At 40.9% G+C, this 55029-nt stretch overlaps 2 protein-coding genes across 3 annotated transcripts; one reads left to right on the top strand and one right to left on the bottom strand.

Moving 5' to 3' along the window:
• Positions 1–809: 809 nt before the first annotated feature.
• Positions 810–18684, bottom strand: LOC137278728 (zinc metalloproteinase-disintegrin-like VLAIP-B). The gene is made up of 17 exons (XM_067811242.1): positions 18597–18684; positions 17743–17969; positions 16583–16672; positions 12191–12338; positions 11819–11966; positions 11336–11429; positions 10422–10579; positions 10098–10135; positions 9390–9498; positions 8749–8913; positions 8212–8359; positions 5511–5633; positions 4794–4845; positions 3962–4111; positions 2873–3544; positions 2454–2549; positions 810–952 (listed from the first exon to the last, which is right to left on the bottom strand). The coding sequence occupies exons 1-17, from the start codon at positions 18682–18684 to the stop codon at positions 810–812; spliced, it is 2649 nt and encodes an 882-aa protein (XP_067667343.1).
• Positions 18685–29218: 10534 nt separating this feature from the next.
• LOC137279253 (galactoside alpha-(1,2)-fucosyltransferase 2-like) lies at positions 29219–48735 on the top strand. Of its 2 annotated transcripts, none has more exons than XM_067811757.1 (3): positions 29219–29419; positions 44394–44469; positions 46348–48735. In XM_067811757.1, exons 2-3 carry the CDS (start codon positions 44433–44435, stop codon positions 47394–47396), a joined length of 1086 nt encoding a protein of 361 aa, XP_067667858.1. In that variant the 5' UTR covers positions 29219–29419; positions 44394–44432; the 3' UTR covers positions 47397–48735. The 2 variants fall into 2 exon arrangements, with proteins under 2 accessions (XP_067667858.1, XP_067667857.1); XM_067811756.1 differs by lacking the exon at positions 29219–29419 and adding an exon at positions 35647–35780 and having other exon boundaries at positions 46348–48731.
• The last annotated feature ends 6294 nt before the right edge of the window (positions 48736–55029 follow it).

Below are 55029 nucleotides of genomic sequence, written 5' to 3'. Positions count from 1 at the left end.
TGTGTTTACCTCCCCTTGGACTGACAGTGCGACCTTCTAATTCGTCCTTGGCAGTAACTGGCCTCATTTTGGGAAATGTAGGCTTTGAAGAAAACCAAACTGATCCATTACCTCTATCCGACCTTGGATCCCCGGCGTTCATGGTTACACCCATGTCTGTGACAAACTGAGTAGGTGTGAGTGTAGAAGTCACTTCATCATAATCTGAACTGTCAGAGATGGGGTTAAAGGACGCTCCGGATGGTACACTGGGCAATAACGGAACAGTTACCATGGGCACCGTGTTCATCGGCGCCACATCAGAAGTATTGTCCGCTTCTGTAGCACTCACATCATCAACCTCTACATGTCTGATGGGATCATTGCTCAGAGACAACTGGTTGTGATCCGTGATTAAAGGTTCCATTTCAAGGATGTGACCACACATTCCTTGACAGGATGTGCTGCCTGTATACATGTCGAAATTTGCATTTTTACGAGTACTGACGTCATCATTCAAACCATTCTTCTCGTTGTTATGTGTGTCCGTATCTAAACCAAGGGTACCCATCGCAGTTGATAGCACGACGTCTTTTGTGTCGGTCTCATGTCTAATTTCACCATCATTTCCAAAATGGTCGTCTGCTGTTATCGGTTGTCGTCTGCCTGTACGGCCTCCCTCAAACATATTACCCACGTGGCTCTGAACCCGGTCATCAGCTCCTTCTAATGGACGGATTGTGGCAGCACCAGCTGAGCGTCTTTCCCTTCCTTCAACCCTGTCCCCAGCTCCAGCATCAGTGTCTTCATCGTTCTCCATCTCCTCCATGCTATGTTCCCACGAGAAGGTCTGTTGATGCAGCCGACCTAGACGCTGTCTCCAATACATCCTCCACGTTAGTGGCCATCTCCAGCTGTGTCTGCTGCGGGTCAGCAAGGTGTAGTAATACAACCACTGCCGCCTTACCGCCGCCTGTCCTGGGAACAGAAGCCGTCAGTAGTCACATGTTGAAGCTGCACAACTACAGACAAAGCAACAGAAAGGACGTGCAGACACAGGGCAGTGTCGTTACTAGCAGCAGAAGCCATAATGTCTTGCAAAAAGAGGATACACGATATTGTTTCATCACGACACTAACCAAGGGCAGCATACTGAATCTGAATTCCTAGCAACATGGCAAAACGAGTGAGTTGGACCATCTTTTCAGTTAAATGCCTATGCGTCAGCTTAAGGTCTATGGAAAACTTCAAGTTCCATAGGTGATGAAATCCACGATTATGACTTTGATCCCTGTACGCAATGCATTTGATAATAGACACACATGTGACACCCAAAGCCACTATGAGACATCCATGGACAGTATGTAACACCCAAGGCCAGTATGAGACATCCAAGGACAGTATGAGACACCCAAGGCCAGTAAAGTCATTATTAGACACCCTAGGCCAGAATTAGAGACACAAGGTCACCATGAGACACCAAATGCCAGAATTCGGCACTCTCATGGTTGTATTTATCACCCAAAGTTAAAATGAGATAGACAGTTACAATATCGAGCACCCAGTATGCAGCATTCTGAGGCCAATGTAAATAATCTTAAGGCCAGTGTGCAGACCCTGAGGTTAGTATGCAGTACCCAAGGCCAATTTGCGGCACACAGAAGCCAATATGGAGAACCCAAAAGCCAGTATGCGTCACCCCGCGACCCATGATTGGCACCCGAGGATTATATGAAGCACCCGTGCAAGCATAAGGCATTCGAAGTATAGGTATAGCCGGGGACAGTAACATAAACAAACCCAAGCAGCAGGGATTCCTTTCACAAAGCAATGAGATGATCGTAAGGGTACCATCGTAAGTCACTAACGTAGTATCAGTGTAATGTTAAAGAATGGGCGTTATCGTTAAACTTACTTGCTTCGTGAATGGAGCCCCAGAAATGTACGAAAGCAAACACAAGCAGATAAGCAAACACAAGCCAACACAAGCAAACACAAGCCAACGCAACGTGAAGGTCAACTAAGACGCAGTATTTGACGAAACAGTGAATTGCAGTTATAAATATTTGTGGCGAACTTGTAGGTTGCTTTCGTGGATACATGTTCATAGTAGCCTATGGCCTAATCTTAGTTGACCTTTTTGAACAAGCAGACTGGAACATAATAACATTTGTTCACATTTTACTCAAAGTTTACATCATATTTTGTTATAATACCAAATAATCTATAGTGAAAACGGATCTTTAATATTTTGCGGGATATCTTTTATCAAATTGTCTTCATTTAAACATCATAACCGAAATGAACAGAAATCGTGAGAGCAGTCGAGTCCTGGGACAACTAAGGGATCTAACTCTGCATTGCGAAATTCAGTGCAACAGCCCTAGGTCCAGTTTAAAACATGGCAGGAGTATGATATTTTCATATCATCCAAAAGGTAACACAGAGATAATTTTGGAGCACATGGAGCATACTTTGACGCAGGTGCAGTTCACGTAGCTGTCTGAGTTTCGCCAATTTTTTCTTCCTTGTCATTTCTTTAAAGCCCCCGATTTGGCTGCTTGGTGCACCTGAAAAACACGAGAACCAGATTTCTCAGGAGAAAAGTGGTGTTCGAGATAGAATCGGTCATCAGTGACCAGGAGTCTGTGGTTAGAGACGACTTATGGGAGGTAACTTTTACTGTTTTGGTTGATGCATGTCATCGGATCCCTGCGTAAATCAAAGCTCAGACAGTTAGTCATGGGATTGACTGGTCCAGATTTGAATATTTAATTACAGACCACGTTCATAAGTTGTATGTTACCGAGAGTAACAAAGAATAAAATAAACAAAGAATTTACTTAAATAAAACATATAGAAAAAATCACCCTCAAACACAAACAATACCTACCGCCACGGTTGGCTCTGCTGTTGGGGGAATCTGTCGATGATGTCGTACTAGTCGTAGACTGTCGCAGGGTATTCATTGGAGTTGGCGATGACTGGACCGTGTGTGGTGACGTCACCAAGCGGGTTAACGTAGCCATGTCATTTGATGAAACTGGCACGGAAGGTGAAGTAGGAGTACCTGGACTCTCAATTCTTGACGACCCTGGTGATAACCTTGACGAAACAGAGACGCCTGGGGATGCAGTTGCATCAGCTGACCATCGTGTCTGACCTTGTGTATAAAATGTCGAAGTATATACCCATGGTTGCTCTGTTGTCAGTACTGTATCTCGGGTTGTCATGGTAAAGGGTATTTCACTTGTCGGCATCAACTCCGACTTCATAAGCTTCTCACTCTTGGTGCTGATGTCCCCTATACTTTCAAACGGCCCCGAAGATGCCAGGGCCATTCGTGTGCTACCACGTGCAACATATCCTGTAAGAGTGGTCAGTAACGACACAGTCAAAGGCGAGGTGGTAGTAGTGGGCGCGGTAGATGGTCCCGGGGTGGTGGGCGTGGTCGGGTTGAAGAAGTTGTGACAGGTGACACAGCAGGACACGTTCTGAATGTCGAAGGTGTAGGAAGGACACAAATCTGCCTGACAGTCACGCTGACGATCTCCATATTCACAACCTGGTGTAGAGAGGACAGCTATGTTTTAGTTCAGATAGCTCATATGTGACCACTGAACGTTGATATGGATCTTAGGATAACAGTTTAGTATAAGCCACAGCTTTACCTTAAGAAGGTCCATCTGACCCAGACTGAAATGTTTACGGGTAAGACTCTACTAATCAACACATGAATTAACGCAAGGACAACATATGTTAAACGTGATGTCGCTGCAGAAAAGTATGTACTCAGGTAGTTGAATGCATTATACCCCCTTTTCACAAAGCTCTCGCAAGCCTAACATCTCGTAACTCTTCTCATAGCATTCGTACTTTCTGTGTTACAGTAGAGGAGAGACGAATGCTACGAGGAACGTTAGGTTTTAGGTTTACGAGATTTGTGAAACGGGGTCCAGCTGTACATCTACAGGATCTGTACCTGTAATCCCAGAGTGGACGCTGACGCATGTATTACAGCACTTGAGTCTGACGGTGTCGTTGTAACAGATCCGGGGATCAGCTGTCACAACGTCCTGGCACGTCTCAGCCCCTCTCAGCACTCCGGGGGTGTCTCCAAATGGGCAGCCATCTGACAAGATAATTCGACAGATATAGGTCGATGTCGACATATAGAGATACAGACATCCCTTACGATATTGATATCTCCCACAGAAATAGGGACGGTGACATGACACAGAGGGGTTGAACTTTGTTATACTGAAGGAGGATTAACTCTGTTACAGAGGGATGGACGGTGTAACCTGTTGCAAAGGGGTTGGCGGCGAAACCTATAACAAAGGGATTGATGTGAAACCTGTTACAGGGGGATGGGTGGTAACACCTATTACAGATGTAACTTATTACAGATGGGGGGAGTTGGGATGGACGGTGATACGAAACATTATGTATAATGTGATAAGATACAGTTGCTTTGGACCACAGGTATTATATGTGAAACCGGTCACATAGGGCTGTACAGTGAAACCTGTTCTATGGGGTGGACGGTGAAACTTGCTACAGATGGACAGATGCGAAACATGTTACAGAGGGATAGATGTGAAGCCTGTTACAGAGTAATGGATGGTGAAACCTGTAACACATGGATGGTGGGCGGTAAAACCTATAACATTATTTATAATGCCAATACGTACAGGTATTAGCTTACACAATTCTACCACCATATTCATCATATGATTATGAAAGGTAGATATCAAAATAACTGATCAAGGGGTTTGATCTCTGAACGTCTCCTGAGCTCTCTGTTTACTCACCTCTCCATTCCAACATGTCGGTGGATGCCACACACTTCCCCTCCATACACCACTGAAACATGGACACACATCATTTTGATACTTTCGTCAGATTCTTTCATCAGTGGATCTGAACTTGGCAATGACTTCAGGTACCGATGGTGACTACCCTACATGCTGAGGTAAGGTGACATGTCTACATACCCTCGTGAATTCGTAAATGTATTGATGGAAACGACAAGAAAACAAATTAAGTGACATGAAAGTACATATGCGTCCCAGATTCCCAGCAATGTCAAGAAACCTGGAAACAAATAAAAGACTACTTGTACTTCTATGCGTTCTCTTATTCGTTGCCACTCTAACATATAGTACATCTTGCCTTGTCCAAGCTTATCATTTGAAGCACCATAAATCCCTCGTGATATCTCAGCCCGAGCTCGCTGTCAAAGTCTCCTCAGTTCAGTGAGTGAGTGAGTTGAGTTGAGTTTTACACCACACTCATCAATATTCCAGCTGTATGGCAGTGGTCAACAGCATGAACATCGGTCATTGGGAATCGATGACATGTGTCAAACGAGGCTGACCACCCGATCCCGTGAGTCGTCTCTTACAACAAGCGTAGTCTCCTTTTATGGGAAGCATGGGCTGCTAAAGGTCCATTAATATTCTACCCCGGACATTCACGGGTCTCGTCAGTTCAGTGTTTTGGAGTATTCTGACATGAAAGTGAAGTACCTTTCCCTTGTCACATGGTGTCCCGTCAGCAGGGACGATCCTCTCACAAGCGCCACCACCCCCGGGCACCCGACACAGCAGACCTTGGCTGCATATGTTGGTGTATCTATCCTTGTGGCCATCCTAGACAAATACAATCATCATCATCATCATCGTCGTCGTCGTCGTCGTCGTCGTCGTCACCGCCGTCACCCCCCTCCGACCCTTCACGGGTCCAAGATAACCGTAAGTCTACCAAAGATTAGTTTACAAATATAAGGTTACATTAAAAAAGAGAAATGTGACGTGTATTTGGCCATTAAAAAAAATATTTTGACTTTGTTTCGTCCCTATCATCCACGTGTCCACTATAAGAATCAGTGTCAATAAGAACAGTTGGCGTGCAACTCTTTAAAGGGGCACTGATGCGGAGCGAATAATGTTTCTCACCAACGGTCTTATTACGAAACCAAACCGCAAATTGGTCAGCGCCCGCTCCTTCGACCGTGACGGACAAAGGAACTGGGCTCCTGTCCATTTTAGCAGAATTTCTTCACCTAAACAGTCAGGAGGCCGGATGCCCATCATATGCCATTTGTTTAAAAATATCTATGGTATTTCTTGTCTGATCGTAACCAAATATCCCAGCAGTGTAGTTCTTTTCGGATGCTTGGATGGTATAGTTACTGATCCAATGTGATCCTATTTCTGTGTTTTAAACCTCGATATTTGATCATGTTACATGAAAATATGATGTCTACAGGCACGTAGCAAACCATTTGTTTCAGTACGGAAGATTGCAAAGCTTTATATTTAGGTAGTTTTGAGTGTTGGTTCAGCTGTGATAGGAAATATCATACGTAAATTTTGCAGCTATGGTAGCTACAATGGTTTATCATTTATGATAATACAAAAACACAGTTGATTTATTTGAATTGGTAAACAAAAAACGATGACTTTGCCTTTGGTAGAGAAATCTGAAAATGTTCTTACGTAAAAAAAACCCCTTATTACACCTATTTACCCAAGTACACAGCAAATGCCTGTATGTATTCCTTATGTAACGAAATTCCGTTGGTATCCTTAAAACAGTTTCGGCCTTGCTGTATCTCGCATTTGATGGTGTAAACCTACACGTGTTACTTGTCATCATTCTCTGGATGGTCAATTAATCAATTTATAACAGGTATAGTCAGTAGTAACACCGCTTCGGTTACTCAACAAAGGTTCCCATTTGGCATTTCTCCTGTCTGGAATAAATACTTAACATTATAAATTAAGGTCTGTAATGGCAAATGTATTGTATGTTATGTAATATGTGCATGCAAGTGATGCAAGAGTGTTTATCAGCTGAGTTACAAAAACAAACATCGATCACAGGATTAACCGATAACACACTGATTGATTAATTACTTTTATCTTCTAGCGGATTTGTCAAAAGGCAGTGTTTGTAGATGACTACACCCTGTCGTAAAGTATGAGTGCAAAAACAACATCCTCCCTTCAAAGAATTAACCACCCTTGCGTTGATTGATTTGATTGCTCATTATTGGTTAACTAAATTACTTAGAATAGTGGACATCATACAATTAGTTGCCAGGTGTGCTATCTTGGGAGACCAATGAGAGGTTTATCTGGTTTTCACCAACGAAAGACGTGAAACGATGTGTTACTTTTTCGCAAATGAGACAGTTGTAAGACACGCGACACAGAGCAGGATTATTTACCAGCTGCAGATGAATGGAATACGATTTCTTTTACGTGGATATTGATGGATACATTCCTGAACAAGGTAGTAGCCTGACATTGTTGCTATAAAATTAGTCTGTTTTACATTTGTTGTAGCAGTCAGCAGAATCTGTATGACAGAAAACACACACTAGATCGCGTATGTGTGTGAAATAGGATCCACATTGGCAATCTATACAATGTATAAATGCTGCTGTTATGTTAGAAATTTACTGCGAGTATAAGCAGATCGTGTGTTCTTTTATTAATTTTCAGAATCATACAAATATGACAATAAACTAATTACGGTTATGAGAGAAAATATAGAGACATACATTGGCTTCGTTATTTTCCCGTCCTAATAGTTTTTTTTACCATTTCTACCACTGGCAGATGATTAACCTTCAAAGTGTTTCACTTGTTTTCATAGTACATTTGTAATGAAGTAAAAATGACTTCACCTCAGTTGATCTGTCTATAATTAAACTATCAATTGCGCTTAAGGACTGCGCAGCAGAGCTCACGAACCAGTCACGAATTCTGGGATATCATCCGGGTACTCACGGGAGAAAAACAATAACAAAAGTTTACACCAGTCCACGGGAATCGCTCCGCATCAGTGCCCCTTTAACACATGCTAAACTTCCCAAGCTGTATTTATGAGAGATAATAAGAAATGTGTTCCTCCCTCGTCACTGTTTTTTCTATCAAAAATTAAAAACCGAAGACCCACCGCCCTCGTCACTTTTGAAAAAAATGTGCCCCAGAAACCTTTAATTATTTCTATGCAACCTAACTGAAGTTAGTGCTAAAAGCAAGCATTTGATATCGGACACAGCAACCCGGCTCAGATAACCACCACTAGTGGTACTTGGAGGACACCGTATATTGGTAATGAAATACTGATTACACAAAAGAAGAATATACAAGATCTAGTAACCATGATAAGGTTACAAAGCCCCCCTTAAAAAACACCACACATGATGCTCCTCACCCTGCAGACATGCGAGTCCTCACTCTGAAACCTGACCTCACACTGCTTGTCCGGAGAGTATACCTGGCCAGGCTGGTCCCCAAGGAAACCAGCAATCTCGTTGACGTCAGTATTGGCTTCCTGAGTCAGCATGCAGTTGGTGTTGTTACTGAAACAGCACCCAGAGAATCAGTTATAGCCCGTTTGGCCGTTTCCGATCGACTCCTGCACCCTCCTCCCCAAAACCATAGCGTTGGTGTGATGTCTTGATTAGGATTAGTGTTTCATTGCGTATTACATGTCTATTAGTTTACGAGTTAGGCTGGAAATCATGGTCTTCTTTTGAGCCAAACGAACTCTAGTGCGGGAGACTTAGGTGATGTGTGATGTCTGGAAGCACACGTGTGTGCTTGTGATTGTGCGCCTATGTGTATGTGTATGCACATATCATTAAGCACCGTGCTATAGAGCGTTTTGGTAAGACCTTGAAACGTTCATTCCTTTAGTTCACTGAAGTGACTGTTTCAGAGATAACAATCCGTCTAAGTTCCTTTTTACCTGTTAAGAGTCTCTATGTATTTCCGGAAATAGTCGATAGAGCACTTTGAGAAGCGCCACGGATTTGTTGCCTTTGACCTTGACGGGAACCGGAAACGTGACGTCATAATATACAGAAAAAATGCGAAACACTTATTTCCGTCCATATCATGGCGAGCTCCGAGACTGGAAATGCAAATTAAAACATCTATGATGATAGCTGTTCATAAAAACACAAACTACGCAGCAAAATGACCTGACTGTTACCTGGGCAACCATGTTCCGGGTGAAACCCCAAATATCCCCGCTTTTTGGTAACTGGGTAGCCTTGTGGTTCAGCAGCCGCAAGATTCGCTACACAAGTAAAATCTGTGACGCCCACTTCTGGTGTCCCCCCACCCTGCTGTTACTGGAATGGTGCTAAAAGCAGCATAAAACTGAACTCACTCGCATTTGAGGGCTGGGTATTTATAGACAGCGACTGCGTACTTATATGTGCCTTTGTTACATATCGTCACACTGTGAATATTCCAGCTACGTGACCTGTAAATATGGTAAAAAGCGAAACACGCCGACGAAGGAACGGTGATCCGCAATAAACATGATACCCCATACGTCACCAAGCCTAGTTCTAACCAGAACACCGACTGTTTTGTGTGTACCTGTGGCCGAGTTCATGAGCAGCTATTGCGACGATACGGAACTCGAAGAATTCCTCCACGATCGAGATGGAGAACTCTGGATTACACATTGACTTGATGTACGCCAAACCTGAAGTCACAAGATTCATTATGTAGACTCATATTTACAGAAAGCATTCATGCTACACGATTGACAAATGTGTGTGATAACATTATTCTTTTTGTATATTTGAGTTGGTTCATCATTGATGAAACACCGTTAAATGTTACGTTATACTCATGAATGGGCTCGGTTCACGGTCATCTGGATCAGTAATCTGGCCTCTGACCACAATCATTTTCCTCCTTTGTTTTGACCTATCGACCCACCATAATTAAGATCTTGTCACTTCCGACAAAATATCGGCCAGGAACATCTCAATTTGCTCTATGAAGTATCAGCAATGGTCACCGCAAGTTTCGAGCTGAACCACACTAATCAGCCTTGAACTTGAGGTCAAATCCTGGAAGACTGGACTCAATACCATGTGCAGATTTTGGCCCAATAGAGAACAGTGTCAGATCTTATATTTTAACTATCACATGTCACCCTGAAAAGATTATCGCAAAGTAAGCTAAAATGTAATCAAGCTAAAACTAAAGGGGGTAACTTTGGTGCGAGGCTATCTCATGTACCAGCTTTAACAAAGGAGGGAAGCGATGCAGGTTGCTGATGTCATGCAGACTCACCAGCATTGGCGGTTGACCCTCCATACGTCAGGTTGTATCTGCAATATGTTCAGGTAACCATAGCAGTGTGTTACACAATATTAATTGTATCTGTCACTGATACAATACACCGGAAACACATATATAAATTTAGTTCTATTCGGAAACTCTATGTTGACCAAACCGGTTACCAACCAAAGCATGATAAATGGGTTTAATGTACTATTTTACGAAGGGTTTGACTCAAATTTATCAAAGACAAGTATGTGTCCGCCATCAACACAGTTATCAATTACATATCAAGAAAACGATGCTGTTTCTATGGAAACACTTGCACATTCTCACCCTGTAAATAACATCACGTGATCATTTGGCGGAAATGACGTATCGTTATTGAGAACCCATGACCGGAAGGACTCCAGAGCGTCTGATGACTCCACGAACTCCCCTCCCCCGTCCTGTGCTCCGGCAAGATTCACTGTCCACAGGGATTCTTGGGGGTCCTGAAGGTATAACACCATGTATATGTTGTACACGGACTGACTGACTGACTGACTATACCATACATGTACTCAGTCATACATATACCACACAGGAACCCACATCTATCATAAATATACCACACAGACACTCACATCTATCTTAAATATACCATACAAGCACTCAAATGTATCTTAAATATACCACACAGGCACTCACTTCTATCTTAAATATACCGGCACATGGACATGCATTTAAAATGGCTATTCCACACGGTCACCCACATCTATCATGACTATTCCAGCAAAGGTAACGTCAATCCTGAAATCCGGCTCCTTGATGCTCGCATACCGAAGGTCGATCTGAAACCGGAAGACGCCATGTTTGTGACGGTGATATGTCGGTCAAAATAATGTTGTGATTCATCGTATACATAACTCTGTTAACAAGCAGTAACAAGCATGCCATGCAATAGCTCACGAACCTCTAACATCACGAAGTTTTTCTTAAACAAAACTGTAATCAGCAAGTAGGACGTGATCTATTCTGTAATGATATTCACAAATGCGTCTTCAAAAAGGTCCATATATGCGTGTTGTGTTTTGCATCAACTCTTATATGACCGGGATGTTGAGGTAAATTATCGCTATATCACTGCAAGGTGATTCCAGGGGACGCAGCCTAGAGAGACGGTCCACAGTTCTATCGGACATAACGCTGAACTGTTGAGTATAGTACAAAGAAGCAATCTGACTGTTCTACGAGCTGCATGCCCATACCCCATTGATGACAAAAGCGTAGTATTGCTTCATGTTCTCAAGAGCCCGACTCCTCCTCTCTGCCCGTGACGAACCTTTAGTCCTTTCAAACCATCTGAAACAAATGGTATTACTCCAATGAAGGACACTGCAGCAGCAAGCAGGGGGCTTGGTTTTTACTGGAAGTCAACAATGGATTGCACAAATCACGTCCAAATCACATACTTGGATATAACCTTAAACCAACAGAAGTGGGAAATATGTGACGTCACAAGCAAGTCACAACGGCGTTATTACTTCCACTGAAATGTCCAATTCACAGAAACAAAGAAGATGAACACCCATACTAGTATTTTCATTTATATTTTTTCCTTGCATTGTATTAATCCACTTCAAAGGGCTGCAAAGAAGTACGAAAAGGAATAAATTACTTCCGAAAGTACGTCTATCGTTTACGATTAACATTTCAAGTGCTTACGGGAGTCGATTCGGTCGTAGACTTACGTGGCGTAGACTGCATAGTCTGTGACGATCAACAGCTCCACCCTGTTGACTGTGGCCTGCCTCTTGTGCCTCCTCCTGTTGGCGGGTGATTCTTCTGGTGCGGACTTCTTGGTGCTGGCAGCAATGTCCTCTGTTGCTGGATCTCGGACTGAAATGCAGCGTAAGAAAGACTATGTATCTCTAACACTGTATCTTTCCCCACAGACACACGCATTCATCTGTTTCAAGATATATTGCCAATAACACATTTTTGCCCAACGCAAGGACATGGATTACGCTGATTATGACTGCGGCTCAGGAAGTGGAATTATGTAATGGAACATTTAGGCACAAAAGGAAAGTTTCTGAAACTGGTATTCTAAGCAACGTTACCAAAATCAAGAATGTCGTTTCTGAGGCTAAGGTGGGTCATGAGCCTCGCTATGGAATGATTCGCGACCCGCTGTCCGCTTCCATTCGCATGGTCAACTCTCAGCGGCTGGATAGTGTACTGTTCCTCCGCCATGATATATGTCCCCATCTGGCAGCACGAGAATATCAAGGTCATGGTCAAGATGAAGTTCATGCAGTCTGTCGGGTTGGTAGGTTCATGTACATTACCCCCAACCAGCACTCCCACATTTTGTTTACTGTTAAAAGTCCTTAGTGCTTGGGTTAGTTTGTTATTGCAAGTGCTGTGAAAGTACTGTGGAGGCTACTTTGAGACGACAGAAATTCCAATGTGGATGTTGCATGTAGGCTCACTTCGTCATTTAACATGGGCTATACACGCAATTACATGCGCTAATCCTACATAATCCATAATGTTGTGATCAGCTATGCGACATATTTCAATGTATTTTAAAAAAAACTCTTCTCCAACATCAGATACCTGTCATATGGAAAACATCTCACATTGTTCCACTTCCGAAGATACAAAATCCCAGTGTGTGTAATGACTATCGTCCAGTTGCCCTTACGTCTGTAGCCATGAAGAGTCTCGAACGGATTATATAAAAGCTACTAATGCGAGAAGTAGAAGACCAACTCGACCCACTCCAGTTTGCCTACAGACAAAGACGGGGTACAGACGACGCTACGCTTTCTCTCCTGAACCTCATCTACAAACATCTGGAAACCAGTGGTACATACGTTAGAATCCTCTTCGCGGACTTCTCATCTGCTTTTAACACTATTCAACCCCATTTGCTTCTGTCAAAACTTTCGAATTTGTGTGTAAACAGTAACTTAGTCAAATGGATAAACGCTTTTATGATTGACAGACCTCAGTGTGTTACTGTGAACGGAATGAAGTCTTCCACTGCCAACCTGTCTACTGGAGCACCGCAAGGATGTGTTTTATCACCCATTCTGTTTATAATTTACACCAACGATTGTGTTACTAAAGCAACAAACTGTTTTAACATCAAATTTGCTGATGATGCAGCTATTGTTTCACTTCTTAAATCTGCTGACCTTGACTACAGAAATGAAGTATCTAACTTTACAAATTGGTGTAAAGACAACTTTTTGATCTTAAATACTAAGAAAACAAAAGAAATGATTATTGATTTCAGAAAAACTTGCGACCCTTTGGCCCAGATTTCAATCAACAACGAAGATATTGAAATTGTAAACACATACAAGTATTTGGGCACTGTCCTTGATTCAAGATTATCCTGGAATGATAACGTTGATTATGTTTACAAGAAAGGTCAGCGGCGGTTGTACTTCCTTCGTCGTTTAAACACTTTTAGAATTGATTGTTCACTCATGGTTCTTTTCTACAAAACCTTTATACAGAGTATTCTAATTTTCAATCTTCTTTGTTGGTTTGGTAACTTGTCTGTTCAAAACAAAGCTAAACTCAACAAAATTGTTGACACAGCACGCAAAATCATTGGTTCAGAATCAGTAACTCCTATCGGACAAATTTACGAGCAGCAAATTGTTAAAAAAGTGCAGAAAATTGTAAATGACAGCTCTCACATTCTCTATTATGATTTTGAATTTCTTCCATCAGGACGCCGTCTGCGCATGCCGGCAGCCAGAACAAACAGGTTCCGTCATTCTTTTGTACCAGCTGGTATTCGCTATTTTAACAACAGTTAATATTTTTTATAACTTTTTTACCATCTTATCCCATGAGGCTTCTTTTTCACAAACTGTTTTCACCTTTTATCGCAGCATGTTAGTCCTATCTTGCTGCAACATCTTAGTGCTCTTTATATGGTATTTATCTATATGTGCATGATTTTAGCGTTCTTGTAAAGTACGTTGTAATTCAGTGTTTTGTTTACGATGTAACCAAAATTTCCCTCGGGATAATAAAGTATTATCTTATCTTATCTTATCTTATCTTATCTTATCTTATCTTATCTTATCTTATCTTATCTTATCTTATCATTTCCAAATTTAACCATTTACTTGAAATATATGCAGTCTCCAGGGGGTAGTGGAAGGCTGCCTGGAAGATCGCGTCATTACAAGAGGCTGAACGATTGTACTTGTTATTGCCTTGAGTGAGGGAGTGATGTAGATACCGGCCGACTGAGTCAGTATACAGTGTACACGCTTGCATAAACGAAGACTCGTATCTAAGTAAATAAAACGTCAAAACCAATCATATCTGAACACTGGACAAGTACATGCCGCTGTAGACGTGAAATAACATTGAACGCGACCTTAAATCCAGTTTCATCTCACGTTACATCTCCAACCACACGTATTACCAGTAACAAGATGAGAAGGGCTCTGTACATCTACAACCACACGTGTTAACAGTAACAAGATGAGAAGGGCTCTGTACATCTACAACCACACGTGTTACCAGTAACAAGATGAGAAGGGCTCTGTACATCTCCAACCACACGTATTACCAGTAACAAGATGAGAAGGGCTCTGTACATCTACAACCACACGTGTTACAAGTAACAAGATGAGAAGGGCTCTGTACATCTACAACCACACGTGTTACCAGTAACAAGATGAGAAGGGCTCTGTACATCTACAACCACACGTGTTACAAGTAACAAGATGAGAAGGGCTCTGTACATCTCCAACCACACGTGTTACCAGTAACAAGATGAGAAGGGCTCTGTACATCTACAACCACACGTGTTACCAGTAACAAGATGAGAAGGGCTCTGTACATCTCCAACCACACGTATTACCAGTAACAAGATGAGAAGGGCTCTGTACATCTCCAACCACACGTGTTACCAGTAACAAGATGAGAAGGGCTCTGTACATCTACAACCACACGTGTTACCAGTAACAAGATGAGAAGGGCTCTGTACATTTCCAACCACACGTGTTACAAGTAACAAGATGAGAAGGGCTCTGTACATCTACAACCACACGTGTTACAAGTAACAAGATGAGAAGGGCTCTGTACATCTCCAACCACACGTGTTACCAGTAACAAGATGAGAAGGGCTCTGTACATTTCCAACCACACGTGTTACAAGTAACAAGATGAGAAGGGCTCTGTACATCTCCAACCACACGTGTTACAAGTAACAAGATGAGAAGGGCTCTGTACATCTACAACCACACGTGTTACCAGTAACAAGGTGAGAAGGGCTCTGTACATCTACAACCACACGTGTTACCAGTAACAAGATGAGAAGGGCTCTGTACATTTCCAACCACACGTGTTACCAGTAACAAGATGAGAAGGGCTCTGTACATCTACAACCACACGTGTTACCAGTAACAAGATGAGAAGGGCTCTGTACATCTCCAACCACACGTGTTACCAGTAACAAGATGAGAAGGGCTCTGCACATCTCCAACCACACGTGTTACCAGTAACAAGATGAGAAGGGCTCTGTACATCTCCAACCACACGTGTTACCAGTAACAAGATGAGAAGGGCTCTGTACATTTCCAACCACACGTGTTACCAGTAACAAGATGAGAAGGGCTCTGTACATCTCCAACCACACGTGTTACCAGTAACAAGATGAGAAGGGCTCTGTACATTTCCAACCACACGTGTTACCAGTAACAAGATGAGAAGGGCTCTGTACATTTCCAACCACACGTGTTACCAGTAACAAGATGAGAAGGGCTCTGCACATCTCCAACCACACGTGTTACCAGTAACAAGATGAGAAGGGCTCTGTACATTTCCAACCACACGTGTTACCAGTAACAAGATGAGAAGGGCTCTGTACATTTCCAACCACACGTGTTACCAGTAACAAGATGAGAAGGGCTCTGTACATTTCCAACCACACGTGTTACCAGTAACAAGATGAGAAGGGCTCTGTACATTTCCAACCACACGTGTTACAAGTAACAAGATGAGAAGGGCTCTGTACATCTCCAACCACACGTGTTACCAGTAACAAGATGAGAAGAGCTCTGTACATCTCCAACCACACGTGTTACCAGTAACAAGATGAGAAGGGCTCTGTACATCTCCAACCACACGTGTTACCAGTAACAAGATGAGAAGGGCTCTGTACATCTCCAACCACACGTGTTACCACCACACGTGTTACCAGTAACAAGATGAGAAGGGCTCTGTACATCTCCAACCACACGTGTTACCAGTAACAAGATGAGAAGGGCTCTGTACATCTACAACGCACTATCGTGCTGCTGCATAGACTGAACGTATCGTTAAATATGTGTGTAATGGGTGAGTGATTTTAATTCAAAGCCTCAGCATACACATTATTTTCCACACATATGTTGAGCCTAAAGCTTTTCACACAGAAACTCTGCAGCTACTGCCATGTCTGTCCTTGTGACTACGTTTCCATGACAACGTACCAGTTCATACTGCGCTTGATTGCGTACTTCCCGCTTCACCATAATGGCGGCCGCCTTGGACACGTCTTGGTAGTATCCCATCACACCTTTCTTTAACAATAGAGAAGCATTACGAATAGAATAGAATCAGGAACATCCCATATGTAAAAGATGGGCGTAATTCATAAAAAGTCATAAAAACATTTGTGGGGAGTTCTGGTGATATATTTTGCTATTTTAAGGCCGCATATTACTGCGCTCTTCTAGTTCCCAGCGCAATTTTTTTAAGAACAGACATCTTGTTCCTACCAAAATTTAATTTAATTATAGTCATTATATTTTATCAGAGTTCATGTCATAATTGCTCATTTGGCATGTGGAGAGTTCTGTGGACGAGCTGTGAGACGTTTGAAAGAATCTTCGGTTCCTTTCCGCATAGCATTTTTCTAAAAAATACATTTTTTAAACATAAATAATAATTTTGTTAGATGATTTTTCACTCGGGAAAGAACGGTTTGCTTTTCAAAACACGAAGTTCTCAAATAATAGAGATATTTTTTGCAAGCCCTTGAGTAATTTCATACACGTACACAGCAGGTAGAATTTGCTTACAGTCAATGATTCTTAGGAACGATATAAAATCTATATATATAAAATATATATTCACACAACATGTGTAACTTAAGCTAAAAACGTCATTTAGGTGTATACTTTCAATAAAGAAATACAGGTAGAATTGGCTTACAGTCAATGATTCTTAGGAACGATATAAAATCTATATATATAAAATATATATTCACACAATATGTGTAACTTAAGCTAAAAACGTCATTTAGGTGTATACTTTCAATAAAGAAATACAGGTAGCAATTGGATTTGAACCTAAATTACTAACGTCATAAATTGTCAGCAACCCTAAGGTCCAAAATACAACAAATGATACCCATATCCAATCTATTACCATTTCCTTTTATTTCATTTTAAACCAGGGTGAAATACGGGTGTATTCTTTCTTTTACTTACTTGCTGTACTCTATGACCAACGTGTTACAGGTCACAGTCGTCATGAGATAGTGATTCTTCACCTAGTTACATTGGATCTAGATTACTAATATGTTCAAGTTGATATGAAAGAAGAAATTGTGTATTAGCTCTTGGAATTGTAATTGTGACTGACTTACTGTGGCTGGTTCCCTATACTGTGAGCTAGACACAACCTGGCCCCCACGAACAACAAACGCTGGGGTGTGAGTGTTCAGGTCGGGATTTCTCTTCAGGTTAAGCTCAACCTTTTCTCCACCCATGGAAAACTGAAAGGCAAGTTGGCCGGGAAGAACTGGAGCTGAGCGTCTGTCCCGACCCCCGGGCTCCGGAGTCGACTCCCACAGCAGATCCACCGATACCGACCCTGATAAAAAACACAGAGAATATTGTTTATTTAGTTTAGGCGTATATCAAGAAACCGATGTAATGTTTGTTTTTGTTTACCGCCAATCCTGGACCAGACAATCCCGTGACATCATGAGAATCTATCTATAGGGATAAGATTATGTGTGTGTGCCACGATTACATTATTCGTGGGATAAAAGATAATGTAACTACCCAAACTTTCTTCCGTTCGAAAAAAATAGATATTTCGTTATAATTTTAAACTCAACAAACACAAACAAAGAGTTATTGTCGGGATTCGAATTAATGGCACCAAATTTTAATGTCTAAATTTGTAATTAGACCACAGACATTATACAGAACCTTTGTTTAGTCTAGCACACAGCAGAACCCTTAATTTTTTTAAAATAACAGGGTGGAATTTTGTGCTTCTAAAATATCACACTGAAACACAATCAGCTACATTTAACAGTAACTGTATGATCGTTGTTGCCAGGGTGGATTCGAACCTGATTCCTGTGTCCATTACCACCCCGTCAAACCAAGGAGCAGTGGTTGATGATTTGTGAAGTTTCCTAAAACATTTCATTTGTTTCCGTTTGTATTTTTGGCAATAACTTCTGGAAAGTAAAATATTTTAACTTACCTATGACTACTTTGTCCTGGTTAGGAAATAAATCAAAAGCAACAGAAACTGCACATATATTCAGAATCAAGGAAACGTGCATCCACATCATGTCTGCTAGGCATGAAACTCTGTAAACGTGTAGTGCATTTCAAATGCGCGACAGTGTCCGTGAAGATGACGCGAACGCCAACCCATCCTTCAGCCGGACAGTTAACATCGACTCTATTGTGCCGGTGTTGTTTTCTGCCACATGCAGGGATCACGCCACAATAGAGGAAACCTTTGATAAAAGGCCTTGTCTTCCAAAACTAGGAATCTGTCACCATGGTAATCCGATACCCCGTCAATGTTCCCTGACGTGTTACAAAGGATATTTGCGTCGGTGGTAGCTGGCGATTGTTGACGCACTACGGAATTTGAGCTAGTGGCCTGTCAAAAATATGAATTGTTGTTGATAAGCTTTCTTTACAAATCTTTACATTTTTCCAGTAATGATGTTTCAATGTTATATTAAAAGATAAATAACAGATATTATTGTATATCACGAACATGAAGGAGATGGCAAAATTCATTATAATATCAGAGACTTCTTTTTTGTTGAGCTGTGCTAATACGTAACACAGGTATTACTCCAGTCGTATATAACGACAAGAGATCTTTTGAAGGATGGATAAACGAGTATATATGGATGGTTTTGCTTACAAATGTTGCAATTTCAGTTTATCGACAAGCAGGTAATTCTACGTAAGTATGTATTATCAAATTGAATATGTCGAGAATCCCACCCAAGTGTCTTCTGATATCAATTTCATGCAAATGAGTTGACAAAGTTACAAATATCCGAGGCTTGCCAAGGATATTTTTACTTTTATCAACGAGTGGTGATATATTTGATATCAGAAGACACTTGGGTGAGATTCTCTATATATTCAATCTTAAGTACCGCCATGAGACTTGCAGTGTCGATTCCCCACGTGAATACAATGTATGAAACCCATTTCTGGTGTCCCGTGCAGTGATACTGCTGGAGTATTGCTAAAAGCGGTGTATAGACAACTCACTCACTACACTTGCAGTGCAGCGATGTCACAACATCGTGGTGCTACCAAGTTCATGACGTCATAGCATTGTCAGGGCTTTGCGCAAAATCGTCCGTCAAAACGATAAACTCCTAGAAGTTTGGTATGATAAGTAACATTTTCACTAGGTTACGCTTCAGTGAGTTCGCCACACTCGAGAATCTTTCAACGTATGCCTTAGGTTTAGGGACAGGGAATTGTCCGATGATCATGTGGTTATATAATATAGAAGCAAATATTTGAAATGTGATAACGTTAATTACGTATTTGTCGCCATGCAATGTAATTTTTCACCATTATATTCATATCAATCCATGTCTCAGTTGAAATATAAACAACATCCTTGATTGATTTTGTGGAGTCATATAATATGTACATCAGTATATGGAAAGGGTTTAATGGGATTTATTACACTTATATTGCAACATGTATGCGCATGCATGTGTGTATGGTGATTTGTTCGGACGTATCCCTTTTATAGCGCTAACCCACTGACCTATAATCTATAACGTAAATTGATATCTATTACAGATATTGGCATCTATTACACATTTGTACACGCGGTTTATTGTAAATATTACAACACCAGTTTTACTCAACGGGACAATACAATAACGGAATGGGATGGTTAGGCTCGCTGACTTCGTTGACAAGTGTCATCGTGTGCCAGTTGCGTAGACCGATGCACATGTTGTTGAATACTAGATTGTCTGGTCCAGACTCGATCATTAACAGACCGCCGACGTATAGCTGGAAAACTTCTGAGTGCGACGTAAAACAAATCTCACTCGCCCTCAAGGCACATACTGTAAAGATGGAGTGATGAAATATATGACCAGGTTGATACTACTCAAAGGAGAATACGAACTACCAGATTATTTTATATATGTTATATAGCTGTGGTGAATCAGCCATTATTTGACAGATTTATTATCGCAAGATCAAAGTCCCGGAAGGCCCTTAACCCCTTTAGAGAAGTAAACGATTAAACGTTATTCGTTTTAGTCCCAAGCGAAACCAGACAATATTAAATGTGTTCAGCAAATGGCGATTTTTCGGAACATTTCTCCAACGACGTATCTCCATTAATGCTAATCCATGGAATCTGTACACATGTAGCAGTGACATTAATGCTAATCCATGGAATCTGTACACATGTAGCAGTGACATTAATGCTAATCCATGGAATCTGTACACATGTAGCAGTGACATTAATGCTGGTCCATGGAATCTGTACACATGTAGCAGTGACATTAATGCTGATCCATGGAATCTGTACACATGTAGCAGTGACATTAATGCTGATCCATGGAATCTGTACACATGTAGCAGTGACATTAATGCTGATCCATGGAATCTGTACACATGTAGCAGTGACATTAATGCTGATCCATGGAATCTGTACACATGTAGCAGTGACATTAATGCTGGTCCATGGAATCTGTACACATGTAGCAGTGACATTAATGCTGATCCATGGAATCTGTACACATGTAGCAGTGACATTAATGCTGATCCATGGAATCCGTACACATGTAGCAGTGACATTAATGCTGATCCATGGAATCTGTACACATGTAGCAGTGACATTAATGCTGGTCCATGGAATCTGTACACATGTAGCAGTGATATTAATGCTGATCCATGGAATCTGTACACATGTAGCAGTGACATTAATGCTGGTCCATGGAATCTGTACACATGTAGCAGTGACATTAATGCTGGTCCATGGAATCTGTACACATGTAGCAGTGATATTAATGCTGATCCATGGAATCTGTACACATGTAGCAGTGACATTAATGCTAATCCATGGAATCTGTACACATGTAGCAGTGACATTAATGCTGATCCATGGAATCTGTACACATGTAGCAGTGACATTAATGCTAATCCATGGAATCTGTACACATGTAGCAGTGACATTAATGCTGATCCATGGAATCTGTACACATGTAGCAGTGACATTAATGCTAATCCATGGAATCTGTACACATGTAGCAGTGACATTAATGCTGATCCATGGAATCTGTACACATGTAGCAGTGACATTAATGCTGATCCATGGAATCTGTACACATGTAGCAGTGACATTAATGCTGATCCATGGAATCTGTACACATGTAGCAGTGATATTAATGCTAATCCATGGAATCTGTACACATGTAGCAGTGACATTAATGCTGGTCCATGGAATCTGTACACATGTAGCAGTGACATTAATGCTGATCCATGGAATCTGTACACATGTAGCAGTGACATTAATGCTGATCCATGGAATCTGTACACATGTAGCAGTGATATTAATGCTGGTCCATGGAATCTGTACACATGTAGCAGTGACATTAATGCTAATCCATGGAATCTGTACACATGTAGCAGTGACATTAATGCTGGTCCATGGAATCTGTACACATGTAGCAGTGACATTAATGCTAATCCATGGAATCTGTACACATGTAGCAGTGACATTAATGCTAATCCATGGAATCTGTACACATGTAGCAGTGACATTAATGCTAATCCATGGAATCTGTACACATGTAGCAGTGACATTAATGCTGGTCCATGGAATCTGTACACATGTAGCAGTGACATTAATGCTGATCCATGGAATCTGTACACATGTAGCAGTGACATTAATGCTAATCCATGGAATCTGTACACATGTAGCAGTGACATTAATGCTAATCCATGGAATCTGTACACATGTAGCAGTGACATTAATGCTGATCCATGGAATCTGTACACATGTAGCAGTGATATTAATGCTGATCCATGGAATCTGTACACATGTAGCAGTGACATTAATGCTAATCCATGGAATCTGTACACATGTAGCAGTGATATTAATGCTAATCCATGGAATCTGTACACATGTAGCAGTGATATTAATGCTAATCCATGGAATCTGTACACATGTAGCAGTGACATTAATGCTAATCCATGGAATCTGTACACATGTAGCAGTGACATTAATGCTGGTCCATGGAATCTGTACACATGTAGCAGTGACATTAATGCTGGTCCATGGAATCTGTACACATGTAGCAGTGACATTAATGCTAATCCATGGAATCTGTACACATGTAGCAGTGATATTAATGCTAATCCATGGAATCTGTACACATGTAGCAGTGACATTAATGCTGGTCCATGGAATCTGTACACATGTAGCAGTGACATTAATGCTGATCCATGGAATCTGTACACATGTTGCAGTGACATTAATGCTGATCCATGGAATCTGTACACATGTAGCAGTGACATTAATGCTGATCCATGGAATCTGTACACATGTAGCAGTGATATTAATGCTAATCCATGGAATCTGTACACATGTAGCAGTGACATTAATGCTGGTCCATGGAATCTGTACACATGTAGCAGTGACATTAATGCTAATCCATGGAATCTGTACACATGTAGCAGTGACATTAATGCTAATCCATGGAATCTGTACACATGTAGCAGTGACATTAATGCTAATCCATGGAATCTGTACACATGTAGCAGTGACATTAATGCTGGTCCATGGAATCTGTACACATGTAGCAGTGACATTAATGCTGATCCATGGAATCTGTACACATGTAGCAGTGACATTAATGCTAATCCATGGAATCTGTACACATGTAGCAGTGACATTAATGCTAATCCATGGAATCTGTACACATGTAGCAGTGACATTAATGCTAATCCATGGAATCTGTACACATGTAGCAGTGACATTAATGCTAATCCATGGAATCTGTACACATGTAGCAGTGACATTAATGCTGATCCATGGAATCCGTACACATGTAGCAGTGACATTTTCAGGCTTTCCATCGGTCAGTTGGGTTTCCTTGTTTAGAACTATTCTATAACTGTCCTATAAAATGGTGTTGCAGTGGTTATTCTTTGCAAGGAAAATAAGAATAAAAATATTTTATAGGTCATGAAAACGGTCACTAAAAATATTGAAGGTTGGTGGTAGTGTTCTAAAGTTGTTTTTTTATGCATATGTCAGACAACTGCTGGATCAAGAGTATTGTCTCACTTTGGATTATTGTTTATCACCTCACCCAAATTCATAGCTCCCATTTGGCTAATTTAAAACATTTCCATAATTCTCATGCACCAGTCTGGGTACTCATGTACACAATACACAGCTACAGCGAACAAAGTCATGGTATACAGTCAACATCAAAGAGGTCAGTTTAATACTTTAACACTACGTTACGTTCAAGTGTATTTGTTCTTTTATAACTTTGTTAAATTAATTGCATTGTAAATGTTACTTGGTAATTTGTTACAAATGGTAATGTTGTAAACTAGAAAACGTTGATAACTTATGTTAAATCCTAAAGTTCATGTTGTATTGTATACTAGGCACTATAATCTAAATTTATCAAACCTGTGTAGACACATAAGGCTTTAAACTCCGAGATTAGTGACATACAATACGTTGTTGCACGTGCATGGAAAAAAGAAACAGAGCAAATGAAGGCCACACAATGTCACTTTGGAAAGCTCAACCACTGCCCTTGCGATCGTTCATAAAATTAAGCGGCTTTTGAAACGCATAGCATGCCAAGCCTAATGTCTGCACAACGTCATGAGGTCATTGGGATGGTCCGTAGGGAATGTCTCAACGACAAGTGGCTGCACATATCCGATGGGACCGGAACACTTGCACAGGTGAGGCGCTACCAGAACACAAATGACGTCATCGATCTCCACGTTCTGGACGTCCACGTGTAACAAACCCAAGACTGCAGATGGATAAGGGTGGCCCATCTTCGCCACAGGTTAGTGATGACTACCCGGACCATCCCAGGACTTCGCTGTATTCACTCCAACACAGTTCGACAAGTTTACATCAAGACGGGATCAGACAACGACCTCCCGCCATCCTGACACAAAGTCATCGAGGAGCTCGCTGAATGTGATGCCGAAATCATGTCCGCAGACCCTTCTTTTGTTGGAGAAATGTTGTTTTTACAGATGAGTCCAGGTTCAACATTTCCCACAGTGATGGACGTCAGTGTGCCTGTGGAGGCGTGGGAGAACGTTTTTGCATAGGCCTGTGTCTTTGGAATCGCTTTGGTGGTGGTGGTGGTGGTGGTAGTGGTGATTCCGTGATGATTTGGGGTGGAATAACAGCACACCACAGAACTCCTTTGGTGATTGTTCAGGGCAACTTAACTTGTGCGGGCTACAGGGATCAGACGCTTCGACCTGTGACAATTCCTTTTCTGCAAGGTCATGGCCCTTGACTAACATTCCAGCAACATTCCTTGCAACAGAACTTGAGAGAATCTGGCATGACGTCCTACAAGCCTTCCTTGCACGTTTGATAGGTTCCATGCCTCGCCGATGCACTGCTGTTCTCAATGCCGATGGTGAACATACCCGTTATTGAGCGTGTGGCATGGTCGTTTGACAAGTGTCCCTCTTTTGTACTCGTGACATCATTGTGATTGGCTTTTCAGTTGGAATTCTCCTAACTTGTAATGGTTTCATGATCCCCTAATTAAAGTTTATATGTACCTTTGACATTGTTATCGTACTTTTCAACTGGGATAATATTTTGACAAATGCGCAGTTTCTATATGTGGTTAGTATATTATAGCTCTTGTGTAAAACTAAATAGTATTGTAAGTACTGTTCCATTTTTCACAACCATGGTCCCCAGTTTTCTAGATGTATGTATGTGCAATGGTTTTATTGTCTGTTATGTGAGTGGAGAGCAGAAATATTGATGACAACGTTTTCATGTTACTGAATGATTTGTATCTGCATCCATTTCGCCCAGCCTTTCCTGTGTGCAGTGGGGTTTTGTAGCACTGGGTGAATGGACATCGCCAGTGACGGTGACCGTATTGTCATAATGATGAATGATATTTGCATTGGGCCGGGTCTCATGTGAACGTACTTTTCGGCCCATCATGGCAATGTATTAGGCTCTATTCCACAAATGGGTAAGGAGTATTCTCATATGTCCTTATGTCTATTTTTTATTTACAGCTTTCTGGTATCATTGGAGGGTTAGCAAATAGTTATCTGGCTGTATGTCAAAGATAAATCAATCAGTTTACTGCATGAAGGCCAGTGACCTATATACAAACTATATATGTATAGTATGTACAACATATACAACATATGACACATGTTACAGTGAATCTCTTCTCAATAAGAGCGCATGGTGAATAAATAGAGCTGTCTCATGTTGTAATAGGGATGCTTTAATTGAAAGTATTGAATAAAGTTTTGTAGCATTCTTGTATGATCGTAGCCATGGCGGGAAACACATCTGCCTTAAATCAGTATATACTGGACAGATAAATAAAAATTGAAATTCATTCTCAACAGTGTTACAGAATGGACAGAGCCTTTGTGATTTTATAACGGATGAACATCTTCCTTGATTGATACATAACTCATTTAGACCTAGTCTCAGGCGTATAAAAGCATTTTGGGTTCAAGTAGAGATTTAAAGTCCCGATAACAATCATATTTTGAACTTTCATATAGTGATGAATGACAGTCCTGTTTAAAGATATCGATAGCCCTGGTACGAAAATGCTTGATAAATGCATTAACATCGCCCAGGGTTTGGGATAACCAGACGAATCCAAAGCCGTATCTAAACAAAAGACTCCGAATATGGGTTGCCCAAGTGTTTTTACCAATATTATCAAGATGAACAATCATATTGTAGGTTTTTGGGGGGCAGACGATGTTCGGGCATATTTATTATTTTATTTATTCGGGTTTAGTGTATGTGTAAATAATATCCCTAGATATTTATATTCATTGACAACGGACATACGTTCACCTTTAAAGTACCATTTCTCTACAACTGCCGTTGGGCCACCTTTACGAAAAACAACAATTTTGGTCTTTTCAAGATTAACGTCAAGTCGCCAGTTATCTGAATAATGTGATAGTTTATTAATTTGCCTCTGAAAGCCAATAACAGTGCTTGACATTAGGATCATATCGTCAGCAAAAAGTAAAATAAAGAGTTCAGCAAGATCAGGAGATAATTGGATGCAATGCCTGCCAGAGTGTATAATGTCAAAATATAGTTCGTTAATAAAGAATGAAAAAAGTATGGGGCTTAGAACACAGCTTTGTCGTACACCAACAGGGCAATCAAAATAGTCGCTGAAAACACCTCCACAGTTTATTTCTATCTACAGAATCAAAAGCCTTTCTAAAATCAACAAAAGCTACACACAATTTTCTTTTACTAAAAGTTAAACATCGCTCGACTACTAAGTATAGAGTAAAAATATGATCAAAGGTTGAGTATTCTTTTCTAAATCAAGCCTGTGAATCTGGAATCAGGTCTCTCATATTTGACCACTGGGTTAGCCTATTATTGATAATAGATACAAACGTTTTGCCAACGACACTTGTCAGGGAGTTGCCCCGATAATTGTTAGGGTTATTCGTGTTTCCATTTTAAATACTGGAACAGTTATTGATTTAGCCCATTCAGACGAGAAACATCTGGAGTCAAATACCATGTTAAAGCTTTTAATAAGGAACGTCATTATCTCAGGCAAGGCAGTTTTGATCATCTCTGGAGTAACATTATCCGCCCCAGCAGACTTTACAGCTTTAAGACGAGATACAGCGTTAACTATTTCTAGTTCTGTAATAGGAGACTCAAGCAGAGACTTATCAACATCACTAAACTCGTCACATCCATTATCTGTATCTATTGTATCATCATGTGCATCATAGATAATATCGTCCTTAGAAAACAAGTCCCTGAAGTGGCAACACCACTCTGCCTGTGATATACTCGATACGGGTAGGGAGCCTCTTTGGAGGGTGCGAATATTTTGCCAAAATAGCCTTGGACTGTGGAGGGTACGATTCAGTCGAGATAGCCTTGTGTTTTGCACTTCACGCTTGAATGCTCTACTGGCACTCTTATACTTTTTTCTGATTTTACAATACCTTCTACGATTCTGCACAGAGCGATAACGTCTAAACTGCCTAAGGGCCTTCCTAGATTCTGATCTAGCTACAATACACTCTTCGTTGAATTTCGGTTTACGGTTTAGACCACCTTGTCTAAACTGTCTCCTCATACAAGCTGCCAAATCCAAAATACACTTTATACATTTGTCTATGCCCTCTTCAAGAGAAGTATCTAATTTACTAAATATTAACTCTTTGTTGGCATCCAGACTTCCTTTGAGAAACATTATATAATCAACCTGCTTGGAAGCATACCATACAAATTTGCTAAAACTCTCAGCGCAATCCACTGTCCGGTTAGACCGGTAAGTAGATGGGAACGTGAGAGACAGCTCCAGAGGAAAATGGTCAGAATCAGATCTAGTATCAACATTTAATTTTTCTACTGATTCAAACAAATCAGCAGATGCAAGAAAATACTCCTTCTGCTCTTCCGTTCATTATGAACAAGCGACAAACGTAACACAGATTCAATAACACACGCCCGAATTTGTTAACCACACTGCCGTGGGACACGCGCTGGTCAACAGGAACATTTTCTACATCTGTATAGACATCATCATTACCAAGTTCATCACGGTCTTCGTAGGTAGGATTGTTTTCATTACTAGTACGAGCATTAAAATCGCCACATAACAGTACGTGTCTTGTAGACATATCAGACCAGTTGTCTAATAAAAACGACTCTAGTCTATCATTATAATTGTAAACTATTGCCTGTCAATGTATGTGGACATATCGTTTAATTATACAGTTTTATGGGCAAATTGTGTCACTGGACAACGAATTATCTCCCATGGTGGTACAACCAATGTTGTGCACAGTTTCATGTGATTATTTACCGTGATCAGTAATAATGTTGTATAATTTACCTTATAATCGTTGGATTACAAAATTAATTGTGATAAACTACTTGTGATGCCTATGCAAAACATTATGCGATCTGCAAATCTTACTAAGAATGGTATTTCAAGGCTGACAGGTATATCTATGAGATTTGCTACAGAATAAACCACACCTCACCCCCTACAGCGAGTCATGTGATTCATCTCTATTACTTGGCGTCTAATCAGCTGTAACACATAATTTCGCGTCACATCTATATCTTCTTCTGGTGTTATGGGTCATTGCTCAAACGTGCCTACGGAACAGGTGATAGCAAATAAGCTTTTAGTACCAAGAGCTGGGTACGGTTGTATAAAGTGACCTTGGCGCTAAGATGACCGCAAATCCCATATCTTAATAGACTCAACTCCATCTGAATTAAGGCGCTGCAGACGAATATGAGACAGGACCTTCCCGAGAGTTGACATTTTGGAAGTTTGCAGGTGAGTTAATATTTTATGTCCGTTTCAGTTATCTGTTTGTCCCCTATGAACATGTGTGTCTTCTCGTTTACTAACCTTGACCGTGCTCAGAATACGGAACACTGGAGGAAAAAGGTATTAATTTCATTACGGGTGGTTCAGCAAAACTGCGGAAAATATTCCTGTGCATGGACCCCGATCGAGCACAAAAATTACAGGCAGCAAGATTACAGGTATCTTCACCTGGACTAGCCCGGATCGAGAGCACGTTAAGAGTCGGTTGATGGCAAATGTAGTGACTAGTCGAAGGAAAGGTAGATCAGGTGCTATCCGTTATCAGCTGCTCCATGTGAGTCTGATACGAGAGGGGCTTGTCAGACATGTGACCAGCCATTGTACAAAACAAGGGGTGTTGCAAGGGATCCTATTATTCTGACAGAAGGCAGAAAGGGAGTACAATGAAACCTTCGAGGTAAGATGTTCTGACACCCTACAGGGACATGGGTCTATAGATTCCTTCCTTGATTCCCCATAGAGACAACCTACAGGGACATGGGTCTGCATATTCTGTCCTTGATTCCCCACGGTGACACCCTACAGGGACATGGGTCTATGCATCCTGTCCTTGATCCACCCCCTCCCCCCCCCCCAGTGACACCCTACAGGGACATGGGTCTGTATATTCTGTTCTTGATTCCCCATAGTGCCAACCTACAGGGACATGGGTCTATATATCCTGTCCTTGATTCCCCACACTGATACCCTACAGGGACATGGGTCTATATATCCTGTCCTTGATTCCCCACAGTGACAGCCTACAGGGTCATGGGTCTATATATCCTGTCCTTGATTCCCCACAGTGACAGCCTACAGGGACATGGGTCTGTATATGCTGTCCTTGATTCCCTAAAGGAGCATGGGTCTATGTATCCTGTCCTTCATTCCCCCGGTGACACCCTACAGGGACATGGGTCTGTATATTCTGTCCTTGATTCCCCACAGTGACAGCCTACAGGGTCATGGGTCTATATATCCTGTCCTTGATTCCCCACAGTGACAGCCTACAGGGACATGGGTCTGTATATGCTGTCCTTGATTCCCTAAAGGAGCATGGGTCTATGTATCCTGTCCTTCATTCCCCCGGTGACACCCTACAGGGACATGGGTCTGTATATTCTGTCTTTCATTCCCCACAGTGAGTGAGTGAGTGAGTTTAGTTTTACGCTGCACTCAGCAATATTCCAACTATATGGCGGCGGTCTGTAAATAATCGAGTCTGGACCAGACAATCCAGTGATCAACAACATGAGCATCGATCTGCGCAATTGGGAACCGATGACATGTGTTAACCAAGTCAGTGAGCCTGACCACCCTATCCCATTAGTCGCCTCTTACGACAAGCATATTCGCCTTTTATGGCAAGCATGGGTTGCTGAAGGTCTGTTCTACCCCGAGACCTTCACGGGTCCCCCCACAGTGACAACCAATAGGACACGAGTCATATTCTGTCCTTGATTCCCATAGTGACAACCTATAGGACATGTGTCTGTATACTCTGTTCTTGATTCCCCATAGTGACAACCTATAGGACATGTGTCTGTATACTCTGTTCTTGATTCCCATAGTGACAACCTATAGGACATGTGTCTGTATACTCTGTTCTTGATTCCCCATAGTGACAACCTATAGGACATGTGTCTGTATACTCTGTTCTTGATTCCCATAGTGACAACCTATAGGACATGTGTCTGTATACTCTGTCCTTGATTCCCATAGTGACAACCTATAGGACATGTGTCTGTATACTCTGTTCTTGATTCCCATAGTGACAACCTATAGGACATGTGTCTGTATACTCTGTTCTTGATTCCCTACAACGACAACATCGACACAGAGGACTATGCATACGCTATACATATGTTGGTTTTGGGTTGAAGATCACCCGGCTTACTGCATTAAGTCATACTGCATTAAGTCTTTAAGGAAAATTTGCATGGCCAGCACTTCAGATACACTATATTCACAACCATGTAAAACAACAAATGTTATTTTTCCTCTGGGATATTAACTAAATCCCATATTTTGATCCCATTTATATCCTATGTATATTATCAAACGTTGACGATGCAAGAATAAATGAACAAGTTAATGCATTTGAAAAAACTAACAAACGACCTTTTAGTCTGATATGACATCAACATTCTACAATGTTATCGTGAGCCAAACAAAATCTTAATCTTATCGTACCAAAATTCACTTAAATGAAAAGAGAAAGTAGGTCACCATTGATTTTCACTCAGGACGCGGCCCTTTGAGTCTATTATGGCTGTATTATTGTAAGGCATAACAGGAACAAGAGAGCTTTTGTGGAACGATCTAGCTCTCCAAGCCGCCACAGTTTACTGTTCAGGTTTGTTCCCCTATCCTCATGCGTTCAGATCGCAGATTGTCTCTGGTTTTTAACTTTGCTTTGGCAGCAACATAGCCTTGTTCAAAGGTTTCACTAAGGTGACATTGCCATAGGACTTCATCACTTCTTGCTGTCTACCCACGAAAGGTTTAACTTCATTTTTGATCGACCAAGACATAATCAAACTAAATAATTCACCTGACATATCCCCAACAGAAGTCATATGCGTTGTTTTCGGGCAGCACGTACCACCATGGGTCTCCTTGGTTTTATTAGTTCTTCAGGCGGAATACCAAAGACATCAAAAGTTAGTCAACAATATGCCTCCACGGTTTTGTGTATATATCAAACATATTTTGAACTAAATTTCCAAAGGGTGGTAGGGTAACCTAGTGGTTAAAGCGTTCGCCGTCACGCTGAAGACCCGGGGTGAATTCCCATGGGCACAATGTGTGAAGCCCATTTTCTGGTTCTCCCGCCGTCATATTGCTAAAATATTGGTAAAGATCGGTGGACAAAACTAAGCTCGCTCACTCACTCAATCACAAAATGTATATTTCCTTCACTGTCATGTCATCGTTTCCTTTATGTTCAGTGGGTAGCATACACGTGAAAGAGAATCAACAGTTTAACAAGGTAGTGAGAAAGCTAACTCGTCCTCATACGATACAGTTACCACGGGTATAACTATCTATTCAAGGGTCTTTGTACTCATGTTCATAGGTATATGCAGTTCCCATAACCTTTCCACTCTAACTGTTATCAGTCACTTGCCGAGATAACCGTAGAGACCACAACTATACGGTTGCTGATTACATCAGCCACTATACAACTATCCTGAAAGTTCTGAGGAATAAAAGTTCTGATCATGTTAACAGTTTAGTCCAGTAAAATCACTGAACCTCAAAAGAATTGCCACATTTTTTTTTTATTTGAAAATTTACATCAGCAATATATGAAAAGTCCTCACTTTAATGTTGATGCTAAGTGGCTTTGGGGGTACAAAATTATGAAAAATGTATTTTGATAAACTTCAGACTAGAAGAGACTGTAGTTAGCCTAAAAAGGGGTTTTAAAAAGACCGCTAAAAGGCACAATTAAATTATATGATGAGGAGGACGGAGGTGACTCCTTCTGTCATAATTAGCCGACCAAACGATATGCACTGCGGTCGTATATGACCGCGGGGACATTGGGACATTCTGTAACGACTTTTAAGAAACCATGAAGAAACATATGCTGGTATGAAGGATTTATGTTTAAATGCTACTACTTTTAAAACAATTTCAAAAGGTGATAGAGGGATAAGCCTGTTCTGTTTCAGCTTTAATTGGCAACTACAAATTCATATGTGAGCCTGACTGACTGAATCCTCGGAAATGTTTAGTGTAACTGGTGTTTGCTATAAGATTCGAAATCTCAGTAACGTTTTAAAAAACGGACTGAAATCTACATGAAAAACTGAAATTGATTCATATTATAAACCTAATACGATGTAAAACATACCTGTTGTTTCTTGAAATTTGTAAAATGTAAGGTTTTGAAAGTACAACCTGTTTTATTTTCCTTTTAGCGGTCAGAAAAAATAATAATTTTGTTAGAAAATAATTAAAAATGGTTATGAAACCGAAATTACTAAAGGATAAATACATTAAGTATTTCAGATACTTTAATAGTTGGTGTAATAGTTTATCAGTCATCTTGCACTTTTGCTCAGGAAACAAGATTTCTGACTATATATCTCATGGTCATTAATGGAACTTGCCATGAATTCAAGTACATGTCGATGCACCGGTAATTGAAAAATTGTTGCAAGGACCGTTGAACCAAATCACCTCACCTAACCATATTCATGTTAGCCCGGAGACAACCCTTCAAATTATTGGACTCCCTCTACTCAGAATATCTGCATTTTGCTTGGAACAGCATTCTCACCCACCATGATTCGCAATACTATTAGCATTTAAATGTGCAGACCATGAGACGGAGTGTTTGAAAAGCCCGTGGTGTTCAGGGTCACCATCACTGTACAGTTAAAGCCACCTCATATCTTAATACTTTTTTGTTCAGTTATACTATCTCTAGCTACAGACGTAACAGCCAAGTGACATGAGATAGGTGTACACATGGTCAATTCATTCAATTTGCAACAGGTAATGTAGATCAATTTGAGAACATCGACTGACGCATACCGATGACGTTCCTGCCAATCAGTCGGATGTTTGCCAAGGCTGCCGCGCTAAAAGGGATAAGTTCATATGTCCTTTATCAAGCAGCTCGTTCCGACATTGTTGCATCAAATTGCCTGATGTCTTGACCAGTTCACGAAAAATATAAAATGAATCGCTAGACTGTGTCATTCTGTGTACTGAGTTAGTCCCATTCACGCCCAGGTTCAGCCGGAATCCCAGAGACAAAGGTGTATTTGCTCAACTTAAGTGTTTGTGAGAGGTCAGACAAAGAAGTACCATGTCGGTACTCATTTCGACAAGCCACATATATCAGTTTGACCATACATCAGCCAAGAGATCTACATAGGTTCAGACCCGTGAAGGTCCAGGGGTAGAATAGGCCTTCAGCAACGGTTCCCAGTTGCGCAGATCGATGTTCATGCTGTTGATCACTGGATTGTCTGGTCCAGAGTCGATTATTTACAGACCGGCGCCATATAGTTGGAATACTGCTGAGTGCCGCGTAAAACTTAACTCACTCACAGGTTCACGTGGAAGTCGGCTGGTTGTATTTGATAATATCTCACATAGGACATTGGAAATGGATTTGCTGTAAAAAAATGTCAGCCTTAAGTCGACGCGTGATCTATCCCTGTGTACGACAGAAAAATATTAATGTAGATTTCAGTCTTTTGCGATAAATACACTGTACTTCCGGAAAAACTAAACCTCTTGTCATGGACAAATAGCTGGATAGCAATGGAGAAAGCTGTTGTAAATGTACTGCCATGGGCAAAGTCAAACGTTTTTCCTCTGTTCAAAGTTTATGAATAAATAGGTCTTCAGCAATTCATGCTTGCCACAAAAGCTCCGGGTGACAATATTAGCATTCAGTAACCAATGCTTGTCGTAAGAGGCGACTAACGGGATTGGGTGATCAAGCTAGCTGATGTTGTTGACACATGTCATCGGTTCCCAAGTGCGCACATCGATGCTCATGTTGTTGATCACTGTTCCAGATTTGATTTTTCACAGCCTTCAGTCATAGAGCTGGGTTATAGCCGAGTGTGGCGTAAAACTAAACTCACTCATGTATGACTGAATATGTTTGTTTTAAACTGTCAACTACGCTCGCGCGCGCGCACACACACATGCAATAAATACTATCTGTACTATCAAAATCAATATGTGAGAGCAGCTTCTCCATACTGATAGAGGAACGTTCCCTTTCAGCTAAATCATAACTTTGATGAGGCAAAGAAAGGAAATAAATTGCATGTTCCTGAAGTTGCCCTTGGAAATTGAAAATATGCCCTGGCAGGTCTTTTAGCTGTGACTTCATCCAAATTATTTGACATTTCCAGCTCTTGTATTAGTAGTTCATTGTGTGCTCTTTGAAAATATACGTATAAAAGTGCATCTGGGTTTCAGTGTGAGATTTTAAAATTATTCTCTGAAAACTTCAACTTTTCAACCTTTTAATAGGATTTGGCATAAATTATTGACTTTTCTAACGCATGTATTAGTAGCATTAGAATATATTCTCTGTTGATAACAATTGTCAACATTGCCCATCACATTGTCAGCAAGTATCTTGAGGGATAGGGCAAATACTCGTCAATTTATAAGGCTGGAAACTTAAGCAACTTCAGAAGTATCCAACTGAGATCATTTTCCCTCTTTGCTGCTTAAAAAATATCAGAGGACACCCAATACGAGTAGCGTTAGAACGATCGTTCACCCGACCAAAAGAGATTCGCTTACAAGATGAGAAAAGCTACACGACAGTTGGAATGTGTTTTCGGATCATTCAACAGCGAAAGTTGTGGAGCTTGAAAGAAAATTGCGCAGTGTGTTTATAATTTCTGGAAAGGTTGCAGAAGCATTGTTACGTCGGCGTTAGAAATCATTCACTCACTTACTCTCGTATCTCGCTTTCTGGAGGATACAGGGCATGATTGTGATTTTCACCCTGTGGTGGTGGTGAAGGATGGACGGTACCCTGTACTTACGTGACTGGTAGACGAGTGGACAAGATAGGGTAATCTGTGGGCCCCTGACCCCTGCCGATACAACCACATTAATTTCCTGTCCCGGCTGATTAGAAATCATGAAACAATGGATACAATCTGCAACGCCTAACTGTGAGCACGATACAGGTTGTGGATTAATCAGTATGGTGTCCGACCTCTGGCTCTTCACAGATTCAGTATGACTCAAAGATGCGGTTCCGGATTATTCGCCAGAGCTATGTATGTATGTATGTATGTTCATATGTTTATGATGAATCATACCGATACTACATGAACGACACACATGTGTGTGCACTGTTAATAATGATTTTGATAGATATATGGATTAATTATAAGTAGTTATTACAGTCTGTTGTGCTATCACTTTGGAATTTGAATTTTGAGTCTGCTTTTTGAACCTTGGAAGCTGGTTCCCCTGCACCAAATTTGAAAGTACTTTTTCCAAAGGTACCCGCGCGTGTGAGTGCGTTTCTCTGTCTGTCTAGCTGTCCGTTGTCTATTCTTATCTAACATTTTACTTTGGCATAAACTACAGTTAAAAGGTAGATTCAAATGCGTAAAACTTAATTGACTTCGGCTTTTGAAGACAGCTGTTTGAAGACCTTGTCATGCAAGCTTATGAATTACTTCATACCCTAATGAACCTTATAAATTCCCTGAATGTTTGTTCAGTATGCTATACCCAAAGTCCTTACAATAGTTTTTACCTGCACGATAAGTTCTTGGACCTGTCCTGTTCTCAGTGTACACTAAACCTCTAGGTGGCATTGGCATTGGTTCTAACTCCAGTTCCGCTGATGACCAACAACTGTACATTGACCTTAACACTCGTAATATCAGGAATGGAATCTCACAGCTAGAACAGTGTGTTTGCAAAGTCCTTAAATGGATGTCAAACTTCCTGATACTCAATAGTGACAAAAACTGATTTTATGATGATGGGGACCTTCCATCAACCCAACAAAATTAAAAGTCACGCTCTTAATTGGATCATCATCCGTAGCACCTTCCACATCTGTCAGGAACCTAGGTTTTCAAATGGACAGGAGCATGTCTAGCAAGAACCAAGCCCCAAAGACAGCCAGAACCGCAAACTTCAAGCTTTGTACCATAGGAAAAATCAGACAAAACGTGGATGTCGATACCACCAAAACTCTTGTACATGCATATGTCACTTCTCATATATGTATATGTGTGGTGATAAGTTGTAGATGTTCTTGCAACTAACTACAGTCTGTTTGAGAAACGGACCGATGAACTGCACATTTTGTCATTTTCCGGAATCTACCAAAAAAAGTTGTTTAAGAAACATCATCATTGGAAACGCAAATGTTATATTTGTCGCGGCGGGGTAAAACCGCAGAAACTTAACAGCCAGTCATGGCAGGGGACATCTCAAAATCTATTCCGGGAGACCTGTCGGTTCCTCATCTGTCGTAGTGTCAGAGTCCCGACTTAAAGGGATGACAACTGGTGCCCCGGTTGCCTGTTGTAAGCCATCAGTCGTGATTTTGTTAAGAGATTCCTTTACCAAAATCTCGACGTCACGTAATCTAAAAGTTGCGTTTGATCTGGCAACATCTCCTTTGACAATACCCCATATCATTTCAATGGGGTTGAGGTCACAGTGATAGGGTGGAAGTCAACTTTATAGAAAGGTTCACCTTTGTGGGTTTTTATGACCTCATATCTCGGAGGCTTCGTTGCCGTGGGATCTGAAATTTGTCCAGCCATGATATCATATCACCTTTTCGACTGTTCAATTTCGGGGCTTTACTGTCGGGGTCCTACACGCTGTGGTATGGGGCATTGTCCATTACGAAAAAAAAGACTTCTCTGGTAGAGCTGGTACCAACTTGTTTTTAAACCAGTCGAGGAAAACCGCACCATTCATCTCGGAATGGTAGTCTCTGTTATCTGTGGACTTGAATCATCAACTGTTTCACGTCAGCATACAACTTCATGTTTCGTTAGGCATGTGTATCCCGTGCACGACAAGATAGTGGCTGTTCCGTTTCTGCGGTTCCACCCCACCGCGACAGATAACAACTTTTGCATTTTTAGTGATGATAGTTTCTGAAACGACTTTTTTGGTTGAGTCCGGAAAATAAAATATCAGAAAGCTGTTGGGTATTAGTAAATGATAAACATGTTTACTATTTATACTTATGTGGCAATTTTGTACAATGATAAAATTTGCCATTCATCGGTCCGTTCCTGACTCAAAAGGACTATATGATATAAGAAAAAAATATACGATAAAATATGTTTCCATGTATTTGTGAATGTTACATAAGTGTGAGATATACGTAAAAAGTGCAGTAAACATTAAAAATATACTATGCCTTTGTTTTTGTTTTGATGTAACACCCCTGTAAAGTTTGTAATGGATTGGTCCGCTTGCCTCCTTCGCCTAACGAACAAAAGTCACTAAACTCTGACTATGCTAGGGTCGTCATATTGCTACTGTTTACCTGTCTTAAAAATGAGACGAAACAGGTTGATTCCCGTCCAAGAGGTGCCTAACGACGTCTACAAACACGTATTTAAGACCGTGGGCGCCAGTTTCGACAGTCATCAACACTAACCTTTTACAACATAGGTGTTACAAAATCTTCATTCCATATAAATGGTAAAAAGTAAATACTTGGAGACAGTATGTGAAGTCGCACATATAGTATCGAAAACATAAGTAAGGACATCGATTGTAAGGCCAAACACAAAAATCATCATTTCATCAATTTACGACGAAAACGAAGATAACAAATGCCATGACTGAATGCTACTGACCGAACTGTTGCTATTGGACGTTTGCAGGCTAGGGAGTCCTAAACTGCTGTTGCACGACAGTTAAAGGTCACATATACTCTAATAGGCACAAACGCAAAATCACTTCCTGACATCGTTATAAATGAAACCCCATCATTAAAAATGCCCATTTCGATCTTTAATTACCTTAAATCGACCTTTTTGTCAAATGTGCAAAATTCTCAGCCGCAAACGAAATTTCAACCAATCAGAGCGGCGCGTCTCCGTGACGTAATAGTGGGTATAGAAATGAGGGTCTGTGCAGTATTCATCTATACATATGGAAATTAATTAAGCAACACCAAATTCAAAGACACATAAAAACTTAACAAAGTTTAACGAAGTAATTTTGATGATTGATTATTCAATTTTGATGTATTGACATACAGCATGAGCTTTTCATGGGTTGATATGACGCGCGTGAAGCTTGCACAGCGCACGTGCATTGCTTTAACCTCAACTTTCGAAAAATGCACTTTTTCCCTGGGGTGTTTACAAGCGCAGGTTGTCGATTGCATTCGGTTTTTCATTCATTTCAATGTCATGGCACGTAGGAAATTATCAGAGGCCACTCGTTGGCAAATAATCGGCATGAGGAATGCTGGTATGTCTCTAAGACAAATCGGGACTCAAATCGGACGACATCATTCCATAATTTCAAAACTTTTGAAAAAATACCGGGCCACTAATGAAGTTAAAGACCTGCCTAGACCAGGAAGACCCAGGAAGACCACAGTCCGGGAGGACAGAGCTTTACTGAGACTTGTACGGCGCAGGTCCTTCGACTCGAGCTCTCGGTTGAGACAGGAGTGGCTTCCAGGGAGACCCATCTCGAACAGGACTGTTCGGAATCGTCTGAAAGCTGCAGGATACCGGGCAAGGAGGCCAATCAAGCGACCCAGACTGTCTCCAGCCCATAAGGCAGCCCGACTGGCCTGGTGTAATGACCGTTTGCACTGGAACATTGCCTCTTGGAGGAAGGTCCATTTCTCAGATGAGAGCCGGTTCTTGCTGCACATGGTGGACGGTCGTACTCGGGTCTGGAGGCAGAGGAACACAGCAATGGCTCCACGGAACATCCAGGAGACTGTGGCCTTTGGGGGAGGTTCCGTTATGGTATGGGGGTGCATTTCCATGAACTGCAAGTTGGATATCATTACCATCCGTGGCAACCTTAACGGTGTTCGTTACCAACAGGAGGTTCTTGACAGGGCTGTGGTACCTCATTTTGAGAACCATCCTCTGGCAACGAGACCCATATTTATGGACGACAATGCTAGACCTCACAGGGCGCATGCTGTAAATGATTTTTTGCGGCAAAATGCAATTGACAGAATTCCATGGCCTGCCATGAGCCCTGACCTCAACCCCATTGAACATTTGTGGGACTTTATTGGCCGTCGTGTGAGGCAGAGAGACCCACCAGTCCATAATCTCAACGAATTGACGGCTGCCCTGCATGAGGAGTGGAACAGGATCCCCCAGAATCAGATCCGGAGACTCATCCAAGGAATGAGGAGGCGTCTGGAATCGGTGGTGCGTGCGCAGGGAGGACACACTAGATATTGATGAAAGTCGGTGTGCAGACTCTCAGATGACTGTTCTTTCTTTCCATGTGACATTTGTGTTAATACACCTGACAACAACGTCTGTGGATGAATAGTAAATTGTGTCCATTTTTTCATGAATTTAAGACAGTTTTAAGAATTTGGATTTCGTTGCAATAAAGCAAAGTCTTGATACTTTTTCCCTTTAAGTTGTTTGTCAGAGATCGTCTGTTGAATAAAAAAGTGTCAAACTATATCAACCCGGCATATTTTGATTGTCAGAACACTTCAAAGTTGCTCCAATAGAAAAAATTGGGGTGTTGCTTGATTAATTTCCAGGTGTATACATTTCAGGGGTTGAACTATTTCGTTTACAGGTTTGTACAAACCTGAAATCGCGAAAGCTGTTGAGAAAAATGAAAGCTATATGTTCTCACAATCTACTATCATTTAGTTTTGTCTCCTGCTTTGCCTAGTTACAACCCTTGTTTTCATAGACAATTCTGGCAAAATCACTTGGTGTCGCTAGGTTGTAATCCGTGGTAGGTGGTATAAAGCTACACGTTATTTGTCATCATTCACTTGATGCTCAGTTAATGAATTTATAACAGGTATAATTAGTGGTAACGCCACTTAGATTACCCGACAGAGGCCCCCATTTGGCATTTCTTTTGTCTGGATCGATCAAAGGATTAACCGATAACACGCTGATTGATTTATTAGTTTTATGGAGATTTGGGGGAATTGTCAGAAGGTAGTGTTTATGTATGTACATTTACTTATGTATACTGAATGCACTCTGTCGTGTCTGTGTCTATGTAAAACAACGCCTTTCTTTCAAAGGATTAACCGCCAATACATTGATTGATTGCTCATTATTGGCAAACTAAATAACTTCTTAAAAAGAATGACGCACATTATGCAATTAGGTGCCAGGTGTGCTATGTTGGGTAACCAATGAAAGTATACAGCAATGTGTAAAACCTGAAACGATACATCACGTTTACGTATATTAGACTGTTAAAAGACACATCACTTGGAAAATCTGCAGATGAATTATATGTCACTTGTTTTTGTGGATATTGATGGATACATTCCTCGAACAAGGTAATAGCCTGACATTGCTCCTAAAACTTTAATTTTAATATTTGCATTTTTGTTTTTAATACGTTGTCGTAGCTTTCAACAGAATCATTGTTTTCGTCGTTAAGTGTAATGATGCAGACGACATACACTAGGCCGTGGGTGCGAATTATGATTCATATAGGAAAACTATGAAATGTCTACATATTACATTCCTGTTATACATTCGCAGATCGCTTCTTTTTATTAAGTTTCAAAATGCATACAAGTATGATTATTTAGTAATTAGGATTATGAGACCAAGTATAAACACGTTTATTGACAAGTGTCTACATACTGGTGAGTGAACGTTACAAACCAAGTAAATTTAGCAAGTGAAGATATTTATCGCGCAGTATTTTCACTTCGACCCCGACCTCGCTTAGGTTATGTTACAGGCTGTGTCATGCAAACTCCTTTTGGTAATGATTCAAATACATATTTATGTAGTTTTGATTTTCTAACTTGATGAAAACAAACCATACATAATCTCATTAATTCAAATGGATTTGTCTTCGCGATTTTCAAAAATGGCGGCGCCCGGTCTTGGGATGAATGCTATTTAAGTTTGTTTTCACCGACTTACAAAAGGACAATTACTTTCTACTGGTAGTAAAATATGTATTTTATTGAAGGACATTAGGATTTTACATGACATTGCTTATAACATAGCAATTTCACTCTTGGAAGTGAGGTGGAGGTCAATATAACATTGCTTGCAATATAAATGTCACTTGGACCCCAACCTTGCTTCCTTGGAAGAAGTCCTTATGTTAAAAGTTGAGCCATGCAAAATCCTTTTAGCCATGATTCAAATGCATATTTAACTACCAGTAAAAGGTAGTTTTGATTTTCTAACGTGATGAGAACAAATCATAATCTCAATAATTCTAACGGACTTTAGCCCGTGACTTCACGATTTTCAAAAATGGTGGCGCCCTGTCTGAGGATGAATGCTATTTAAGTTTGACTTACAAAATCAAAATGACTTTCTACTGGTAGTAAAATATGTATTTTATTGATGGACATTAGGATTTTACATAGTATAGTTTAGTTTACATAGTCCGATTTAGTATATACCACAAGCTTCCACAAAGCTCACTTCGCACACACTAACAACCAATTTAAGCACAAACTACGGAGTCTGGTGGAAATCTGTGCATAGTGACACCATCACCTGAGCCCAAGGAACAATTGACAGCAACACAACAATTCGGCATGTCTTTAGTGACGTCGAGAAATCAGCAAAATGACGAGCGTCCTACACATTTTCTATACATTTAACGGGAAACCGTTCCTTCTATGACGTCACTGTAGGGCTCTGGCGACAGAGTTACGTAACCTGTCTGCGGTTTCGTTTGCGGGCGAGAGAGAAGCAGACGGCTTTTTAGCAACTTTTAAGCGCTTGGTATTAATTAACCACAAGTTTTTTAAAAAAGAAAATGGTGTTTCGTTTATGACTAACCCAAAGTCTTTCATATGCAGTGATAAAAAGAGTACCAAAAAATTGAGTTTAGTGGTCCTTTAAACGTCCACCACAGCACCATAACCCGAGTATGGCATCCATATACCCGCTTCAATTCGACCCAGATCGTCCCCAAAGTGGAAGAGCTGGGGTGACCACTCCTGTTAAGGACCGATTTATCCGTTTGTTTCTCCAGTGCCACTACCCGTGAAGGTTCATCACTGAAGTCCATAAGGACGAAGTACTCATGTGCCCCCAAACTGACGAGGAGCGGAAGGAGGTTGCTGAAGGTTTTAGGTGCAGCTGGAACACAACTGTCTGTGGGCTGTGGATTGCTAGCCCCTTGCTATGAAGAAGCCTCCCAAAGCTGGATCTTTCTACTACAATTATAAGGGCTCCGTAGCATATAGCTCGCGGCCCGTGTATGATACTGGATACAAGTTCTTGTGTGTTGATGTTGGGACAGAGGTGGTGCTTCACATGGAGGGACATGGAAGAACTGCACTTTGCACAAGGTTGTGGAGGACTCCGTGCCTGACTGCGTGGCATCTCCAGCGGCTCTATCATGAATGTGGTCTTCTTCTCAAGCTAGGGGTTAACTTCGACACAATCTCTTGGAACAAGGCTGGAGAAAATTTGCATTAAGAGCTTGTTCTCTGGTGTTCAGTATCTTGAAGGTTCTTTGCAAGTCGAGCAATGTATGAAGCTACAGGCAATAGTTGTTATTTATATGGTGTGGTGTCAAACGGGACCTAATAATACCACGACTGCTTCACGCACGCCCATGCTGGAGCAATGCGCTTACACTAGACACAAACAGCGCGCCAACAATACTTCACCAAGACGTAAATAAGTCGTGCCATTGCTCGACAGTTCGTACCACTTTCGGTCATGCATTGCGTGCCAAGTGCGTAACTGTTTAACCAAGTGTAAACAGGATGCGAACAGTGCGCAAACTAGACTTCACGCTTCCTTGTGCACACTCTTAATTACATGGCAGTGCGGAGGCATATTCGTGGAATTGTCACGGTGACATGAATCTCTCTCTTTGACACTCTTCAGAGACAACAGGCAAAGTGAACTGTCAATACGATCAGATTGTAATTAGTGACTATACAAACATACTGTTCCCACAAGTACAACAAATTTATATCATGCTTCAACAGATTGGGTTGTTTGCATGAATTCTACCCTTTCCATATATTTGAATAAGGTGGGAGATTCACATTCACCCAACGGGCCATCAGTGGTATCAATTCTTGGGATTGACAGTAATTCAATGGTTGTATTATGCAGTGCTAATATATTTAGCAGATATTTGTGTCGATTGACATAAAGCTCAGCTGGCATTATTGATACAACCAATACAGAGTAGTCATACATACAGTCATGCTTGAAACCAGTGTTAGTATCTATACCTAAACGTCGCTTTTGCACAGGGGAGAGGGAGAGATACGGTTGAAAACAAAACAATATTTTTGTCATGTATGTCTTGGTGTTTCCTTTATAAGTCACGACATCAGGTGATACGTTTCTAGTCTATTTATTCAGGTGATACGTTATTTAGTTTATTTGATTCTTGAAATCTTTACTTGTTTTGGCAAAACACATAAACTGTCTATGGGTTTCAAAGAGTTTGAAAAGCTAGTCAGTTTTGCTTCGAATGCTCGCAAATTCATTCTTAGCCCAACAGTTAGTTGGCCGAATGGAAATGGCGTTTCAGCCATTATAACGCTACCTTTTGAAACGCTTGTGTTTGGATTTACTGGTGTTCACATTCAGTCAAAATATCTACAGAAACACTAGTATGTTAACATGAACAGTGAACAGTGATTTCACCTAAGCAGATTGGCCACGGCGACTGTATTACTGTACATGTTGTCGTTGCAGAAGTCCACGCTGAAACGGATTTTGTACCCGAGGAAGATCATGGGCCTTTTTCAAATGGCAGTAGCTTCAAACAAAGGTATGTAGATTGCTACCCTCATTATATTTTCCGTGACAAAATGAAACTATTAGTTGGAACAGAGTTTTGACTATCATTAATTTTCTGCATGAGGTCAAGTTATGCTCATTTTAGTACATTGTCTACGTCACGCTGGCTCTCTCGTTTATGGAGCCGCCATTTTCTGTAAGTTTTGTCTTGTGGTTTTATTATGTTTCTTTCTTCTTTATCGCGCTCAGCAATATGTAGACTGTATGAAGGTTTTTGAATAACTCAGTCTGGGGCAGAAAACCCAGGGACTGAAATTGTGAGCATCGGTCTACGAAATGATAAACATCTTCCAAATGTTTCGAGTCTGACACCTTATCCCGTTAGTCGTCTAATTAATAGAAGTATGGTTTGTCGAAGACCAATTCTAACCCGGGTATCACTTCCCCCCACCTTACCGATGGTGTACGGGAGTATTACACAGAACGTTCCCTCGGTTATGTCCAAAGAGGGAAATAACGAGTGAGTGAGTGAGTGAGTGAGTGAGTGAGTGGGAGTTTACGTCGCTCTCAGTAATAATCCAGCAATATCACAGTAGGGACACCACACTGCATCCATGAGGTAAAGAACGAAAGCTTTAACCACTGTAGGAGAAAATCACATTCTACCACACAGACGAAAGAATGCCAAGGATTCTTCAGGAGAACAAAACCATTCCAAAGAAGTCCAAAAGGTTTCCATGGTAGAATAAGTCTTTAGCAGCCCATGCTTGCCACAAAAGGCTACTATACTTGTCGTTAAAGGCGACTAACGGGGTAGGGTGGTCAGGCTCGCTGACTTGGTTGACACGTGTTATCGGTTCCCAATTACGCAGATCGATGCTCATGTTGTTGATCACTGGATTGTCTGGTCCAGACTCGATTATTTACAGACCGCCGCCATATAACTGGAATATTGCTGAGTGCGGCGTAAAACTAAACTAAACTCACTAACTCACTCAAAAGGATACCTTGCATTCCCTCAAGTACTCTCCTCGTACCAATCCAGTATGCTAAAAATAATGATTTAACCCGAACTTTCAGTTTACATTCATGGGTAAAAAACTAGTATGGACTCATTTATCCAACCGAATATCGTCGCAATCCAAGGCTGGCAGCCAGTTGCCGGTATAGTGACATGCCGTATCATTGGACAAAATACTGTGACTAAGTGTCCCAGTTTATCCAACTGCAAATGGGTACCTTGTGAGGATGAGTCTGTGTGATAACTCGTTGCGCCCAGCAAGCAGCTAGAGTGGAGTACTACGCAGAGAGTTGAGTTGGTTTAAACAACGCCCGAAAACAAATACACCCGTTGATCAAGGGAATATTCCCCCGCTTTGAGCATATACTAGTTGCGTGGATACGTGCAATATATTGATTACCTGTGATAATAATAATGTACCCAGAAACAACATTGTTCGTTGTTTGGGAACAGGTGTTCCCTTGATAATGAAGAGGGGTGGATTTGAGGCGGGCGAGGAGAGTAAGTGGAGGGTACTAGAAGGAATCATTGTGTTCTTCCATGGGATTATTTTGTTCTTCTGAAGAACCCTGGGTATTTTTTGTCTGTGTGGTAGAATGCAATTTTCTCCTACTAGCCACTAAGCTATCACGCCGACTCACCCAGGCGTGAGTCCAGATTGTGCGAAATACTAGTATCATGTTGATGAAGATGAACGCTTCTATTAGGATGGAGTAGTGTCAAATCGTTCGGTTCCTAACATGGATGCAATGTGTGAATTCCATTTCTTGTGTCAGCTCGCCGTGGTTATGCTGCAAAATTAGTAAAACGTAAAACCCAACTTTCCAGATATCTTCTTTTACTGTGTGAAACTGGCCATCCTGCTAATCTGTGCCATTACGTTTCCAGGTTTGAAGTTCTTCCTGGTGATATGCCTGGTCATGGTATGCATGTTCTTGTGGCAGTACGCATGGGTAGACAACTCTGTTTTTATCAGAGGGGGACACTTCACCGAGCACCGTGACGTCTTCAGAGAACACATAGTTCAAGACGTTGAAATTGACAGGCGGAGTATTGTCCTAGCGGCTAGAGAACTACTCAAGGGGAGGGAAACAGAAGAGCAACCACAGCGTCACGTGATCTGTCCTAGCTTCAGTGGCGGATTGGGCAATATGCTCTTCCAGTATGCCTCGGCGTACGGGATATCGAGGAGAGTGGGGCTGGACATTCTTGTCAAAGCGGACGCTGAGGTATTTCAGGTATTTGACATTTGGGCCAAGGTTTCCAGCGAGAAGAGCGTTTGTCCAAAAGCCAAGATAATCAAAGAGAGGCACAGTGGTATCTACGAACACAGCCTCATGTCCGTTCGAAACAACGCCGACTACGTTGCCAAAGGCTATCTTCAGTCCTGGAAGTATTTTGAACCATTCAGAGATGAAATACGGAAACAGTTACGTTTCAGAGGCGACATTGAAAGAAAGGCATTCGACATTCTTGAATCAACACTAAGTGAAAAATATGGCAGGGGGAACTATTCCTCCCGGACTCTCGTGGGCGTCCACGTTCGTCGGGGCAATTTAATGAACAAGCATGAGCGAGAATATGGTTATAAAGTTGCTACTCCGGGATATATGAAGAAAGCATTAGCATTTTTTACTCATAAATATAGACACGTGACGTTTATTGTTTGCTCCAATGATATGAAATGGAGTAGGCACTACGTTAACGAAACTGACGTGATATACGTCGAGGGTAACCCTAGGGAAGTGGATCTGGCGTTACTGTCGTCTTTGAATCATACTATTCTCACCGTCGGGACATTCGGCTGGTGGAGTGCCTGGATGGCAAATGGCACAACGTTATTTTTTAAAGATTTCGTCAAAGATGGGACTAAATTCGCGCGCGAATTTTCACCGGAACACAGTGATTACCTATACCCAGGTTGGATAGGAATGTGACGTCGTTTCATTTCGGTTTTTACACATACACTTTAATTTTTACCTCATGCTCAACACAAAGATTAGGATGCAGAATCTGTAGTTGTTTTGTGAGTGCGTGTGCATGTGAGTGCGTGTGCATGTGACTGCGTGTGCATGTGTGTGCATGTGAGTGCGTGTGCATGTGTGCATGTATGTGCATGTGTGTGCGTGTGTGTGTGCATGTGAGTGCGTGTGCATGTGCGTGTGCATGTGTGCGTGTGTGCATGTGAGTGCGTGCCCATGTGTGCGCGTGTGAATGGCGTATATCAGTGGGTCGTTCTCTTGATTGCATCGGGAAATTAGTAGCGTTTCATACTTTATAACACTTTGTCGATCAAAGTTTACCCAGAACGGTGAATAATTGATTCCATGAAAACACAAGATTATAAATATTTATCAAAAGGATACCGATGCACACGGTTTACACGATTTGTTTTATATTTACAGCAGGCAATGCCATGACTCTAATATGGTGCCAGCAATAAGTATCTTGAGCTACAAAGCCTCTCAGTTCTCTCAGGAATGTCTTGAAATATGATCCATGATCCAAAATCCGTGTTGGCATCAATTTTGGGGTTATGTAAATTAATGTCGACACATGAACACAGACCATAGAGATGTTACTTCAAATAGGGGTGATGAAGTCATTCTGTGGAAATGATATGTCAGACAGCCATTGATGGAAACCACCTTGCTATTTGGTTTGGTTTATAAACAGTTATCTATTTCTAAACATGACTTAGATTCAGCAATGACAGAAGAGAGTCTCCATCTGGAGAGACAGTTTACTCAGTAACAGTTTGATGTCTCGGACAAGCTATGGTAATGTGTGTTGCAGTAATGCAAAACGGGTGTTTGGTGTTTCTAAATTCGTGTGCGTTTGCTAGCAACACACACTCGTTATGAAACTGTATTATAACTTGAGTGCCACTGTACAATAACATCTTAGGGCCAAGACTAATGTAAGTCTATGTTAGGGTGTGGGAGTTACGGTCACCGTAGTGCTAAGACTGATTTAAGTCTGAGTTAAAGTATGTTAGTTACGGTCATCTTAGCGCTAAGATCACTTGTACAACGGCACCCTGTTTGACCTAGCTGCATTTGTCAATAATCTTCTTGAATTCTTTCTCCTTTGAAATACCATTTTGTATATTTGTTCAATATTTGAGTTTTCTTAAAACTTCCGTTCCACTAGTTGTTGATTGATATTAATATTGTCTTACAATTGTTCTTAACATACAACTTTCACAGTCAGAGTGTGTCTGAAACTGTGCGTGAGTGATAATAAAGCTCTCTGAGTTTCAGTGACTCACAGACATTTCTTTTCTATGATTGCTGTAACGCATCGTCTACATGCTACTAATGGTTTGCGTATAACCATGAAATATTTATGAGGTGAGGTGAAATGGGGTTTAACGTCTTAGAATATTTCGCTCACACGTGCATGCGTGTGTACGTATGGCTGCTTGTACTAGCCCAGACTTAAGCTGGTTGTATAGTGCAAGCGAACTGAGATGTGCCGCAGTTAAGCATGAATACACTCTGACACATTATACTGACTTCGAGCCGACCAGTCCTTGTACCCATTGATGCCGAGCACCAGGCACGGAACAACAAGTACCTTATTTTAACGTCTTTTGGTGAAATATACATGTATATGATATCTCGTTACAAATAGATATACTTCAAAGACCACAATGTTCCTCTATCACTTTGATTTCCTGTAATAACATACTTTAAATTGTTTGGGGGAAACACATCCCTGACGGGAACCGACATTACAGCTTAAATAATCAGATGAACCATCCTCCGAACTTATGTCAAACAGAATATATCGATTCAAGTGCCGTCGGCACGCATGTTTGTTTTACAGTATTATTCACTCTTGCTATAACGGGGCTTGCTGCGCTACACCGGCGTTGTAAATGAGTGAGTGAGTTTAGTTTTGGGCTCCACTATGCGATATTCCAGCTACATGGCGACTGTCTGTAAAAAATCGAGTATCGACCAGACAATCCAGTGATCAACATCATGACATGTGTCAAACAAGTCCGCGATCCTGACTACCTGATCCGGTCAGTTGACTCTTGACATTTTAGATACTAGAATGATGACTTTTGTTTATTTCAAAGTTATCTGTTATAAGTTATGATATTTTTAAGTTGCTCATGAGACAATTGGGAAAATCCTTAGCAATATGACACCCCTCGCGAGCTGTCATTTTTCAGTCAAGGATCAGGGACTCCTTTCACGAAGCAAAGTCTGCAGGTGTTGATATTTGGTTTCAACCCCCGAGTAACATTCTGCTATCTAATTGCGAAAAGGGAGTATGGTTACATTGTTAAAGCACAGCGTAACCGATAGCTCCAATTTGGCGAAGAAGGCTGTCTTCAACAGAGGTAATCAAACGTCAACAGGTTTCTCATCAGGCTGCAGTTGAACGAGGAAGTGTTCTCCGTTGGACTGAAATCCAAAATGGAGCCTATTAGTTTGCTATATCCCATCAACAGAGGTGAATTTCTTAACCCATTAATGAATGTCGTCCTCTTTTGGGAGGGGAACTTCAAAAAAGTTTTTCAATCCTATTGCTGAAGACCGAAACTTGCAGTATAGACGTGAATGAAGCTGAGTAAATTGCTTAGTGGTTGAACCGTTCACATTAGACTAAATAATGATGTGGTATGTTTATTGGGCATCTGCGCGTTACTTATATATGTGCGTGTAACAAGATTTTATTGCCATTTAAGAAAATAATTTTGACTTGGTCGCGTCCCGATCATCCAGTTGTCCACTGTAAGAATGAGTGTCCGTAAGAAGAGGTGTGGCTGAATCTACAACTCGTTAACACACGTTTAATGTTAAAAGAGTTTACATTTTTTCATACTCAATTTTCCACTAAAGTACCGTGATAGAAGAATGAGACAAAACGCAGACAGGTTAGCTTAATTCAGGGAATATACTAGGCTTATGTGATCAACCTCTCAAATCTTAAAATTGACTCTTTCCATTTGAAAGCTTTCATGGAATACAACCAAACTGGCTTTACACATTTCATGGCCATTCTTGATTCCATACAAATGTTTTCTAATGAACTATATATAACAGTTGATGAATGTATCCCAAAGTCCTCTGTTGGGGAAGATTGTAGTGAACTGTTTTCTATTCATGAGCTTCATGAAGTTCGTAAACATGCTGAGGATACTGCTGCAGGAACTGATACTGTATAGTATCAACTCCAGACGCACTTACGTGAGTGGTATTTAGAAACCCCTTTGAACATTTTGATAGTATTTGGACGTTAGTGGAATTTCCTATACACTGTAAAATAACTCTGGACCCATGGTTTTCATTTGTGATGAACAGCACAGGACTTGGAGACTTGGAAATACATTCATCAACTATAGTTAGTTCATCAGGAAATATTTTATAAAATCGAGAAAGCCCATGAAATGTTAAGGCTTCAATTTGTTAACACACATTGATTCATATAAGAGCCAGTTCCTTTTTATTCCAGGAAAGCTTTCAAATGGAAAGAGTAAATTGTAAGACTTAAGAGGTTGATTTCCTCTACCTGACCATAATAAATTCCCTGATTCAAACTAACCCATCTGCATAGTGTCCCATTTTGGGGACGCACTTTTTGCAGTGTAAAAAAAAAGTATGGAAAAAACATATGCTTGTAAAGTGACACCTCATTCCTTTCATTGCTTGCCAAAAGAAACCAGCTCACAAAATTTCACTGAAATCTAAGACCCTATGCTTAAATGGGTTAATAATGATATACCTTGATATGACTGGGCAAGAGTCTGATATCTGTAAAATCACGAGATCTGGGAAACGAAAGATAAGGATGCCAACCTCTTTATTGTGAATAGCATGACGTTTCGGTGCGTGTGCTTGCTCCTTCATCAGGTGAATAGTAGGCAGCACCAAGGGGGTATATATAACAACTTTGAGGATTGGAAATATAACACAAACATCAGGCCAGTAATGCACTAAAACAGCATGTTATTTGACTTGATGGAATATAAAACAAACATGAAGAGGCCAGTGATACACTAAAACAACTGCAGAAGAGGCAAGTGATACACGAAAATGACTGGACGGTGTGCAGGGTAGGTGATGGTCTTGGTGATAAGATACACAGGGTATCCGTTGAGAGGCCTGAATGTGTCCTTGAGATGTCATAGTTCGTGGCTGAGGGCGTCTGGGTGGCAGATGGACTTGGCACGTTTGGTGAGGGTGGCTACGATGACTTGCTTGATCCAGGGGTGATGACAGGAGTTGTAGTGGATGTACTGGTCGGTGTGTGTGGGCTTGCTGTAGACGGAGGTCTTGAATCCATGGTCTGTGGATTGCAGGGAGACATCTATTAAAGGTGTTGGTGGTCGGTCTCTGGTTCCACGGTAAACTTGATTCTAAGATGCTGGGCCTTGAAATCTTGTAGCAGATGGCCGCCGTCAACGCTGCAGTACCAACAGAGAGGTTGGAACGGGGCAGTTGAGAGGGCTGATTCTTCGAGGAGCGTCATCTCTGTTATGAGGGGAGACAGAGGGAACTCATGGAGAGTCCGTGAATCTGTTTGTAGAACTCGTTAAGGTGACGTAGGAGGTTTCAAAGCAGCTAGATGCTGGGTTGATAATGCTGTCTCTGTTAGCATGGTATCGAAGAATCTGCACTCTAACTCTAATGCATTCACCTTCTTCAGAATTATTGACACTAAGGTAATGCCTATTTTGCTTTATGGAGCAGACGTATGGGGTCTAGACTGTGACAATAATTCAACTATTGAAACAGTTCATACCCTAGCCTGTAAACATTATCTCGGTGTTAAACTGTGTACTCCCAGTCACGAGAGATATCCCATGTATATCTTTGCATAAAAAACGCTGTATTATGTATTGGTACAAACTGTTAAACATGCCTTTAATAGTTTGTTCGGAAAAGGAGTATTTTCCCGCAGTTGGTCGTCTTCTATTATTGTCCCAATTCACAAGAAAGGTGACTTTAATAATCTCGATAATTATAGGGGACACGATTCCTGAGACTCAAGCTGGGTTTCGTAAGCAACACTCCTCAACTGATTATATTTTTACTTTGTTTGCACTGATTCAGAAAATGTACGTAGCTTTTGTCGATTTTAAGAAAGCTTTCGCTTCTGTAGATAGAAAGAAACTATAGTATTGCTTACGTAATGCCGGGTTAGGTGGGGAAATGTATAGCATGTTAAAAGCAATGTATTCAGATGTAAAATCCTGTGTGCGATGTGGCTCTGATATAACAGATTATTTTGACTGTCCATTGGGACTACGGCAAGGATGCATTGTAAGTCAGATTTTGTTCTCGTTTTCCATTAACGAATTTTATTACGATGTTATGCAAAATGACAAACATGGTGTGCAGATGTTTCCAGATATGAAAGAACTGTTTATACTTCTATTTGCAGACGATGTTATCTTGATATCCGAAACTATTACTGTTTTGCAAAATCAACTAAATATTCTTGAAAGTTATTCTGCAAACTGGAAACGATCTGTTAATTTAGACAAAACTTACATAGTCATATTTAGAAGGGGTGGTGCTGTAGCATCCAAAGAGAAATGTGTTTTTCACGGAAAACATGTTGCTGTTGTCAATCAATACAAATATCTGGGAATAATCTTTTCGCATACGATGAATTAAAATGTTGTGTCCATGACTTGGTTTGACGTGCAAAGAAAGCTACAATTTCAATTTTATCTGTCTCCAAGGATTGTGAAACGTTTACTCCAAAAATATTTTTCAAAATATTAAATGCCCAGGTACAACCCATTTTATTATTTGGATCGGATGTGTGGGGATTTCAACCCTGCGATTACTTGGAGAGATTACATCTTTCGGCTTGCAAAATGTTTATATGTGTTGGACCCGCCTCTCCAAATCGTATGGTTTAATGTGAATGCGGGAGACACCCCATGTGTATTAATTCATACATACGATGCCTTAAACACTGGTTTAAAATTCTGATAATGCCTGAAAGTCGTCTACCAAAAATATCGTATAATATGATGGTTCATCTAGATAATATGGGTAAAACATCTTTGGCATCACATATAAGAAATCTTCTGTTTTCTCATGGTCTGGCATGGATAAGCCAGGGTGCTGGGGATGTCTTTGTTTTTAAAAGAATTTCGTGATCGAGCGATAAATATGTTTTATCAATAATGGCATTTCACTCTAGAAGGTAGCTCTCGTTATGAATTATATAGAACATTTAAAACTCTAATACAACCTGATTTGTATTTGTCTACACTAACTTTTAACTGTAATAGAAACATATTTGCAAAATACTGGCAGGCTTGTTGGACTTAATGGTAAATAAAGGTAGAAAACTGTCCAACCCAAAATCTGAAAGAATTTGTCCTTTATGCAATTCTTCAGTTGAAGATGAAGTACATTTTACCCTTGATTGTCCGTTTTATGAAGATTTACGTTACAAGTATACCCCAGAATATTATCTATGGAAACCATCATTGACAGCCTTTACTAGTATATTAACAACAAATAATGAATCCACCCATCGTAACCTAGCTGTCTATGTTAAGTATGCATTTATTCGTCGGAACGAGCACTTACAGTTAGCCATGTCCTAATGTATATCCCTACAACATGTATCACAACGTTGTACAATAAAATACAATAAACGATTGTCTTGTCTTGTCTTGTCTTGTCTTGTCTTGTCTTGTCGCGTTCGTGACAAGCGGGGCAAGTAACCTGGGCGAATACACTTGGTTACTACAAGTAGATTGGCGATTAAGCACGTGCAGTACATGGTGACCTTGGCGTGTATATCAATACCGCTACTGTTACACGTCACTCGTAGAACGAGTTGGTTCAGCAAAACACCATCACGAAACGTTACGCACGAGGAAATTGAACTTGTCAATATTTAAACGACCTGTTTCCCTCTTGTTTCAAATGGAATGTTCTGGAGGGCGTTCCCATATATGCAAATTTGGGGTCATTTGTCAGGTTGTGGTTCATCTAATACTTGTCAAGCAGTAGATTAAGGGCGAAAAGTACACTTATTTTGTATCACGCCGCAATGTATTCACCTCACTATGCCATGAACGTAACCAAACGTAGCCGACGTCATGATGCATGTCAGTTGTCGCCTCGCACAGTCTCACACAGGATAATATCACTGGTGGATCCATTACCTTTAACCTTTTTACGACGGATAAATGTCTCAGCTGCACTAATCTCATGTCCACTGTCTCACAATGCATCCGTGGAATGTCGCGTGACTATTCAATATTATTTGGATTTACTGTTCTAAAATTACGTCGGTAGCTGAAGTGCAACTTCATCCTCCGCCAAATGACTACGATAATCACAGATGTAGCGCCTTGAGCAAGCACTAGTTGCGTGGACATGTGCGCTATATTAATATGATATCATAATATATGATAATAACAGACATAATATAAAGAGGATGTTTAACCCGAAAGTAAGCCATCTTCAAACTGTTTCTCAAAATTTCGCTTTCATGGCAGGCTGTAGCGGTTAGACACGTCACTAGAAGAGCACGTAAGTAAGCCCTGGACGAGGATTGTTATCCAAGTCACCGACA

The sequence above is a fragment of the Haliotis asinina genome, chromosome 3, assembly GCF_037392515.1.
Source record: "Haliotis asinina isolate JCU_RB_2024 chromosome 3, JCU_Hal_asi_v2, whole genome shotgun sequence".
In the NCBI taxonomy this organism is placed as follows: Eukaryota; Metazoa; Mollusca; class Gastropoda; order Lepetellida; family Haliotidae; genus Haliotis; species Haliotis asinina.
This window is presented reverse-complemented; position numbering and strand designations above follow the sequence as displayed.

What these genes read in the sequence shown, in the direction of transcription:
- LOC137279253 (XM_067811756.1), top strand. Translation starts at nt 35,751, where the DNA reads ATGCGGTTCCGGATTATTCGCCAGAGCTAT. An exon ending in GGATTATTCGCCAGAGCTAT is followed by an intron (nt 35,781 to 44,393) that starts GTATGTATGTAT and finishes TTGTCGTTGCAG; the next exon opens with AAGTCCACGCTGAAACGGAT. An exon ending in GGCAGTAGCTTCAAACAAAG is followed by an intron (nt 44,470 to 46,347) that starts GTATGTAGATTG and finishes TTACGTTTCCAG; the next exon opens with GTTTGAAGTTCTTCCTGGTG.
- LOC137278728 (XM_067811242.1), bottom strand. Translation starts at nt 18,684, where the DNA reads ATGTGGATGCACGTTTCCTTGATTCTGAATATATGTGCAGTTTCTGTT. An exon ending in AGTATAGGGAACCAGCCACA is followed by an intron (nt 16,673 to 17,742) that starts GTAAGTCAGTCA and finishes CTATTGTTAAAG; the next exon opens with AAAGGTGTGATGGGATACTA. An exon ending in ACGCTTTTGTCATCAATGGG is followed by an intron (nt 10,580 to 11,335) that starts GTATGGGCATGC and finishes TTATACCTTCAG; the next exon opens with GACCCCCAAGAATCCCTGTG.